The 72,089-nt window shown below is 40.9% G+C and overlaps 1 protein-coding gene across 1 annotated transcript; it reads right to left on the reverse strand.

Moving 5' to 3' along the window:
• Positions 1-11,897: 11,897 nt before the first annotated feature.
• Positions 11,898-29,045, reverse strand: LOC124613029. Its single transcript, XM_047141597.1, has 3 exons — positions 28,379-29,045; positions 15,273-15,395; positions 11,898-12,101 (listed from the first exon to the last, which is right to left on the reverse strand). The coding sequence occupies exons 1-2, from the start codon at positions 29,029-29,031 to the stop codon at positions 15,326-15,328; spliced, it is 723 nt and encodes a 240-aa protein (XP_046997553.1). The 5' UTR covers positions 29,032-29,045; the 3' UTR covers positions 11,898-12,101; positions 15,273-15,325.
• Positions 29,046-72,089: the final 43,044 nt, after the last annotated feature.

The raw sequence follows: 72,089 nt of genomic DNA on the forward strand, positions 1-72,089 counted from the left end.
GGGAGACATTTCGTCCCCCTTTTCCATCTGTGAAATTTGTCAGTAAACTTTTTGCCTTCCAACCAGCGAAACGCGGCAGAGTGCGGCCGGTAAACGATTCACGAACCATGATTTAGTGCCCTTAAGACGATTTATTTAAACATTGGCGTAGCTGAAGGAATTTAGATTCTTCTTAAATCGTCTTATGCAACAACGTTCACAGTTATCTCAAATAGGAAAAGCTATTTATCCAGGTACAAAGGTTGTAAAACAAACTTCCCACAGTTTGTGTCAGGTTGATCTTTTCGTCTGATACCACTGCGTAAGTATTTTGTCTAAGAGATATCACAAGCAGTGTTCCTGTAGCTGCAGGAATCATTGGTTGAAAACGAGTTTAACACAAATGGGTACAGTACTGCTAAATATTCAAAATGATTATCAACCTAAGTCTGCGAACATCCACAAACTGAGGCGTATTTGTCTCCTAAGTGACACGCAGGTCCCAACGCAGGCACAAACGAGAGATCCTAATTTTAATGCCAAGCAGAATCCACAGTGTTGGCTGCATGGTGGCAAGGTGGTAAAGAGCAGGACTACGGATACGAAGGTCTGATATTCGATCCCTCAACAGTTTCACGAATTTTATGTGCCATTTTACGCTCATTTCCCCGCGGGCAGTGTTTTTTGGTGTGAAAAATGCCGAGTTGCATTGCGGTCCGAAAGGCACGTTAAACTGTAGGTTCCCCTATTAACTGGCTACGTAAGTCAACTCAAAGGTCGGAGGAAAGCAACGGCATTCCACCTCCACCAAGACCGTGCCTATTAAAGTACTGTGGTGTGCAAACCACTCTTTCGACTGATGATTGCTTTACTTTACTATGGGTTCCAAAGTTAATGATCTACGGGTTATTAACTTTTTTGTGTTTTCATGCTGCAGCTTTGATACCAGTAAACGTTAAGTAACCGGCTGGGCACTGTCACCGATCGAGATGTCAAGGTGGTAGACGACGATGCTGTCGACCCCAGTTACAATCTTGGTCATGGCTTTGTTTCAGTTGAATACCTCTATGTCCCTTTCTGCGTATTTCAAGATATACTTTTAAACACTTGGTACGCATCCAAATTGATATCTGATAGAACTGAATTTAGCAACATGAATCAGATATGTTTTCCATGCAATATATCAGACAACAAGTCAGTGCAACGAGATTTCGTTGTGTGTTGCACATGGTGCAAGAAATATTTGTGTTTTGCTTGCCTTTGTGATAGGTTTCACCCCACTGAATGCGAACAAGCTCACGAATAGACTGTCAATAACTGGAATTACGCAATAATACACCTGAAAGTTGTATTTTTTCATTACGTATCCCAATGAAAATAACTGTAAACAGGTTATATGCCTACTTGCTTATTATTCGCGCTTCTCGATGCTTTCCTCAGAAAGAGAAAAAGAAAAATATAAAGACAGAGAGAGAGAGACAGAGAGAGAAAACAGAAATGCATTTCAAATATCAGCTCGGTGACGCCATGTTCGTCTCGTCATGTAAAGCAAGGACAGTTGATAGATAATATCTCGTTGTACTAGCGATATGTATGGCTACATGCTTCTTTCTTTTTCTCTCTACAAACAACCAGAACAGAATTCAGTAACAAAATGGTAAGAACATCTATGCAGTGCGTCAATTAAACACTCAGCCTTTCTTGGTTATTTTGATAATCGTCTGTAATGCACTAAACATCCTTGATTATTGATTTGTTATTACAACAGCTTTCCTATCACTCATTGCCGCCGATTCACGTAACGAATGGATCAGGATGAATGGAATGTGGGGTGTTTCGTCACGGAGATTATACACATTTATCTCGCATTCTTGTGTTCAGGGTAATATGATAATATCAATAAGAGATGACGACAACGGGACGCCGGTGATGCAGGAAATAACACCCAACTACTTCTGTTGACTTAACACCATGACGACAGACAAATTGGCGTCTCACTGTATTTTGATTATAATTCGTTAGCCTTCTTGCGACCTCGTTTTAATACCTAGTGGTAGCAGGCATAATATTCTGGTTTTTGAACACCGAACAATAACACACCAAGATAGTGGATGGAAGGATAAAAGGAACAATCAAACTCATGGGTGTGGGTGCAGTTCATCATTAGAAGACTAAACAAGAGGGAAACACTACAAAAGCAATGAATACGCTGGTTAGTATACATTATTCGTGTAGATCTGAAGATGAAAAAGCATAGATGTGCAGTGCCCACATGTGCACTTTACTTCCTGTCTTAATGGGCATTATTTTTAGTTTCTTCTCTTCTGTATTTTCAAATGAATTGATTATTACGTGGTGTAGAATAATTAGTTAACTGTGTTTCTTACAGCTTCCATTCGCACCAAAATTTTTCTACATTCTCAAGCACTTCATGATATTCTACTTGTATGATCACAAGACTGCACATAGATGCAAAGTGTTTTCGCGAAAGGTGGGCAAAGTTGATTTCAAAAGACTTTTTATTGTACTGAAATAACCTTTTGTCACAAAATAAAAAGGAAAGTGTTTTATTCGTATATATTTTTTGGGAATCTGTAATCGTGATGGAAGATTACACACCTGAATGTTTGACACAACTGGTAGGAGAAAACGCTGCATATTAACCAAACACCGCGCCTCCTCTCCGTATGCTCCTATGACACGAGCACGGGATTCTCCTCCTATAACGCTACAGAGCTGTTCTTAGCACAGCTGAGAATTGGCGACATCGTCACAAACATTTGGCAACACTGTGGCAGTGCAATCACTTCCGCGTATGGTACTGAATTGACTCGCTAAATTCACTTGATATTCCCTTTCCATTTGAATGACTCGTACTACATAATCCTCATGTTAACTAAGACACTGAGACAGAAAATTCAATTTTTTGGCTACAGAAATGCTATTCTTCACATAAGTGACAACTTTTATTATTTTTCGCGATGCGTTATGAATCTGAGCAACCAACACCATGATGAGAGTGGGGTACAGGCAGCAGTGTTTCCGTAGCCCCGCGGTACCACCCATCTCCCGTGTTGTAACGGTTCAAGAAGCCGTCAGTTTTAGCCGTCGTAGGGACCAGCGTGTGCGAGCTTCTTCTTTTGTCCTCTTTTTTATGGAGCTGCGAATTTCCAGAAAAAACTCTGTAACAAAATCAGAAGGAAACCTCCACACATCAAATCCCCTTGGCAACTCGACTCAATGAATAGTGTTAATGGTCATAGATCTCGGCTTTCTGACTGCCAAGCTGCTTCACAATACAAGCGTCTCTGAAGAAATTCGAATCGACCGTCAACGATACGAAATTCAATATTGCTCTTCACTTAAGACTCACATGCCAGGGTCATTGGTATGAAGGAAATGAACTGATAAGCAAATCGCAAGAAACTACTTTCAGCTCACAGAGCAATGGTGAGAAACTTACAATGCTGCACAACAGGTAAAACCTCTTTCCGCTGCTGGCAAGCAAATTTTGGGTTTCTAGGAACACACAACTTTATTTATGAAACGCTGCATTTGCATACCTGTTGAACATGGCACAGCATACCAAAAAACACAGACCCAATCAAAATCGAAGTGAGTAGTATTTTACAAATTCGTGCCGATAGAGGCACGCTTGTGTACACATAGTTTTACTAAAGGAGACTTTCGTCGTAAGGTTATCGTGGGTAGATTCATTTCATTCCTTACACAATTATCGTAAGGTTTCGTTTAGTGTTGTTAAAACAATACTATACATGAGAGAGAAATTAATCATCAACGATGTATGCGAATTCTCTGATGTTATCTACAACAGTCTGACTGTGCACATGCAGTTTACTGTTTACATGCACGTAGAAAACTTGTTCTGAGTTAAAGCTGTCAAACAAGGTTTGAAGAAGTATAAAATGACACTACCACACGACAGCTAATGTAGAAAATACTGTTCTGAGAAATTTGGGCACGATGCGCTCTCCCCATACATAATACAAAAGCCTCGAGATGCATCTGCTGCCTGGCCGACTATTAAACCTGAAAAGAACGAAATGTTGCTGACGTTAGCCCTTTTTCCACATGAGACTTTTTTGGGTTGAGAAGTGAAGGGAATTATGTTCAAAGTTCCACTAAATTGATAACTTCAGCAGACAGCAGAATTGCGTTTTCAAAAATGTAGCAGTGAATGTACACGAACTCACGAAATCTTATCTACAGTGCACAATGCTTACTGTTACGTCACTAGCTGCCATGTAGCTACAGCTGCTCCGTAAGTCAATTGTTCCTCCAGAACTTCCGAATTCCACAGTGCTGTGAGATAATACATAGGGCCGGATCTAGACTTCTGAGAGACAGACAGTTACAGCTTTTCTTTTGCACTGCAGGACGATTTCAACAAACAGATAGCGCAATAGAGTAGCTCAAATGCAAAGGAACACTTCCTATTTAAATTTCTGTAACCTACACTGTTGACAGTTCTGTGTAGGTGGCAGTTACGTGATTTTATTTCGGTGATTACAAAATAGAGTCGAATGTATGCACTGGATAGCCGAGGCAGCTAGTTCATGGCGATTCGGTCAACCAAGTAAATGAATATACTGATCATGCTGCAAACCACTACAGGAAGCCTGTGTGTCAGAAGTCTCATATTATGATAGGAAAATGAGTCAAAAAGAAGGGAATTTGGTGATCTGTTGTTTTGATGATAGGTTCATATTCTTATGGTCTGGGTTCGATTCCGTCTTCTGCCCATGATTTTTGATAGCGAGAGACAGATTGTGTTCTCTTCTGGCTACGCCAAATGAAGAAGGTATAGTGCCATTGTGGTCTGAAATTCACATTAAACATGATATTCCTTCTCTACCAAGTAGACGCCAGGATGAACCACAATAAAGTCAGGAGTGGCGACATGTAGAAACTCTATCACCAGTATCCCTTCTCATACTAGTTATTTATTTCCAGTGACGAAACAAACGCTATGAAGGGTCACAGGACGCTTATTCCATCCTTCATTTGAGCTTCTGTATGCCGATAAAATAGGTTCTGAACTAGGAATGCAACTCAGACCCCCCTTAACGGGGAATTTGACCCCTTCGTGACAATACGGCTCGACTGCAATTAGCTGTTTGTTCAAAACTGCAGATTCTTCAACATCTCCACATATTGCGCGTGAATGGTTTCGAATCCTGGCCCGGCACTAAGGTTTTCATTATGAATTATCAAACTTTAGCATGAGAACATCTATCTGCTGGTGGATAATAATTTTTATTTTTGAGGCATTTTCATTCGTTGTCAACAATAACGGTATCTGACGTTATTGACTCCCAGTGAGACATATAACTATTTGCGAGCTCACTGTACGTTCAAGGATGTTATTCCGAGCTGCTGGTGGAGAAAAATTCGGTAGCTGACGTCTGTTTGTGTGTAGAAACGATATGTGTGGGGTTCGATTCCCAGTCAGCACTGAACTCTTCGTCATATTATTTCTAGTTCAAACATGCTCACATGTCGCTGCTGGTGTAAAAAACCCACATTTAACGTTAGTTTTCTCTAGATTACAACAGCGATAGGTGCCGGGTGACGTCCTGGGAAGGAAAAAATTAATGTTTCGTTTCGTTATTTCAGTTAAAACATCTAGCTACTGCGGAGAAAATCAGGTATGTCACAATTGATTGTGCTTAGATAACAATCCGATTAAGTTCTGGGTTCGAATCCCTGTCCGACACAAAGCTTTACCTCACGACATTTCAAGTAAGTTACTTGTGAAGAAGCAATATTTAACATCTCCCGTAGTTTGTTAACAGGGACAATAGACGCTGGGTAGGAATTCGTGTCAGTTAAAAATGTTTACTTTATGTGGTTTAAAGTTGATATTTGCTAACTGATACTGTCTGAAGTCGAGGTATATCACCCTCTGTATGCCTAGTCAGGAATGACTGTTAGTTTTTGTTAGTCACGAAATCTTAGTCTGCATGACCTGGGTTTGAATCCATATGTAGAACGAGACGGTTCGTCGTGCCATTTGAAGTTCATACATATTCTCAACTAGCTGCTCGTGAATAACTTAAATTTTTAATATCATCTTGTGTTAAATAACTAGTACGGTATGTTTCTTTGAAGAGGAAATCATGAATACGACGAACTTACCACGTGCATTACCAATCTGACGTAATAATTAGAGTGGTAACATTTCAGGTATGTCATTAATTGCAATAAATGTGAGCTTACAAGCCTTAAGGACAGTGTTATCTGTGATAAGGTGTTCCCTTATAATTCTAATATCTTGGTATTACTTTACAACTTGAGTTATTGCGATACAGAGCAGTGTTTTCTAATAGTGACTTGTTGGAACCATTTTCAATAGTCAAACGACTGTACCAAGGAGCAATTAGAGGACCTGCTAGACAGCTGCGGTTGGCCAGTTGCATGCAAATCAGGTAAAATGCAATTCAGGTCGTTCGGTTACTTTTGAGCATGACTTTACGTCTGGATAATATCTTGACTTTTAGTTGTGGAATTTCGTAGTACTCATCTCTGTCGAATAGTAACTATGGGGAAAAAGTCAACATTTGTCTCATAATAAAAGCCAGAAGCGCGCGGATGAAAAGAAAGGGCAACTATGCTCCAACTTCGTATTAGGTGAAAAAACTATGAAAATGTAACAAAATTCGGCTGTTCCGAGCAGTTAAGACACTAAGGAGATATTAATTACCATAATATTCAAAGGCGCCCCATTTGCGTATATTGACTTCATTGGGACCGAAAATAGCTCCATTGCGACAGAGAATACTTATTTTTATTGTTGCCGTGACATGTTTGGGGGGGAGGTTGTGGGCGAGGGAACGGAATAAATACTCTAGTCTGCCACTGACAGTTTTTTCGTAATACTTACAGGTGCATCTACGATATCTCGGCATGTCATGTGTATGTGTCATGTGTATGTAGTATATGGCAGAACTATGATACAACAGAGAGTAGTGGGTGCTCAGGACTTCTAAGGCATATATCGTAACTCGTTTCACCGATCAATTTTTATTTCGAACCGACAAGAATAAACCCGTTTTAAATGCACAGATTTCTGCAACTAAATTGTCAGTCGTTGCTTGACAGAACATTACAATAATATCAAAATGTAGTTCTTTCTGAGGTTTTGAAACTACTATTTATTCAATCATAAACCAATTTTCGGCATCGCAGATGACAACTGAATGACACAACCACAGATATGATAGGGATACTGTCGATAAACACACGAATGTTACAGAGAAAAGTACTATTCCTTACATTATAAAGGAAATCGTTACGTCTGAATATGACCAAATCTGACAACTATGTAAGTGAAAATCACAGTAACAGTAGAGAAAATTATAAATTATGTTTGGTCATTTAAACTGATCTGACATTCAGTGTCATGTCCATACTGATTTTACACTAGAGTCATCTTTCAGCTTGTCTTAACAGTACATAAATCGACACGAAGGGCCGTTTTCTGTTGAAAGGTCAACATTTGTCACGTCAGAATTTATTTCTTCATATGTTAATTTATAAATTTACGTAAATGTTTGTGTTTTATAATTTTTATTCGTCAGTGATTAGTCTTTCAGTTTAGGAACATATTTTTAGCAGTTCTTAATACAATTTTCAGCGTTAACTCCAGGTTCTTCATGACCCATCCTGTACGCCTTACGCAGTTGGTCTGCTGAAGAACGAAATTCCGAAACCATTGCATAAGCCTAACTGCATATCTCTACGTGATGGGACGTACATGGAAGGCAGTTCACTTTTGTGTCACAAGAAATTTACGTTGACTGCTGACTGAGGATGCGAACAGAGGCAGTACCATGTGACATTTTTAGTTGATTATCTCTTGTGGAATGGATTATCTGCTCACAGAAAAATCCTGTCTCTCTCCTCAGAGAAGAATGCAATAGCACCAATAATGAAATCTGATCTCAAGTTTATTTATTTGTTCCAGAATAGCTTCTCAACTGACCAAATGCTCCTTTTATTTATAAGTGAAACATATGAGTTACGCTACACAAAATTCCTGCTGCACGTGTTCCGGAAGACACTTCCTGACGAAACATAGCAGATACCGCGACCGCAAGGTTTCCCTACACCGGGAGCTAACGCAATAGCTTTGACACGTGAAACATCCTCATCCAGTTGGCACCTTTATCATTTCCGGACCTCCTTTTTCAGTTGTGATGTTACAAGATGGCTAATGACCTTCTGAGAGGTGGAGGATGGCACAGGAGTGAGCATTAACGAGAGAGAGTTCTTCCAGTCTACGATACATGAAACATTCAAAATGGTTGATATACAGTGTTTTGCTTTCTATACATTACAACAGGGGCTGTTGCGTAGTGTGGGTGAAGAAGTAGCCAAATTGGGAAGCAAACTGAGGACGATTTGTCCCACTCACATTAGCATATGTTCATGTAGGACACAATTTTACATCATCTAAGTTCTTAACAAATGAGACCTTCGTAGAAACTTTCCCAGAACATTTGTGGAACATGCGTCCGTTTTAGTGGTACTAGAAAAATTACGTTTATGCCCTATGGCACATACAACTGAAAACATCAGCTACTATAAATATTTTTCCTATTGCAATTGTTTTAATATCATTGTGATAATATATAATGGTATTATAAACTTGCCGGCCGGTGTGGCTGAGCGGTTCTAGGCGCTACAGTCTGGAACCGCGCGACCGCTACGGTCGCAGGTTCGAATCCTGCCTCGGGCATGGATGTGGGTGATGTCCTTAGGTTAGTTAGGTTTAAGTAGTTCTAGGGGACTGATGACCTCAGAAGTTAAGTCCCATAGTGCTCAGAGCCATATGAACCATATTATAAACTTAAGATTTTATTAAAGAGAGTCTGGGCATTACGGGTAAAAGTAAATTCAGGTGTCACAAATACAACATACTGTGCACTATATCCTATCACCTCTCTCGGCTCTAGCTCGAAAAACAAGCGAATTTACCTAACTCAGCCCAGTAATTGAAATAATGTGATAAATCAGAACGAAAAGGAAATACATACAATATGCTGACTAAATAACCACAGAAATAATACATAGTTTCCAGTAGTCAGAAGATAAACAAAAATTTAAAATAAGGGGGAACGTTAGCGTTTTATTTCCAGGCTACGCAGACGTCATTGACACAAGTTCGGATTTGGGAGAACAGTGAAGGAATTCAGCCGTGTTCTTTTCAAATGAACCATTCCGACATTTGGTTTTAGTTATTTAGGAAAATTCACGAAACGATCGGACGGGGATCTCAACTGCCGTCCTCAGTAACGAAAGTCCAAGTTCCCACCAAACAGCTAGCTCGGTCAGTCTCAGAGTTAATACTCACTCAATGATTTGTGCAGAGAACCGTTCAAAACCTGGTAAGATACAGAAAATACTACAGGAAATAAACGAAATGAGCAACTAACGCTCCCAATGTAACATTACTGTCGTTACTTGTCACCCTGTTCAATGAAACACTCACCTATCACATTTGTTGTGCTGTTGTAAAGAGAATGCATAGCCACACCAAAATTGGCAGTGGGAATCGACAACACAGACATTAGCGACAGGTCACTGCTTTTTGCAACGACAAATGGCAGGAAGAGCTCCTGAAGACCACGCCTCCCCTCTCAGCACGCAGTGCCCTCACACCGAGGTCAATACAGCGTCAAGTTAGCATGAGTTCCACACAATTCGTGGCCTCATCTGAATGAGTCAATATCACAGCACAGGACCAACGTGATAGTCACACGTGTACGTTTTAATTTAAACATGGAACATTGTACTGAAAGAGAACAGTTTGTTTATTCGTGCATCAAGTGATGTGACCTCATAGGCCTTTCTGGCTTAATAAGTCTTAGAAGTCTCCTAGCTTTTGCTGCAGGATCCTAAATTCGACTTCATTCAGTATTTTGGCGATCCAGCAGTCTGCCATCTTCAGGAGATTTCTGCTGCTGTGTCCCGCAGTGGTGAACAATGAACATTCGGCTAATAATGCAGCATGACCGCGATAACCAATGCTTTGAGAAAGAAATACACCGACGTCACAATGCAGTAATGAGTTCAGAATAAATGGCGCCCGAGAAAGTGACCGAGGTTTACTGTAATATTTCATATTAAAATTTTAGCACGCAGCAAACCTCAAACACGTGTCGCTTAAGTACTCTTGTTGCATTATACCGATACGAAGATCCAGGATACATTACATCCAACATCTGAAGTGATGCAAAATAAGGTACGCCAACTGCCGACAGGCAGTTACCACACGTTAGATGACTAGTTGGTGCCTGTTTCCGAACCAGAATCTTTTGAAGTATTCTCTGTTGTACAATAACGCGTCTGACGACAGTGATACGTGCCTCGGGAGATGCCGGTATGTATAGCTCACATGAGATCTGTTGATTCTCTGATAAACAAAAATATAAATATGAATTTCTTTTCAAATCCGGTGCAGTTATCTGGTTTTAGGTGGGAAAGATGTACAAACATATCTTGAAAGTCAGAAGCGTTTAGCAGTCTCGAAACTCAATCTAATACACGTATGTAGTCACGTTGCGGGAACTTCAACGCAACCTGCGATATCTGAGTGGGAAACCTGTATGACGTACCATTCTGTAAGAGACTGATTGTCATCTAACAGATATAATGAACGACTATCGAACATTTCCATCTTATGTCATTCAGTATACAGTACCTTCCATTCCTATACACCCGTTCGTGTACAGATGAAACTGTAAAAATTATCATTTATCTTGAAACGCTCCCTTAGAAAAATTATACATGACTGTGCTTAAACTGACACACAATATTTTTTAGCGCAACGCAGTCTTACTTTTAATAATGCCTACAAAAGAATGGCCCTGACTAACATTAACCTATACGTCTCACAAATCACTTACCTCACAAAAATCTTCATTGCTCGAACTACTGCAATACAGCTAGCGGCAATACTGCCAGCTAAATAAAAGATTCAAACTACTGAAGGCACTAACTACTGATAGGCATACTTAGCAAATGAAAGATTTTGATAGAGGACAAACAATGTATTTACCTTAATAGTGTTCAAAAGTCATAATATATATATATATATATATATATATATATATATATATATATATATATATATATATATATATATCAATTCATGACATCCAGTCTTACAAATTTGCTGTCTCTGATGGACACACGTCCAGGTCATCCGCTCTCAAAACTCCGCCATCTCTCTCTCCACATCCACCACTGCTGGCGGCTCACCTCCAACTGTGCAACGCTACGCGCTGTTCACATCCAACTGCCCAACGCTACAATAGCAAATTCCAACAATGGAAACCAGCCACAGACTGCAAACAGCACAGCCAGTGATTTTCATACAGAGCGCTACGTGGCGTTACCAATAAAAAAGTCCTAAACAGCCTACTTACAATCTTACGTTTCACAAACTACTTGTTTGAAAACTTAAATGGATTGTTTTATTGATGCCCTATAAAAAATAAATTCCTTTGCCATCGTCACGATATTTTCTCGTCCAGAACATATGTGGCTTCGTAATATCTTCTCGTGTTAATCAATATCAGCACATAACGATCTTATTTCTCTTCATGAAATTTATTAGCTTTCTGGCAACAGTATCTTTAGAGACATAGCAACAGCACAGATTCTTCTTGAAGGGAGGTAAAAGTTCTAACAAGATGTTCAAGGAAAGAACAGGAAACTGCTGTTAAGTCGAATGGAACTTGGAACCAATTCCTCCTTAATAGTATTTGGTGCAGTGCGATGTCTGCGTCCAACTTTCAAAGTAATTTATATGAGAATTCAATTGAATACTAATAACTGATGTGTACAGAGTAAGATTGTGGTCAGGCCAAATAAAGGTATTTTTGTTTCAGTTTTGTAGTTTAAATTTTTTATTGTTACTACACAAATATAAAATTTTGGTTTTCTGTTTTGTTGGACTCTTCACATGAAGACAATAAAACGAATTGCTCTTCAGATCATAGACTCATTTCCTCTCTTTATGGACTTCAGTATGACACCAAACTGGGAAAATATCCAGACATATTGTGCGAATTGAGGATTTTCTCCGATGTTGCCTGTAAGGAAGAAAAATAAAGCTTTGAACTGTTTATAGGATTATTATGTTTATACAGAGTATCCCATTAGGAATGATCAATATTTTAGCACATAACAGGAACGATCATTCAAGCAAAAGGTCCTGTAAACATGGGTTGTATAATGCTTGTCTTTGGAGCTATGACCACTTCTCCGTCTTCGATAATGCAAAAGAAATCTCTTCTGAGGCAAGGTCTTTGCTTTTCATATCTTGGCAGAGACAGTATGGAACAAACCAGAAAAATGCCTTAAGAACTAAGAGCTCTTCCTCATATTTGCTGCTGCGAAACACATCTCGTATACTGAACAAGTGCTCATAGCTCTTAAGGTATTTATTTTAGATCCATGTTTACTAGACGTCCTTGCTCCGAGTGATTGTTCCTGTCAGGTCCCTGAATACTGACAATTCCTCATGGGACACAATAATAGTGTTACAAATATATTACGAACTGTAGCACAGTAACTACGGACAATGAGGTGTCATTCCAATGAGTGAGAGACAAGTATACAGTAGCACAGTTTTACATTTCAACAGGAATTGCATTTCCTATGGCACGATTCTCTGGTCACAGTTGGGCATCCCTCGCAGCTAAAAGAGACATGGGCGTGCCAAAATTTGTTATTCTGTTGCGGAATTGGTGCGAGAGACACGTTCACCCTAAATCGTTCCGCAGAAACATGGATAGAGAGGGACCAGAGAAGGTCCATGCTTGCTAAGGTCAACAAAGAGTTTAGGAATACGCTTTTGTGAACATATTAGAGGAGCTCTTCTCAGATCCCTGTAAAACCTCAAATCTTTCACAGACAACATACAGTGAAGCCTTGTCCAATACAGAGAGCTATTAACAAGGAAGCTAGATTGCAACCCTGTCTCAATCCGTTCTCTACTACTGACGTCCTTCCGTGTCCTTTGACTCTTACGACTGCCATCTTGTTGATGTACAAGTTGTAGATAATCTTTCGCTCCTTACGTTATATCCCTCAAAAATTCGGAGCTTTAGATTGTTCCAGTCGACACTGGCGAAATATTTTTCTAAAAGTATTACAAGAGTGAGCTTGTCCCATTTTCTCTAGCTCTGTACTGCTGATTTTAAAAAAAATAATTAAACGTTCTAGCCTACTGGCACTGCTCAGTCATCTCTGGCTCGTCGTACAATGGAACGTTGCATGCTGCATGCGGCAGTACAAGGTGTCCATGTAGATTCTGCCTCGAGAGACTGACCTCCTCTAGTGTACCACAGGAAGATGTCATGCGAGAGTTCACTACGATAAGTACCACATGCTGTACACAGTATCTGTAATTTCAAAAGTCGACAAAACGCCACGAAAGTGCACTGAGCTGCATTTTCCTATATACAGTAACATAGTCACACTAGGCTTTCCTATTGCTGTCTTGGACGCATTGTCACCGAGATAAATTAAAATTAGCTCGAATTTCCCTGAGCCCATCAAGATTTTAGGCAGAATTTCCTTGGTTGAAGTCGTGCGTGGTAGCCACGTGGTCTGGGGCGCATTGCCACGGATCGCTCGACTCCCCCTATCGGAGTTTCGAGTCCACCCTCGGGCATGGTTGTGTGTTTTGTCCTTAGCGTAAGTTAGTTTAAGTAAGATTAAGTAGTGCGTAAGTCTAGGGACCGATGACCTCAGCAGTTTGGTCCCATAGGAACTACCACCACCACTACTGCCTTGATTGAAAAACAAACGCTCAGGCTTATAGTCCTCTCCACAGATTCCACAGACGGTAACCTCCAGTCTCAGTCCCATTTCACTGGGATATGGTGTAAACAGACAGCCCTATCTTAGAACAAGTGTGCTGTGTTATGAACTTCATTCTCAAGACGGGTTTCAAGCGGCACTCCAAGCTAGTCTATCCTGTAAGACCTCATTTATCTTTTCATGAGCCCTGCAGCCTACATCCATTTGAAATTGTTTACCGTGGTCTGCTATTTTTTCACACACATACCTCCGTCCGTCACCAGATCGACATTTTTTGATGTCTCAGGATCAATACTATCAAGCAACCTCTTCTTTTAAAGTTGTGCCATAAATTTTATTTTTCTCCGATTAGTTCCCTTACCTCTGCATTACTTTTTCTACCTATCAATGTAATATCTGCTTTGATCTGTTACAGCGCATTTCTAAAGCTTCTATTCTGCTGTTCTCTGTACTGTTTATCGTTCACACTGTGTTATACTATAGAAAAGTATTTCAGGAAAAGTTTCATAATACTAAATTTATATTAGCTGATAAACTACGAGAGCGTACAGAAAATAAATGCCTCCGAATTTCTTATGTAAAACCTCTTAAAGCTTCTCTAAAATAAAACACGCATTATTAACATTCTACATGTTTATTCATCATACCTTACTCCCTTGCTCTCTTATTTCTCAACATTGACGCCTTGGGGAAGACCACATTTCTTCCAACGAGAGACGAGCTTATTGATACCGCCACTGTAGAATGTTTGACTTTGTTGACAGAGGCACCTCACCCCTGCGTGCACGGCTTCATCACTATCAAAGCGAAGTCATGGAATGTCTCTAACAGATGAAAATTGGATGGGGCCAAGTCGGGACTGTAGGCAGGTGTCTCAAGGCTTGTGTGCCGAAGAAGAGTATGCTGCGTGTGTGGACGAATTCTTCAAAATCGAAACTCGATTACGGGAGGCAGTTGCTCACGCACCGCTACGTTATACGCTAGATTTCGGACCCCTCTAGTAGTTCAAATGGCTCTGAGCAATATGTGACTTAACATCTGAGGTCATCAGTCCCCTACACTTAGAACTACTTAAACGTTACTAACCTAAGGACATCACACACATCCATGCCCGAGGCAGGATTCGAACCTGCGACCGCAGCAGCACCGCGGTTCCGGACTGAAGCGCCTAGAACCGTTCGCCCACAGCGGCCGGCTTCCCATCTAGTGGCAGAAGGCTGTAAACCGTAGACGTGAAAAATAGCGATGTAGAATGCCTGTAACAATTCTTTTATTTAAAATGCATTAAGAGCTTCCACGTAAAAATTCGGAGGTATTACTTTTCTGCACTCCCGAGTGCCTCCATTTTTCGGGACGCTGGCAAAAATAATCGCTCTATGTACGTTGTCACTAACTTTTGCAGTGCAAGAGCCTCTCGATAGAACACAGTAATTTACCTGTTGATGAGAAATCCTGGCTGGTCCCCGCGCATCTTGCGGGGCTGGTCCCACTAGCCGCGTCCGCCGTTGAGCTTCCTCCTCTGAGTCTCTGCATGAATCCTGGCTACAGCCGCCGCAGCGCTGTAAGGAGCAGGACTGCGGGTTACACTGATGCACCATCACCCTACCACTAACACATTATTCACAGAAAGGAATCAGGAAATTATTAACCGAATCAGTACTAACAGTATGTTCACTTGAAGTAGAAAACACGCTCCGGAAGAAACATATTTCTTCATTCAGTTAGTGAGGAGCCAATTTTCCGCTACCAAGCACCTTCACTAAGAAGAAAATATTCTGTAACGTAACATGTTGCGAACACAAAAGTTTATAAATAATATTCCAGTTCCATTACTGAATGTACTTTAAGTTTCGGCAGTAAAAACATTTATTTTGCCACAATGCCTTATTATCCCACGAAACAGATTAAAAAATGCATATGCCTTGTTGACCAGACAAAACGTTGCAACGTAACTTCCTGTCTACCGTATGCTTAGTATTCTCTCGTGCAATAACATTAACAATACCAAATAAAATGCCGATTAATTTTCCAGTTAAAGATGACACAGTCGTATGATTTAAGGAAATAAATTATAAAGGAATTAAATGTGTCAGACAGGGGGACTGACTATTCGCGACAGGTTATTGATCCCATAAACTAGACAGGGTGAATTTCTTGATGAATTTCCTCACGAGTCTAGAAAACACTAGACTAGTGTCTCTTCTACATCCTTCAAAAATACTCACTAGCCTACAGAAATACTCATAGCACAGATTTCACGATTCGTCAAACTGCGTGGTGTACGGGTCTCTCATCAATCTGAGGTTACGTAACTCGTCATGATGGGAAAGACATCAGCAGCCACTAGCAATTTTTTTTAATGTTATGAGACTTAACTGCTAAGTTCATCAGTCCCTAAGCTTACACACTACTTAACCTAAAGTATCCTAAGTAAACCGGCAGGACCTGTGAGGTGAGACTATGTGCAGTTGTCTCCGTAGAAGCGACAACAACGCAAGGAAAAGAGGAATAAATGGTGGTTTTTGAGAAAATGGTTAAGTTCATTGTTATTACTATTACTCTGTAGTTACGCTGTTGCTTTAGCGTTCAACAGTACTTGTATTTAATGAAATTTGTTTCTTACATAACCGATGGGTTGGACACAAGTAAACTAAGGCCACAAAGAAATTACACAGGTTCGCTAAATACTAAAGATGTGCTTGTATTTTACCGTTTTCAGCAAGTCATTACTTTCGGCAGATCCTGACAATTTTTCGTTAATGTGAAAAATGTGAAGTTGTACCGTTGTTTAGGGTTCACATTAACTGTAGGTACTCTTGTAACTGACTCGGTAAGTTAGTTCAAAGACTGTAAGAAGGCAACGGATGCCACCTTCAGTACGACCGTGAATAGTACAGCTGAGTGCTGTTCAAACCAGTCTTTGCGTTGATGGTAATTGCTTTCCCTTTTTTTGTAAGAAAACAATATCGACATCTATGAACAGACGTTTACCGCAATAAAAGTACATTTCATCGCCAACATTGGGCAACTGATATCTATCGATGCCAGTGGCTTAGTGAATTCGTTAATTGAACATTCTCGGAATAATTAACAATTCGCACGAAAAAAATACTTCCAGTGGACAGTAAGCCACTCATTACGAATACATTCCAGTTTGAAAGATCCTCGCTGTTCCATCCACATAAAGCTGACTTAAGTCAGAAAATGAGTCCAAGCTTCCGAAATAGCCTGCCGACCATTTTCTTCCGCAGTGAAGTCAGTGCTGGTGCGGTAATGATTACGAATGCATGTTGTCATTGATTCTGAAATATCAAGTGGGCAACAGAATCAGTTTTACATTCCTGACGTGGTCAGTCTGGGGCGACCGGCACTGTGCGATAATTGAAGAAAACTTCACAAATACAGCAAATTATTGGATGACAGCTGTCTACAGAGTTACGCAGTCATAGATCCGATGACGACAATATAGCTCTGTCGAAACAGGTCATTCAGTAAAATGATTTTCAGCGATCTGGGATTACGAAGTTTTCTTCAGTTATTGCCATCATTTTTATCATGGCGTAGGAGCGATTTGAATGAAGAAATGCTGGATCAATCTTAATAACTGTCACCTACAAATAAGATGGAAGCTATGGCCGAAATATGTATTGAGAATCAAACACATGTTAGTAAAATATCAAAAATCTATTACAAAACATGAATCAACAGTTCTATGCAGATATAAGCAGCAGGAGAAAAGGGTAACATTCAATACGTAAAGGAAACAAGAGAGAACAATTAAAATGAAATACCAAGGGAGAGGTTCTCGATTTAAAGAGGTGTTTGACACAGATGACGTCTTTCTCGTCTACTCTGTATCCTAGACTTGGTAGAAGCGGTGAGCAAATCAAAGACAAAAAAAAAAAAATTCAGAACTTGGCTTAAAATCCAGTGTGGAAAGATATCAGTATTGAAATTCAGGTTGGTATTAGTATCCTTGGTGACAGTAAGGCGACAAGAAGGTGAGGCGATAAGAACACATATTTCAGGAAATTACACTCCTGGAAATTGAAATAAGAACACCGTGAATTCATTGTCCCAGGAAGGGGAAACTTTATTGACACATTCCTGGGGTCAGATACATCACATGATCACACTGACAGACCCACAGGCACATAGACACAGGCAACAGAGCATGCACAATGTCGGCACTAGTACAGTGTATATCCACCTTTCGCAGCGATGCAGGCTGCTATTCTCCCATGGAGACGATCGTAGAGATGCTGGATGTAGTCCTGTGGAACGGCTTGCCATGCCATTTCCACCTGGCGCCTCAGTTGGACCAGCGTTCGTGCTGGACGTGCAGACCGCGTGAGACGACGCTTCATCCAGTCCCAAACATGCTCAATGGGGGACAGATCCGGAGATCTTGCTGGCCAGGGTAGTTGACTTACACCTTCTAGAGCACGTTGGGTGGCACGGGATACATGCGGACGTGCATTGTCCTGTTGGAACAGCAAGTTCCCTTGCCGGTCTAGGAATGGTAGAACGATGGGTTCGATGACGGTTTGGATGTACCGTGCACTATTCAGTGTCCCCTCGACGATCACCAGTGGTGTACGGCCAGTGTAGGAGATCGCTCCCCACACCATGATGCCGGGTGTTGGCCCTGTGTGCCTCGGTCGTATGCAGTCCTGATTGTGGCGCTCACCTGCACGGCGCCAAACACGCATACGACCATCATTGGCACCAAGGCAGAAGCGACTCTCATCGCTGAAGACGACACGTCTCCATTCGTCCCTCCACTCACGCCTGTCGCGACACCACTGGAGGCGGGCAGCACGATGTTGGGGCGTGAGCGGAAGACGGCCTAACGGTGTGCGGGACCGAAGCCCAGCTTCATGGAGACGGTTGCGAATGGTCCTCGCCGATACCCCAGGAGCAACAGTGTCCCTAATTTGCTGGGAAGTGGCGGTGCGGTCCCCTACGGCACTGTGTAGGATCCTACGGTCTTGGCGTGCATCCGTGCGTCGCTGCGGTCCGGTCCCAGGTCGACGGGCACGTGCACCTTCCGCCGACCACTGGCGACAACATCGATGTACTGTGGAGACCTCACGCCCCACGTGTTGAGCAATTCGGCGGTACGTCCACCCGGCCTCCCGCATGCCCACTATACGCCCTCGCTCAAAGTCCGTCAACTGCACATACGGTTCACGTCCACGCTGTCGCGGCATGCTACCAGTGTTAAAGACTGCGATGGAGCTCCGTATGCCAAGGCAAACTGGCTGACACTGACGGCGGCGGTGCACAAATGCTGCGCAGCTAGCGCCATTCGACGGCCAACACCGCGGTCCCTGGTGTGTCCGCTGTGCCGTGCGTGTGATCATTGCTTGTACAGCCCTCTCGCAGTGTTCGGAGCAAGTATGGTGGGTCTGACACACCGGTGTCAATGTGTTCTTTTTTCCATTTCCAGGAGTGTATATTGATAACCCTATGTGTGTCGCATGTGTAAATTATCAGAAGATTACACTGTGTCTGTTTTTGTTAGGGATCGTGAAATTTCAGTTCGACGGCGATATGACTTTCTTTTAATAGCATTTTAGTATAGTACATCGAGAACATATAGAAGTAAGAGTTACAAATTTAATAAATAAAAACTCACTGATTCTGTCAGTAACCGACAAGCGATTTCTACTTTTCTTTTTTAGCGCTCTTGTCCGCACTTCAGTTGGAGCCTGTTGACCTTGGCCAATAAATCAATATCGCACTAGATCCGCGCCGTACAGGCAAACTCTTCGACATCCAATAGATTCCGTCTACCCGCAAATGGGGGCTAGAGCAGCAGCGGAGTGGCAATCAGCTGAACAGGTGTCGAATTCTTTCTACAGGTACATTTCTTAAGTAGAGCACTTGCCCGCGAAAGGCTCGGCACACAAAAATGGTTCACATGGCTCTGCGCACTATGGGCTTAACTAAAAAAAATGGTTAAAATGGCTCTGAGCACTATGGGACTTAACTTCTGAGGTCATGAGTCCTCTAGAACTTAGAACTACTTAAACCTAACTAACCTAAGGACATCACACACATCCATGCCCGAGGCAGGATTCGAACCTGCGACTGTAGCAGTCGCGCGGCTCCGGACTGAGCGCCTAGAACCGCTAGACCACCGCGGCCGGCGTCCGGCACACATTTTTAATCTCCTGGGAAGTTTCTTATCAGCGCACACTACGCAGCAGAGTGAAAATTTCATTCTTGAAACCTTTCTTAACTGTCTAACAGTGGTGTGTGAGTGGCCCCAAGGTTGTTGCTGAACTCGGAGGAGGGGAGGGGGTTCTTAGAGGAGCTCTTTCCAGTATTATTTACGCATTCTTCAGTGCTGCAACCTAACCCCCCCCCCCCCCCCTCCCATGATCATATCACAGGGTAAAGCAGAAATTGATGACTGAAAAAGCAGATACACTCATTGCTGCTTAAGATCACACTCAAATTTTGTCGAATAGTTTTTTATGGTCCGTAGTGGCTGCACCGCGTATATCAGAGCAGGAACTGAGTACGTGCTACACTCCAAAGGGGTCAGATCGCTTTCAAGCGTTTGCAGCCCCACGATGTCCTTAGCGGAAGGATGAATCGTCCGAGGGCTATCAGCAGTGTCGAACGTCGTCAAGAACATCATCATGTTGCTCATCACACAACGAACTGCCGTTTTATACCACGGAATGTGTGTGAATGAACGCCCCAAGAGAAGGGATGGTTTCATGACCGCCCTTTGCGCCACCTCCTGACGTCTTTCAAGTCGGGTTTGTGTGGAGGAGTGTCTGATGAGTTTTTCTCTGTCACCCATAAGAATACCGTGCGATTTAGATGCTGGGTGTGGTACCAGTACTGTTTACCCTTCACTACGAAATAAAATGCCAATTAATTTTCCAGTTAAAGATGACACATGATTTCCGCGATTTCCCTAAACTGCTTTAGTCAATTCTCGGTCTGGTTCCTTTCAAAGGGCACGGCCGACTTCCTTCCCTAATCCGATGGGACCGATAACCTCGCCGTTTGGTCCCCTCCTCAGATCAACCAACCAACCAAACTTTCACTACTTGTTCGTGATATGAACGACGTTCATAGGTCCTGTTTACACAAAAACAAGTAATCTAACGACCTTTCAGATCAGACTTTAAAAGTGAATGGCAATGACAGAGAGAGGGATGAGAATTCTTAGTACCTATTATGAAATTGCATAATCGACAGGTAGCGCAAATTTTCTATGGAGCGACATTACAATATCATGTAGAAAAAGTTTTCAGGTTTAGTCGACAGTGAAAGAGGAAAAATTACAACAATCAACAGTCGGGATTCATTGCTCTGTATATGAAGAAGCACTTTGCGATAAATTTACAGTCTTTGAGTACGTGAAGAAATAGTCACTACGAATGGGAAAATTTTTGAAGTCGCATGCATGATTTCACAGTTTTAGATGGAAGTGAAGGAAGGTATGGACGCTCTATATATAACTGTATGTACGTTTGTTAAGTCAAGGAGAGTAATTGGAATGATTTTTCGATTAAGAATTTATGAAGAACAAAGGAATGGAAAAATACAACGTCCAGAATGGGCTGCAGACCTCTCGTTGTATGTGGACTTGACTGCACACTGTCAACAATAAGACACTGCAAGGTGAAAAACAACTTATTTCGGATTTGATGAGGATACAAGGAACAAATTCTGACTAATTCATACCACTTCCATAAGGTCACTGGTGTTAAAGAAAACGTGAGATTAGAAGAATTAACTGTGGCCTTGAAAGAATTACATGGACACTTTTCCGAACATTTTGAAGACAACGGCAATCTTACATCTGTTTGGGATCTGCGTTTGAGACTGTTTGCCTTTTCAGCTGAAAGCGCTGCTGTGCATGTGCTGAGGTAATTGATTGATCTGTAATATAATTTTCGTTTTAAAGGCAAGTCCTTTTATGTTAAAACGGTGCAGGACGTTTACGTCGTATTCCTCAGGTAGAGTTTCGACGTCTCCATAATGAGGTTTCAAAGGTACTATTATATTTCGACCAACATATGAGTGTGAAAAACCTTTTTTCGGTTACGAAACTAAATAAGTCACTATTACATGGAAGTTGAGTGCGAAAACTGTGTAATTTTCAGCGCCTGTCCACATGCTGACGGTCCGTAACAGATAAAAATTATATTACGTATTCATTGCGCCAAAATTAATGAAATACGGTTGATAGTTTGTTTTGTTTGTGGCACATGTTGTTGAGGAATGTGAAAATTGTAAGTAGGCTGTTTAGGTTTTTATGTTGGTAGCGCCACGTAACGCTCTCTATGAAAATCACTGACTGTGTTGTGTGCAGTCTGTGGCTGGTTGGCATTTTTGGAATATTTGTTATTGTAGTGTTGGGCAGTTAGATGTGAACAGGGCGTAGCGTTGCGCCGTTGGAGGTGAGCCGCCAGCAGTGGAGAATGTGTAGAGAGAGATGCCAGAGTTTTGAGAGGTTGCTATAAGCCGACGACATGGACGTGTGTCCGCCAGAAAAAGGAAATTTTATAAAAAAAGAGAAAAATATTGTGTGTCAGTTTTGTGATGATCAGAATAAGTAAAGAGAGAAATGTCTGAGTACGTTCAGTTTTACTCAGCTGTGTTTGTATCAAATAACATAGAAGTTTACCAGCACAGTAAATCATAATTTTTCTAATGGGACGTTTCAATATAAAACCAAGCCCGTGAGCAGTGCGACTGCACTGCCATTTAAATGTGGTGCATTCGCAGGTTCCTCCTCCACCCCCTTCTCACCGACAAATGGTTCAAATGGCTCTGAGCACTATGCGACTTAACTTCTGAGGTCATGAGTCCTCTAGAACTTAGAACTAATTAAACCTAACTAACCTAAAGACATCACACACATCCATGCCCGAGGCAGGATTCGAACCTGAGACCGTAGCGGTCGCTCGGTTCCAGACTGTAGCGCCTAGAACCGCACGGCCACTCCGGCCGGCGCTCACCCACAGACACGTTGCTGTGGCGGTGAGAGAAATGGGTAGCGAGGTTGAGCGCCACGGCACTCGTGTTCGGGCATGCCTAACGGTCCGAATTCTTGTCCACCTCTGTTCTAATGTTTTCAACACTTGCAAAATATTTATCGGGCAGCGTCAGCGGCGATGTGGTCCTGTACAGGAAAACATCCGCATTGGACCATTGTAAACAGATGCAGAAAGATATGTACATAATTTCCACCTAAGATAATGAATGGTAGGTCTTCTTAAATGTGGATAAATGTAAGATAATGCCCAAATTGAGGAGGTACCGTATACCAGTGCCCCACTACAAGATTAGTGGGTGACGTCTCGAGTATAAAAATTTGGAGGCCATTCTAATCAGCGATACGGAATGAGACCGTCACATAAAACTATTACTCACGAAGATTAATACAGGACTTTTGGATGGTTCTGGGAAAATAAAATGCATCTGTGAGGTCAATCACATACAAGACAGCAGAGTTTTGTTGCAGTGTTGGGAGATGTGATCAAGTTGCCATAACAGCAGATAATGATTTCAGAGATTCCATGCTGGGATCGCAATTGGTCTGTATAGAACAAGTGACAGTGTAACGGAAATGCTTGGGGAACTTAAATCAGAATACGTAGTAGGAATACGAAGTAGATCTAGCAAAATCCTATTGCGTAAATTTGGCTAAAGCGAGTCCGAAGAATGTTGTGCACCAGTTACTGCGTCAACATCATACATCACGCGCTGTGTTTGTGTGAATTAGGTAAAAGAGATTAGTGTACATGCGGAAACATGTGGAGAGACATTTTAGACTCGCTGAGTACGCTAATGAAATTGAAAAGAAAATGGATATTAGTGATACTTATACCCTCCGCTGTACAGCGGAAACTGGCCTATGGAGTATCTGTACAGATGTATAAATACTAAACCATGTGTACTATTTATTAAATGATCCTCGCATAGAGATTAAAATATATACGAAGTGGTTGTGTGTAAGTGGTAGCCAGAACTGAAGAGAGTGGCTCCTGAAAGAAATTCGTTGTGTGTCAAATAAAATAATGGGAAGTTTTTCCAGTACATCTACATCTGCATACATATTGCGCAAGCCACCGTACGGTGCATGGTAGAGGGTACAGTGTACCACTACAAGTCTTTTGCTTTCCTGCTCCATTTGCAAATAGAGCTATGGGGAAACGACTGCCTATATGCCTAACTTCTTTTATGTTATCTTCGTGGTCCTTACGCGACGGCAGTACAATCGTTCTGAAGTCAATTTCAAATGCCAGTCCTCTAAATTAACTCAGTAGTGTTCCTCGTAAAGAACATCGCCTTCCCTCAAGGAAGTTCCCGAAGCATCTCCGTAGCTTTTCCATGTTTATTCAGACCTACCGGTAACAGACATGGCAGCCCGCCTCTAAATGACTTGAATTTCTTCCTTTAATCTGACCCGGTGGGGAACCCAATCAACGGAGCGGTACTCAAGAATAGGTCGCACATGCGTTCTCTTTTACAGATGAACCACACTTTTCCAAAATTCTCCCAATAAACCGAAGACCATTCGCCTTCACCACCACAATCCTGACACGCCTGTGCATTTCTTATCGCTTTGCAACGTTACGCCTAGATTTTTAATCGACGTGACTGTGTAAAGCGACACACTACTAATACCGTATCAGTGTATTACGAGTTTGGTTTTCCTACTTATCTGCACTGACGCACACGTTTCCACATTTAGAACGAGCTGCTATTCATCACACCAACCAGTAATTTCCCCTTAGTCATCTTGCATCTTCCACAATCACTGAACGGTCGGCACCTTGCTGTACAGCACAGCATCATCAACAAACAGCCGTACAGTGCTGCTCACCCTGTCCGCCAGACCATTTATGTGTGTATAAAATAAATGCCATCCTGTCACACTTCCCTGGGGCACTCCTGACGATAGCCTTGTCTCCGATGAACACTCACCATCGAGGACAACGTGCTGGGTTCTGTCACTCAAGAAATCTGCAAACCACTCACATATCTCGAAAACTATTTCGTGCCGGCCGGAGTGGCCGAGCGGTTAAAGGCGCTACAGTCTGGAAACGCACGACCGCTGCGGTCGCAGGTTCGCATCCTGCCTCGGGCATGGATGTGTGTGATCTCCTTAGGTTAGTTAGGTTTAAGTAGTTCTAAGTTCTAGGGGACTTATTACCACAGCAGTTGAGTCCCTTAGTGCTCAGAGCCATTTGAACTATTTCGTATTCTCGTACCTTCGTTAACAGTCTGCAGTGTGCAAATGCTTTTTGGAAATCTGGGAATATGAATTTGGCTATTGCCCTTCATCCGTAGTTCGCAGGAAATCAAATTAGAAAAGAGCTAGCTGAGTTTCGCACTAGATGCTTTCTACAGCCATGCTGATTCGTAGACTCATATTTTCCCGTCTCAACAAAGTTTATTATATTCGAAGTGAGAAAAGTGTTGAAATCTATGTTAATGTTCTTGGTCTGTAATTTTTCGGGTCCATTAGTTTACCCTTGAAATGAAGAAGATAGATATAGATGATGGATACATTAATTAATAAAGACATTGTACAGAGGACACAATTGTAGAACTAGAACACCAACGGGGAACTCTGAATACTTCGAAATAAGACAAGGACTTAAGCTAGGAAGTATTCTATTTGCTGCATTTTTTAATGTTTTGATGAAGTGAATGAATAGGGCGGTTAAAGATATAGTAAAAGAAAAAGACAAAAAGATCATTTTTGCAGATGATATGGTAATATGGGGTGATAAAGAGGTAAAGAGGTAGATGTACAGTACAACTTGATGCGTGGAGGGAAATAAAGAAAAGGCGTGGATTAAAAATAAACGAAGATAAGAGTGAAGGAATGGTATTTGGAAAAGAGCAAGGGATCAACGGAAATAGTACCTGGAATGGAGACCCCCCTCAAAGTGGTAGAAAGATTCATTTATTTAGGGAGTGAAATATCTAGGGATGGAAGAATAACTAACGAAATTGATGGGAGGTTACAGAAGGGAGGCAATTTCTACCAAACAATAAAACACCTGATTTGGAATAAGGGAGTTTCAGAAAGAGCAAAACTCCTGATGTATAAGAATTATTGCTTCCCTATTGTGACCTACGGTGGAGAAACACGGACAATGACAGAAAGGGACTGGAGCAGACTGCAAGCAGGGGAAATGAAATTTATCAGAGCAGTTAAGGGAAAAACAAGAATGGACAGAGTAAGGAATGTAAAGATTAGAAAGGACCTTAAACAAGAAAGTATGAGAGAAGAAATTGAAAAAAAAGAGATTAAGATGGTATGTGCATGTTAAGAGGATGCATGGGCCGAGACTCCCCACAATTATGGAAGAACTAAAGATGGATGGGAAAAGACCTAGAGGGCGCCCAAGAACACGGTGGAAAATGGGAGTGAGAATATCTGTGGAAAGGAGAGGAGTGACCTGGCAGCAAGTGGAGGATGAAAAGTGATGGGAAGACAGAGCCACATGGAGAGGACTCGTCAGGACCCAGACCCGGCAGTAGTTGGACCGGGATCCGGATATAGAGAGATAGTTTACCCTTCTTACATACAGGTGTCACCTGCACTTTTTCCAGTCTCTTAGGAATATGCGCTGGGCAAGAGATCGCAGTAAATGCAGGCTAAGTAGGAGGGCAATGCCGCAGAGTGCTTCTCATTCATCAAGGAAGGCGGTCCGCTCGAGTAATGACCCGTTTTAGACACAGTGACGTTTCAGCACGCTGACAATGGAGCAGAGCTAGTTCCAACTGGGAATACTTGACATCAGGATAGGGACTTCCCTTTACAGAATTTGCCTTAAAACCTAGATAAACCACCTGAAAACGTCGGTATCAATTGGTTAGTGGGAGCGATTTTTATTTTTAATGTAATTCTGGGACAGTAAATCTTAACCTAATTGTTTAAAAGCCTAGTCTGTATAAGACAGTACTTTTTTAGGTGTCTAAAGAGGGAAATCGATGACTTTATTGAGGTGTACAGTGTTCCTATGGGTCTGCCTTCCACACTATCAGCCGAGAGATTTCTGTATTCGCATTTCGGCTCCATGCCGTAAATTCCTCTCGAAATCCGTGGGATAAAATAATAGAAAGTGTTTCGTATGAATATGTAACTTAAGTATCAATATTATGAAAAGGAAAGTTGCTACTCACCATATAGCGGAGATGCTGAGTCGGAGATAGGCACAACAAAGATTGTCATAAATAAAGTTTTCGGCCAGTAAGGCCTACACACACACACACACACACACACACACACACACTCGCAAACGCAACTCGCACACAAGACTGCAGTCTCAGGCAACTGGTGCCACACCAGCGTTTTGAAGTTGCTTTCAAGATACCTCTTCCGCCAGTTAAGTCGTTCCAGAGGATTCCTCTGCCCCCTAACTACCGTTGGTTTCTTCGCAGTTAGCGATAGGAAATGAAAATGAAAGATACCGTCGGGCTTCGATATCTAATAACGTTGGGGTAGGAGAAAAAAGAGAGTTGTCAAGGGAGGCAGATAGAAAACAGAGATCTGACACAAGTAAGTGGAAGAAATGTCAGAATGATCTTTGTGGTTACCACCCACATGCTCACAAGAAGGAAGTCCCCTAGGGGGACTCAACTTTGTCTGGAATCTCAACAAGCTACAAACCGAATATATCCATAAATAAAACTAAAACCACAGCGCTTTCAGATATTCACCCGGTACGAACAAAACTAGTTCAAAGATGTCCAAATGTGTGTGAAATCTTATGGGACTTAACTGCTAAGGTCATCAGTCCCTAAGCTTACACACTACTTAACCTAAATTATCCTAAGGACAAACACACACACCCATGCCCGAGGGAGGACTCGAACCTCCGCCGGGAGCAGCCGCACAGTCGATGACTGCAGCGCCCGAGACCGCTCGGCTAATCCCGCGCGGCAACAAAACTAGTCCTCGATAATAAACCGATAGGGGAGGTAAAACATCTCGAGTGTTTAGGATGCATCATATCATACGAAAAAGATACGAATGTACAGAAAATCAATTAATACTAACCAGCGTATGTGTGGCAGAACAACAAGAACACCAAAGGGTAAATCAAGGAAAGAGACAAAACTGAAATTTTATGAAGTCATGGTAGTTTCTACTTTATTATATGGGGCGGAAAGTAGGACTCTGAGAACGAAAGATTTAAGGTAACCAGATGCATCAGGAATGAGATTTCTAAACTCTGTGAAAAACTACGCTAGTGTTGACAGAAATAGAAACGAAATAGTTAGGGAAGAGTCACGGAACTAACCAATAGCCCAGAAGGGAATCCAATACAAATAAAAATGGAAAAACCCCGTAGTTCGTGTATAGCCGCAAAGACTCCTAAACCGGAAATACACCAGAAGCCATCGGGAAAGAGAAATGTGGGAGAACTAAGGATGAGATGGTGGGACCGGAAAAGACTCTAGGCCTACTGGAGTAGCAGTATGAGAAGAAATTTCGACCGACTGACGGACTGACGTTCTCACGTCAAAAGAAAATCAGTCTGACCTGTCTTGCCTTCTGGCCGCCTCCTGAGCCCTGGACAGCTGTGGGGACCTGCCGTAGCGGCTGCGGCTGCGGCCGAGCCCGCGGCTCCTGGACAGCGGCGGCAGGTCGTACCAGGCGCGCAGCAGCAGCGCGCCGCCCGGCAGGCGCTTGTAGCCCTCGAGCAGCTGCAGCTTGCCGGCGTCTGCGCGCGAGTCGGCTTCGGCCACCATGCGGCACCTCCTCCTCACGCCGTCGCGCAGGATCACGAACTCGGCACCCTGCGGCTCCTCCAGGTCGCCGGAGCTGGCGTCGCACTGCAGCTTGCGGTTCGGCCTCACGATCTCCGGGTACATGGACACCAGCCGGCGGAAGCGGTACGCGTCCGTGGTGCCGCGGTAGTCGCGCATGTTGTACGTGATGAACTTGCACGTGTAGTCGAGGCCCAGCAGCCTGTCCAGCTGGAAGAAGACGCCTCTGCTTCCGGAGGGCGGTTGTTCGCCTTCGAAGCAGCCGATCTCCGTCGTCTTGGGGAAGTAGATCAGGAGCTGCGGCTGCGGCTGTGGTTGCATTTCGGACTCGAGACCTCGGACGTCGTGGTCGGAGGGCACGTAGGCCGCCGCCGGGACGGCTACGGCGGCACCGACAGCGAGCAGGAGGTACGACACGGCGGACATCTCGGGAAGTGAGCGAGCGCGCCGCAGCCGCGATCTCCTTTATTGAGTCAGAGCAGGAGGAAGTGCGTCGCTGCGCCGCCGACCGGTCGCGGTGATTACTCACTGACCAGCAGTGGTTGGTCCTATTTGCTACTACTCACGTCTGGGGTTCCCCTCAAAACTGCGGTACACACACGGCTTCCAGGTGGTTTGTAACGAGTAATCACATTTTCACTGGCCGAGCGAAGATTTTCGCTGCAAAGCGAAGTGCTTCGTGCCATGTCAGAATAATTAAGGGTTTGATATACAGAAGAGTGAAAGTTACTAGACACAAGATTATTTTTAAAAAAATGAGAACATTTTACAGTTTAGAAGCATTTATTTGCCAAATTAAAATACATTAGTACTTCATCAGGTTACGCTACATTCAGATGCTGCTGCACGCAGCGACCGTTACTTTGATTTGTAAATAACACATTTCAGCTATCAGTCATCCTTTGGCATTTTTATTGGCAGATCTAGATTTCAGCTAGCAACTAGCCATCCTTAATGCTAAGAATACAACAGGTACATAGTTAGACGATGTCATACAAAAGTTGCAATTAATGGCTTAACTCATATGGTTTCTGCCGGCCGTGCGGTTCTAGGCACTTCAGTCCGGAACAACGTGACTGCTACGGTCGCAGGTTCGAATCCTGCCTCGGGAATGGATGTGTGTGATGTCCTTAGGTTAGTTAGGTTTAAGTAGTTCTAAGTTCTAGGGGACTGATGACCTCAGATGTTGAGTCCCATAGTGCCCAGAGCCATTTGAACCATTTGAACCATATGGTTTCTATATTACATATCACTATCCTTTTTTGGTCAATGCATGTAACGCCTGTTCGTCTGGCTTTGTACACAGTTCATGGAATACTAATTTTTGCGGGAGGCGGGCCGTGTGGAGAACACATCGGTTGGTTATATGGCGCCATCTATGTGAACTACATATACACCACTTCAAATCTAATTACGTGAAATGGAATATAAGTAAAATTCTTAAATCGTCCGACGTATTCTATCTTTATCGTCAAGTAATAAAATTTCGATGTTCATTCCTTGTGAGTCCGTTATTATTATTAAAACATTTAATTTACATCATGTGGGTAAAACTTTTTAATTTTTTTAAAAAACATTTTTTAAATTTATAAAAACACTGGAGGACACGTGCTGCATACATCTATTGGTTGATATGGCTTAGATACATTTATTTTTTATTATATCTCCCTTTATTAAAACACAATAAGTATATTGTTCGTCATATAGTTCATAGATGGCGCCAAACATCAGTCAGATGCATATATCTATAGCAGTATAGCCAAATTGCAATAACCATGCATCTGACTCATGTTTAGCGCCATCTATGAAATATTTAGTGCCCGCATCTCGTGGTCGTACGGTAGCGTTCTCGCTTCCCACACCCGGGTTCCCGGGTTCGATTCCCGGCGGGGTCAGGGATTTTCTCTGCCTCGTGATGGCTGGGTGTTGTGTGCTGTCCTTAGGTTAGTTAGGTTTAAGTAGTTCTAAGTTCTAGGGGACTTATGACCACAGCAGTTGAGTCCCATAGTGCTCAGAGCCATTTGAACCATTTGAATTATTTAGTAAATATGACGAACAATATACTTATTATGTTTTAATAAACGGAGATACAATATAAAAATAAATATATCTTAGCCATATCAACCAATAGATTCATACAGCACGTGTCCTCCAGAGGTTTTATAAATTTAAAAAATCTTTTTTAAAAAAATTTAAAATGTTTTGCCCATCTGATGTAATTTAGATATTTTAATAATGATAATAACGGATTCACAAGCAGTGAACATGGAAATTTTATTACTTGACGATAAAGATGGAATACGTCGGACGACAATGTAAGAATTTTACTTACGTTCCATTTCATGTAATTAGATTTGAAGTGGTTTACTTCCATTGAGGTTTATATGTAGTTCACATAGATGGCGCCATATAACCAACCGATGTGTTCTTCACACAGCCCGCCTTCCGCAAAAATTAGTATTCCATGAACCGTGTACAAAGCCAGACCAACAGGCACTACATGCATTGACCATGAAAGGATAGTAGTATGTATTATACAAACCATATGAGTTAAGCCATTAATTGCAACTTTTTTATGACGTCATCTAACTATGTACCTGTTGTATTTTTAGCATTGAAAATGGCTAGTTGCTTGCTGAAATCTAGATCTGCCAATAAAACTTCCAATGAACGACTGATGGCTGAAATCTATTATTTACACATTAGTATTTCGTGTGCATGCTTTTGTTCTTATTGAGCAATTCAACACGACTTGTCATTGTTTCTATGAGTCTTGAGTATAAATCTTCTTGATCTTCATCATGGTGCCATATTTGTATGCGTTTCATCATGTAACTTCAATGTAATGTTGATCATCCTCAACTTCAGCTTAACAGTTGTCCACAGATTCCCTGTAGGGTTCATGTCTGGACTATTTCCAGGCTACGCCAACGTTTCTACAATGTTTTCAGGTTAGAACTGCGAAATTGATTTAGCTTTCTGACTCGATGCACTATCGTGCATGAACACAGTCACGGTCAGGAAACCATTCCTTCACCTGAGGTAAAAGCCTCTTTTCCGAAACTTTCATATACTGATTCTGATTCATAGTGCCTTCCAAAACTTAAAGTCGGCCAGTACCCTTTGCTGACATGACACACCACGCCATAACAGATGTGGGATGTTTGACAGTTCGCGCTGTACAAAGCTCAGGAAACTCTTCGTCAACCGTTCTTCGGACACACTGGCTACTTTCTTAAGATATGGAGAATATTGACTCGTCAGAAAAGCAAACCTGAAAGGAATAAAACTGTTTAATCATAGAAAGTCTATTATTTCAGATATTATATGTTCATATGAACCGTACTGTACATAAGAAAATTTCTCCATGTCTTTGTGGAATATTTTGGTGAAAACAATTATTCATTTTTGAAAAGACATTTTCGCATGAAGATTCTCAACTAATTTAAATAAACTTTATTTACCTTGCTCCGGTCCTCCCCAAACTTACCTCTAACTTCATTAGCCCATTTAAGCCTCTTTTCACTCATTGCAGGGGTAAATTTTGCTTTTTTGCGTGGACGAAGAGCTGGAGCCCTTGCACCAATAAGCTTTCTGCGGACAGTGGAAGTACAAACATCGACTCCATAGTTCTCCAAAGCCCTCTTCGAATCTTGACATGTAGCTCTTCTGTTGTCTTTCGCCATCTGGACAAGTTTGCGTTGAGTTCTAGGGGAAAGTTTGCTCTTGCGTCCACACTTTCCCAGACGGGCTGGTCTGAAATTAACACCATCTTTCTCTGCCTGGCTAATGCGGCTTATAGATTTTTGTGAAATCTGTAACCTATTTGCTATTTCTCGCCGTGAATACCATATCTCTCCGAGTAACAGCTGTACAGTCGTAACCTTTATTGGTGAAATATCGCATTTTCGACCCATAACCAACAAATATCAGACAAACAAAAGAATTATCAACACAATAAAAATATTTATATTTTATGGCTAACAGTGAAATAGAAATACTCATTAGTTATACTTTAAGTATAGATTATACAAAAACCCAACCGCAAGAACGTCCCAGCTGAACTGCACTGTCTGCAAAACAGTTGCAATCATGCAATCTTTGCCACGACAATACCAATTGACTGCTTCGGGAGTACTGGCAACATTTTTAATAACATAGTACTTCCAATAGCAAATGTAAATGTTGGCATACGGATGTAAGCGAGTGAAAATGCAAATGTCACATGGCTGAATAATTGTGAGAGAAATTAGGAAACATCGTTACATCCGTTTTGAGTCTAATAACTTTCACATCTCTAAGTCTGCAGGCTTTCGTGGCCGTTGACGCTGAAATTAAAATCTTCTTGGTTATTAGGCCGCGTCGTATTTCTGCTGTACAGTCGACGTTTGGATTGAAGTGTACTCTGGTGTTACATGTATGTAACCACATTGTAAACATTTCTTTGCAGGTTTAAAGTTGAAATGAAACTAGATTCGGAGGGTGGAGGATTCTGTTTGTGGACAACTTTTCAGCAAGAAAAAGGCGTCGGTGTGAAGAGTTGTCGCACGTGTAGCACTACTTAATTATTTTAACTACTAAGGGAGAAGTTGAATAATTATAATATTTCTACGATTGTTGTACTACAACTGGTAACTGTTTAAATGACATCATGATCCCAAGTGACCGGTTCAGTAAGAGCTTTGGATTTAGCTCTAGTTTTAATCACAGAGGTCATGATTAGCTCCAAAAAATCGAGGCGGTCTGTAGAGATCTCGTATGATATCAACAGTTATATTTCGTGAACTTCTTAAAGTTTTAGCAAGGTGCCTGCTTTTATTAGTCCCAACATTTCACATTTGTGATCGACGTTTTTTGCGTATAGTCATATGTTTCTCTATTAGATTACACTAGAAGGAGTGCTGGGAAATAATCCTTCCGAAATTTTCATGTGAAAACTCGTCAAGCTTTCCAGATAAAACACATTTATTACAAGGACTTTTACGACACACTCCTTTTTTGTCGGTAATGTGTTCCGTATCCTTCGCCTAATTAGCTGAGTGGTATCGTGTCTGTATACTGTACAGTGAGCCCGGATTCCAGTCCTGGTAAGGCTGGAGATTTTTCTCCGCTCGTGGACTGGGTGTTGTGTTGCTATTATCATCATTTTGTAACGGTACCACCGACCGCTTTAAACGATAATCGATGCTAATGTTATACTTCTGCAAGGAATTTTTGGAAGTTATGACAGTGAGATAACCTAATGGAAACAGAACAGTCAAACTTGGATTCGTTTCCGAAACACTCCAGCAGAGAATAACTAAAAGCAAACAGGTGGGTCAGGAACAGACGTTCTCCCAGCACAAAAGCAATCGTAACATTACATATTAAAAACGGTTCTCTTGTATCAAGCAAAATGATAAACTAGAAGGCAGTGCTAAGGCTAACCTAGCCTTCCTTGACACACACACTGAACTCTTTCCTTATATCTGTTCACACAAGAGCACAGTAACCTAACCTTGCAGATAAATGTGCTACTAACTAGAAAGTCAGATAAACAAATGGCCGATGAGATAATAAACAGCAACATATGCATCTCAACAACACGTACCTTAAATGAAATAGGTGCAACAGTTTATAAAACCAGTTAACGACACATGAAACTAGTAGTAATACTGAACAGGGAAAAGCTTGAAATGATTCAGAATTTAAATCAGGGGGTGTGTTAATGATCATACTCTCTTACTTCATTGCTTGGTACAGGGTCTCTATGCCTGTGCATTAACCAGCTTGCATTAAAACAGATAACAAGTAAATAGTTCTTTTTTAAATTCCGTTTGAAACAACTAAACAGAATGAAAATCTAATTACACTGGCTCTAAAGGAGCCTTTGCATTGCTTCCTCAACTAACTAGCCTAGTACATGAGGGCCCTTAAATTTTCATAGTTAGAAGAACCATGCTCATTAACTAAACTACACCAGTATTATGAGAAATGGTAAGTATTCTTATAATTAATTATAGATTAAGTAAAGCACGACAAACTATAACTCTTTAAATAACAACTGAGCTTTCATAAACAGTCTCTTGATCTAATCAAAACTATAACTGGCTGTTCAACTGACAACAAAACATTAAATTCAAGTTCAACCACTTTCTTATAATAAATTAAGAGACTTGGAATTAATTTCACTAGGATAATATTCCTAGGTTTGTGATTTGGGATAATCACGGGCGTAAGAAAGAGTTTTTAGTAACACCACGATTATTATCAAAATCAACCAAATTTCACAAATACCTGGTCCATTTACAGAGTGCCAAATATAAACAGTTTAGTGGAAGATTGGTGGTACTGGTAGCGTGATTTACAGTGGCTATTAACCTGGCGGCGATACAGTTATAGCAGTACTGTTGCTCTCGCCCTGTTACATGTCTTCTTTGCGTCGGAATTATATTTATAGTGCCAAAAACCATGCCATGATAATGCTATCACCAAATGCAGCATCCGAGACCCATAAATACTGCCCTTCAGCTCTTCTGGCCTTAAAAGACGAGGAATATGAGTCACAATGATCCGCTACTGCTAGCGGGGTATTAAGCACAGCACCGTGGAGCCCAGACTCCTTACTTGTTAGAAAGGACGAGTTGCCACTTGCGCGCCAACCACACCTTTTCCACTCCGCAAGGCTACTTCCGTAGGTGTGGGGCTCCCCGACTTCATTTACATTCGACCCCATGTTCCCTAACTATGGACCAAATCATATACAGTACATTACATAACAATCATTTCAGTAGTCATCTAAATTCACAAGCATAATTTAAACAACATTGTTCAAACATTCACATAACTGAATGGTTCAAATGGCTCTGAGTACCACGGGACTTAACTTCTGAGGTCATGAGTCCCCTAGAACTTAGAACTACTTAAACTTAACTAACCTAAGGACATCACACACATCCATGCCTAAGGCAGGATTCGAACCCGCAACCGTAGCGGTCGCGCGGTTCCAGACTGTAGCGCCTAGAACCGCTCGGCCAGTCCGGCCGACTCACATAACTGAATCAAGTATATATAGTCAAAGCATTTTCATGACAGGTAAAACATTACACATAAGCAATACTGCAAAATGAGACAGAAATATCGATCTATATACAAAATAGGTCACAAATAGGTTTTACAATTTCATCATCACCGACGCCCAAGTCGCCCAGTGTGGCGTTGCCTGCAATAATTTAAAACCCCATGGCCGAACTTTCCCGTATGGGGCCTCTCAGCCGTCAATAACAGGCGATCATTTCATTTCTTTTATTGCGTGGGACTGACTATGAACGCTGCGTCTTCCCTTACTATGTTATGTATATCATGACTTCGATTCCAGGCAGTACATTTTTCTTTGCGGTTTCATCTTAGGATTATTGATGTTTCTAAATGATTCTTTTTTTCCACTTATGTACCGATCTGCACCTGAAAATCAGCTGTCAGTGGGCCGCAAAGCCGGTAGTGCTTAAGAACGAAAGGATTTTACATTCCTGGAAATGGAAAAAAGAACACATTGACACCGGTGTGTCAGACCCACCATACTTGCTCCGGACACTGCGAGAGGGCTGTACAAGCAATGATCACACGCACGGCACAGCGGACACACCAGGAACCGCGGTGTTGGCCGTCGAATGGCGCTAGCTGCGCAGCATTTGTGCACCGCCGCCGTCAGTGTCAGCCAGTTTGCCGTGGCATACGGAGCTCCATCGCAGTCTTTAACACTGGTAGCATGCCGCGACAGCGTGGACGTGATCCGTATGTGCAGTTGACGGACTTTGAGCGAGGGCGTATAGTGGGCATGCGGGAGGCCGGGTGGACGTACCGCCGAATTGCTCAACACGTGGGACGTGAGGTCTCCACAGTACATCGATGTTGTCGCCAGTGGTCGGCGGAAGGTGCACGTGCCCGTCGACCTGGGACCGGACCGCAGCGACGCACGGATGCACGCCAAGACCGTAGGATCCTACGCAGTGCCGTAGGGGACCGCACCGCCACTTCCCAGCAAATTAGGGACACTGTTGCTCCTGGGGTATCGGCGAGGACCATTCGCAACCGTCTCCATGAAGCTGGGCTACGGTCCCGCACACCGTTAGGCCGTCTTCCGCTCACGCCCCAACATCGTGCAGCCCGCCTCCAGTGGTGTCGCGACAGGCGTGAATGGAGGGACGAATGGAGACGTGTAGTCTTCAGCGATGAGAGTCGCTTCTGCCTTGGTGCCAATGATGGTCGTATGCGTGTTTGGCGCCGTGCAGGTGAGCGCCACAATCAGGACTGCATACGACCGAGGCACACAGGGCCAACACCCGGCATCATGGTGTGGGGAGCGATCTCCTACACTGGCCGTACACCACTGGTGATCGTCGAGGGGACACTGAATAGTGCACGGTACATCCAAACCGTCATCGAACCCATCGTTCTACCATTCCTAGACCGGCAAGGGAACTTGCTGTTCCAACAGGACAATGCACGTCCGCATATATCCCGTGCCACCCAACGTGCTCTAGAAGGTGTAAGTCAACTACCCTGGCCAGCAAGATCTCCGGATCTGTCCCCCATTGAGCATGTTTGGGACTGGATGAAGCGTCGTCTCACGCGGTCTGCACGTCCAGCACGAACGCTGGTCCAACTGAGGCGCCAGGTGGAAATGGCATGGCAAGCCGTTCCACAGGACTACATCCAGCATCTCTACGATCGTCTCCATGGGAGAATAGCAGCCTGCATTGCTGCGAAAGGTGGATATACACTGTACTAGTGCCGACATTGTGCATGCTCTGTTGCCTGTGTCTATGTGCCTGTGGTTCTGTCAGTGTGATCATGTGATGTATCTGACCCCAGGAATGTGTCAATAAAGTTTCCCCTTCCTGGGACAATGAATTCACGGTGTTCTTATTTCAATTTCCAGGAGTGTACATTGAAGCAGTTATTTCTCAACGTTTCTTTATAGAAAAAGCTTTAAGAATTGTCGCACAAAAAATTCGAAGACATTACTTTTCAGCACGTCCTTGTACTACTGATGTCTATGTATGGTAAGTACAGTGACTTCATTTGTCGTGGTCTTCACGGCATAATAATCGAAGACTGGTGGTAGCAGGTATACCAATATGTGTACTAATAATACTGAATGTTTAGGACTAGAAGAAGGAAACACGTTAGCAAGCATGCGAGCGTTATCGCTTGACAGTCTTTCAAGAAAACGAATGTTTACTTCTTGGCTGCTCTCTATTTAATTATTTTCCTGTACACAACGTGTTCACTAGAGATGATGAGAGATGAAAGTGGCATGAACGAGCAAAGCTTTTACTCATTTAGCCTTCTGCTAGGGTAGAATGCAGTGGTGGGGTAGTCATCGTTATTGGCATCTATAGCTGCAGTTTACTAAATATTTTTAAACGTTGCTACACAACAACGCTGCCGCTCGAGTGACAACTCGAGAAGATTTTATCTGTGAAATTCGCCGAGGAACCTGTCACTCTCATACAGGTTACAAGTTTTGCAACATTTTAAACAATCAGTGCATAAATAGGCCACTTACGTTTTCCACAAAAATTGCATTTCATACTCTCTTTAACGTAATGAGATCACATGCAATGTAAAAGCAAGAGCAAAATTTTCACTTCGGAGACACATACTAGTATCAGTTTTAATACGAATCTTAATACAACTGCCGCTAGCTATGAACTACAAGACACTGCGAATTAGTTATAGCTTGTAAAAACCAGCCGAGAATTGAAAATGCATTTGAGATTTTATTGTTACCTTACATAGCTTAACACAATTCCACACGAAATTGTGAAAGTGTGTCTAGTATCTGCAGGGAAAGAGTGACGGACATTTTCTAGCCTCATACAGTAAAGAGAAATTTTATTAATTTTGTTACAAAATTTGTAATGAAAGAAGGGTAGCTGCTGGTTTAGTTTACGCCTCAGGCGTTGCTGATAGCTGAGTCCTGCTGTACTCTGTACCACAGTCCACGCTTTGCGGCTTTCAGGAGATACCGTTGTGAGCGCATTATAGAACTGTAGTTTGGTAGCCACAGCGACCAGTGGCTCCGTGTTAAGCTTGACCGTAGTTTTAGACTTGTGAACAGAGGTAACTGCTGCCTTAGTAAAGATTCCTCAGCAAAGGTCATTCTGGAGTCACCTCGTTTAACAGCTCTTCAGCATACCGAGAGAAACCAAAATTAATGTTAGAATGCCATAAATATTATGTAACACGTATGCAACGCAGGCATAGAGCTACGCATTACAGTTTTCCCAGTTGTAATCTGTCTGGATCTTATACGCGCTGCCTGATAGTACTGAATAGAAACAGATTGTCTACTGGTGTATGTCCGCTGACATATGGACCGTACATATATGTATCCTGAAGTGTAATATAAGGTTCATAAGACTTTACCATGTATCTGTTCTGGTTGTGTATTATAATACTGCACGTAGGAATAATACCTATTGTCTTATTGACGTAGTGTGTTCTGCCACATGGCTGGCAGAGACAGGTATTTAAACAACGTATTTCTAGACCGTAATACATCTCGTACACCGTTCCGTTCATGAACCGAAATGTGGTAGTTGCCATAAACTGCTATCCATTTAATTACTGGGTGTCAGGTTGTTTATATGAACTTATTGCACTGGTAATGCAACTTGATAAAACGAGCTTGAATCCCATACCGTAAGGATCTGTACATATAATGTATTTTAAGTGTTATAACATATTATTGAGCGTCAGGTTGTTCATATAAATTTTTTACATTGGTACTCCTCTGTTCGATCGCCTTGGCATATAACATTTTCTGATAAGCGAGTTTGAATCTTTGTACCTTAAATATGCGTGTAAGTGATGCATTTAAACGACTGTAACTAGTTCAATAATGTTATATTACACACTCATATGTTAGGCAAATAGTCTGATGGCTGCAAATAGATTTTAATTAACTCGTGTATTTTATTTAAATTATAATGGATTATGAAGTGATGTGACTTCCCATGTTAGTTGTGTAACACCTCCGTTTACTATCCCGACCTGATCTGATCGAATAGCAGCCCAATATTTATTATTAACATGACCGTGAACCTAATGGGGCTGGTAATCGGAATTGACTGCTACGGAAGTTGTTCCTTTCCAGTTTGTCCTGTTCAATACGATAATACTGAACGTCTGGTAATAAGGAACACCAACACAGTTTACTAATTATGAACTTATATTCTTCTCAAAACAACAAAAAGGAGATAGCCACTGCCTTCGTCATACATATCTAATTACGGCTAATCTCAGCACAGGCTTTCTTCGTTTTCCATTATCGTCACACGTCAATCCATCAGTGCATCCAACACTGCAATCCAAGGTTTGGCCGGCGCGGTAGACGCGAAACCAAATATCGGCATTAGTAACGTCACTGATCACTTTCATAATGACACTTCTTCACTTTCCCGGTATTAATCTATTACTTAGGGGTCTAACCACAGCGATGGTGACACCCTTCTCGGTTAAAGACACTGTATTTCAACAATGGCCTTCACACACACACCATTCCCGCGAACACTCTGGCGCAACTCAACACTCGATCTCACAACACGTCACAATCGATTGTTCGCCCTATCGACCTGTGTCGAGTGCAAAGTTATAGCAAGGGCCTACGGACCCCTTATAGTTGCCACCTATGGACAATAGCTACGACTTAAGGTCTAAATGATATGCGGCAGATAGTTTGCCTGTTTCTTAATGACTACTTAGGATCAGTTCCGTAAATTATTATTTTTTATGTGTTATACACAAACATGCGATTAGTTACTGAACATCATTCATATTACCGTAATGGTTACATCCTCTACGTAATTGTATCACAACAGTTGCGGTTTGGGTAAGATTTGGTGACCTGTGTTTCGTCGTGAACCTTTGCAGACGTAAAGATAGCCATTGAACAGACTGAAACTGGTTACCTATATAACAAAGTTAGCGATTTAGGCTATAACGTGTTCTAAAAGGATACAAGGCTCCCTTTAGACGCTTACATGAACAGTATGTTGCACGCTATAGGAATATCTGTTTGGGAAACCATGTACGGCACATGGTAGCGGGTACTTTCTACATTTATATATATTCCGCTCCCTGTTCTATTCCCAAAAGGAGCAAGAATAAGATGCTTGTTTGTACACCTCTGTACGAGCCCTAACTTCCGGTTTATGACATTACAGTCCTTAGTGAGGTAATATTTGGAGACAGCAAACTAGTTCTGCAGTCAGTCCAAAATTATGGTTCTCTGATCCTTTTCGACAGTGTTTCCGGTAAGATCGTCTTCTTGCCTCCAAGCAATCCCATCTTAGTTCAAGGAGAGTGTCCGTAACACTCTCCTAATCATAGAAGCGACCTTTAACAATTCTAGGAGAAGCTTGTGAATAGCTTCGATGTCTTTGTTTAATATGTCGTGTCTGAGAACCAAAATGCGCTAGCAGTACTCAAGAATAGGACGCAGAAGCGTCCTGTAAGCTGTGTCGTTTACAGGTGGTCTACACTTACACGGAATCCACTCATTAAACTATAGTCGACCGTTCCCCATCCCTACCACTGACCTCATGTGCTCAGTCAGGTTCATAACGAACGTAAACGTTAACCTACATATTTTACCAACGTATCAGACTCCAGAAGGATACCACTCCACGAATATTTGACTTACATATTTCCAAATTTATAACAAGATGGCAGTAATTTCTTCACAGTGCCTCAAGAATAGGAAGCAAATAATATTTTTCATGGTAATCTATTCATCTCTTGGAGAATAAATCTCTCGGTTCAGTTGCTACTCTTCGAGAGAAGCAAACTACTTGATGGCATACACACAGGCACCGATTTTGTGCTACCACACAGAAATCGCTTGCTTTTCAAATTTGTAAACGTTATCGTAAATAAATAGCTCCGAAAAGTACACAAATCATTTATCTGTTACCTTACATTTACTGCTTAATGTGACTCTCAAAAACAGGATTGAAATTAAAAAGGGATGCATATTTAAAAAGATAATCGTCTCAGTGCTATAATTGACCGTATATCTCAGGAAAATTACGATCGGACAGTTACAACTAAGGAAGCATAAGACACCTACGCAGTAAGACAAAACACCACTCTATGTTGGGTCTATGTGGGGTGATCCAGTCAACTTACCAGCCTATCGCTAAATATGCCAATCCCTGTCTGCACATGTGTATGAGCCGTCTGTATGCGATAAGTACTTAGCCCGCCTGTACCAAAGAGCATATAGCAACAATAAAGTCTGAAATCGAATCAGATTAGTAGGGCAGAAGCTAGTCTAATGGCTCAGTAGTGTAATGTACGACATGTTGGGTTACTATGGCAGTTTAGGTTTCAAACACAATAGCAAATGTTAGCATTAGGGCTATGTAGGTCTATGACTTTCAGATTTATCATATGTGGCGTGAATTATAACCAGTTTATAAGATTGCTGACTTCACTGTTATGAATTAGGTAAAATAATATTTGAAACCCAGATATGTGGGAAACAAATCATTTCTTTAGAGATTTTTACGTTTAAAAATCCACTCGAATAATCTGCGCACGAGCCGGCCGTTGTGACCGAGTGGTTCTAGGCGTTTCAGTCTGGAATTGCGCTGCTGCTACGGTTGCAGGTTCGAATCCTGCCTCTGGCATTGATGTGTGTGATGTCCTTAGGTTAGTTACGTTTAAGTAATTCTAAGTTTAGGGGACTGATGACCTCAGACATTAAGTCCCAATGTGCTCAGAGCCATTTGAACCATTTGAACCAATCTGCGCACGCTTATAACGACACCAGCGTTCTTGTGCCCGACCTTTGATGCCGGAATATGAAACCAATCATGTCTTTGTTGTTGTTGTTGTGGTCTTCAGTCCTGAAACTGGTTTGATGTAGCTCTCCATGCTACTCTACCCTGTGCAAGCTGCTTCATCTCCCAGTAACTACTACAACCTACATCCTTCTGAATCTGCTTAGTGTATTCATCTCTTGGTCTCCATCTACGATTTTCACCCTCCACGCTGCCCTCCAATACCAAATTGGTGATCCCTTGATGCCTCAGAATATGTCCTACCAACCGATCCCTTCTACTAGTCAAATTGTGCCATAAATTTCTCTTCTCCCCAATCCTATTCAGTACCTCCTCATTAGTTATGTGATCTACCCATCTAATCTTCAGCATTCTTCTGTAGCATCACATTTCAAAAGCTTCTATTCTAATCTGGTCCAAACTATTTATCGTCCATGTTTCACTTCCATACATGGCTACACTCCATACAAATACATTCAGTAACGACTTCCTGACATTTAAATCTGTACTTGATGTTAACAAATTTCTCTTCTTCAGAAACGCTTTCCTTCCCACTGCCAGTCTACATTTTATATCCTCTCTACTTCCACCATCATCAGTTATTTCGCTTCCCAAGTAGCAAAACTCCTTTACTATTTAAAGTGTCTCATTTCCTAATCTAATTCCCTCAGCATCACCCGACTTAATTCGACTACATTCCATTATCCTTGTTTTGCTTTTGTTGATGTTCATCTTATATCCTCCTTTCAAGACACTATCCATTCCGTTCAACTGCTCTTCCAAGTCCTTTGCTGTCTCTGACAGAATTACAATGTCATCGGCAAACCACAAAGTTTTTATTTCTTCTCCAGGGATTTCAATACCTACTCCGAATTTTTCTTTTGTTTCCTTCACTGCTTGATCAATATACAGATTGAATAACATTAGGGAGAGGCTACAACCCTGTCTCACTCCCTTCCCAATCACTGCTTCCCTTTCATGTCCCTCGACTCTTATAAATGCCATCTGGTTTCTGTACAAGTTGTAAATAACCTTTCGCTCCATGTATTTTACCCCTGCCACCTTCATAATTTGAAAGAGAGTATTCCAGTTAACATTGTCAAAAGTTTTCTCTAACTCTACAAATGCTAGAAACGTAGGTTTGCCTTTCCTTAATCTAGCTTCTAAGATAAGTCGTAGGGTCAATATTGGCTCACGTGTGCCTGTATTTCTAGGGAATCCAAACTGATCTTCCCCGAGATCGGCTTCTACTAGTTTTTCCATTCGTCTGTAAAGAATTCGTGTTAGTATTTTGCAGCCGTGACTTATTAAACTGATAGTTCGGTAATTTTCACATCTGTCAACACCTGCTTTCTTTGGGATTGGAATTATTATATTCTTCTTGAAGTCTGAGGGTATTTCGCCTGTCTCATATATCTTGCTCACCAGATGGTAGAGTTTTGTCAGGACTGGCTCTCCCGAGGCTGTCAGTAGTTCTAATGAAATGTTGTCTACTCCCGGAGCCTTGTTTCGACTCAGGTCTCTCAGTGCTCTGTCAAACTCTTCACGCAGTATCGTATCTCCCATTTCATCTTCATCTACATCCTCTTCCATTTCCATAATATTGTCCTCAAGTACATCGCCCTTGTATAGACCCTTTATATATTCCTTCCACCTCTCTGCTTTCCCTTCTTGGCTTAGAACTGGGTTTCCATCTGAGCTCTTGATATTTATACTAGTGGTTCTCTTTTCTCCAAAGGTCTCTTTAATTTTCCTGTAGGCAGTATCTATCTTACCCCTGGTGAGACAAGCCTCTACATCCTTACATTTGTCCTCTAGCCATCCCTGCTTAGCCATTTTGCACTTCCTGTCGATCTCATTTTTGAGACGTTTGTATTCCTTTTTGCCTGTGCATTTACTGCATTTTTATATTTTCTCCTTTGATCAATTAAATCAATATTTCTTCTGTTACCCAAGGATTTCTACTAGCCTTCGTCTTTTTACCTACTTTATCCTCTGCTGCCTTCACTACTTCATCCCTCAAAGCTACCCATTCTTCTTCTACTGTATTTCTTTCCCCCATTCCTGCCGATTGTTCCCTTATGCTCTGCTTGAAACTCTGTACAACCTCTGGTTCTTTCAGTTTATCCAGGTCCAATCTCCTTAAATTCCCACCTTTTTGCAGTTTCTTCAGTTTTAATCTACAGTTCATAACCAATAGATTGTGGTCAGAGTCCACATCTGCCCCTGAAATGTCTTACAATTTAAAACCTGGTTCCTAAATCTCTGTCTTACCATTATATAATCTATCTGAAACCTGTCAGTGTCTCCAGGCTTCTTCCATGTATACAGCCTTCTTTTATGATTCTTGAACGAAGTGTTAGCTATCATTAAGTTGTGCTCTGTGCAAAATTTTATCAGACGGCTTCCTCTTTCATTTCTTCCCCCCAATCCATAATCACCTACTACGTTTCCTTCTCTTCCTTTTCCTACTACAGAATTCCAGTCACCCATGACTATTAAATTTTCGTCTCCCTACATGTCTTTATGATTGTAAATTCTGAGAATCCAATCTGTGTACCCTAGCCGACAAATCAGTCCCCAAGTTACTATTACAAAGAAGTTATCTAACCAACAACTTAACTAACACAGGTTGGTAATAAGGAGGAGATACTGGCATGACATAATATCTGTTAGATTCGTAGCAACAGTAGGAATGACTTACTCTCATCTACAGGGTGACAATTATTGAACTATATCAGAAGGAAACGTAAATTAGTTACAAACTACGGCATGCACACACTTTATTCAACTTGTAAACGCCACTACACATATTCGGATTTAGGTTATGATATGTTGGATATGCTTGCCATCATTGGCAAAGATGTGGCCCAGGCGAATAGCGAAATTCTGCATAACCTGCTGAAGTGTCGGAACATCGATGTTGTTGATGACCTCCTGAATGGCTGTTTTCAGCTCAGCACTGGTTTTGCGGTTATTGTTGAACACCTTGTCTTTAACACAGCCCCACAAAAAAGGAGTCGCATTTGTTCAGATCCGGAGAATACGGCGGCCAATCAAGGCCCATGCCAGTGACCTCTTGGTGCGCCAGAGCCAGAATGCAGTTCTCAGTGTGCTCCTCCAGGGCATAATTCTCCTACTTCGATAGGTTGGGGTTCTGCCTTGCATGAAACGCTTCTTGTCGAAATCAGGGTCACGTTGGCTAATGGGAATGAAATCATCTTCCAAAACCTTCACGTGCCATTCGATAGTCACCGTGCGATCAAAGAACATCATACCGATTATTCCGTGACTGGACACTACACAGCACACCGTCACCCGTTGAGGGTGAAAAGACTTCTCGATTACGAAGTGAAGATTCTCAATCACCCAAATGCACCAATTTTGCTTACCAACCCTTCCAAATGAAAGTGGACTCCGTCGCTAAACCAAACCATGCATATGCGTACTAATTCCCATCATGCCTCGCAGCCAACCGTGCAGATGGAACGGGCTGATGCAAACAGTTCAGAAGCTATGACGATTTTATTTAATATAAATCAGTTCAAATGGTTCAAATGGCTCTGAGCACTACGGGACTTAACATCTGATTTCATCACTGCCCTAGAACTTAGAACTACATTAACCTAACTAATCTAAGGACATTACACACATCCATGCCCGAGGCAGGATTCGAACCTGCGACAGTAGCGGTCGTGCGGTTCCACACTGAAGCGCCTAGAACCGCTCGGCCACACCGGCCGGCAATATAGTTCAGTAATTGTACCCGATATATGGTAGTTGACTTTGCGGATGATCATAAAATTTTTGTTCGTCAGGTAGTCCGATATCACAGGAGTGAGGAGAGGCTGGCTGGACGGAAACGTAACCAGTTGCGGCATGTTACACCGGCAGCGATTCGCGGAACTGCGACGCGGCAGATACCAGCACCGGGAAGCTGGCGCAACAGCGGCAGCCCACAGTGAGCGGCCGTTGGAAGATCTTCAACGCGAACGACACGTCCAGGAATTCTTTTTGCTCCCGTATTCTGACTAGGTACACGTATCTGTGCTTTCCGTGACGTCTTACAGTCCCACAGAGAAAGGACGCCGTGGAGGAGACAGGAAAATTCAAGGTGAATGGTTCTCCGCGCGATGTGTAAACAAGAGTGTGGCGTGGAAATAATGCAAGGCTTTTTAAACCCATCCTTAACTTCTGATTGTTACGTAGACAATATACGGCAACCTTTTTCCGTAGAACAACAAACAGAAACAATGTATGTTAATGTAAGAGCAGACGCTGCCATTAACATTAAGACGGGTATATATAGGGTGCTCTAAAATCCCCCTCATAGAGAGCAAGGACTTGTAGAAGGGACTTATTAGATAATATTTTGAACCGGAATACACGTTCGCCGGCCGTGGTGGCCAAGCGGTTAAAGGCGCTACAGGCTGGAACCGCGCTGCCGCTACGGTAGCAGGTTCGAATCCTGCCTCAGGCATGGATATGTGTGATGTCTTTAGGTTAGTTAGGTTTAAGTAGTTCCAAGTTCTAGGGGACTGATGACCTTAGAAGTTAAGTCCCATAGTGCCCAGAGCCATTTGAACCATTTGAACCAATCCATGTTCGGAAATGTACCTTTTCCGTGCTACAGCCGCTTCAAAACATATTCGCTATTTGAGTATGCAAGAGGGTAGTCATCTACATCTACATCTACATCCATACTCCGCAAGCCACCTGACGGTGTGTGGCGGAGGGTACTTTGAGTACCTCTATCAGTTCTCCCTTCTATTCCAGTCTCGTATTGTTCGTGGAAAGAAAGATTGTCGGTATGGCTCTGGATGGGCTCTAATCTCTCTGATTTTATCCTCATGGTCTCTTCACGAGATATACGTAGTAGGGAGCAATATGCTGCTTGAATCCTAGGTGAAGGTATGTTCACGAAACTTCAACAAAAGCCCGTACCGAGCTACTGAGCGTCACTCCTGCAGAGTCTTCCACTGGAGTTTATCTATCATCCCCGTAACGCTTTCTGCGATTACTAAATGATCCTGTAACGAAGCACGCTGCTCTCCGTTGGATCTTCTCTATCTCTTCTATCAACCCTACCTGGTACGGATCCCACACTGGTGAGCAATATTCAAGCAGTGAGGAGCCATGGTTGGGAGAACTCACGTCGGATCGGCTGATGTCATTTGACGTCCGTCCTACCACTACAGTGTCGTTCGAGCCACAATCACGTGTCTGTGTGCGGCAGAGGAACATCAGTTGTTTACACGTTTGCAGAATACCCCGACATGATCCTTCTGCATGGCGGAACTCACTGTAAAGGAAGTTCTGTTCGTCGTCTTTAAGAAGATCATTATCAACATCGTCCAATTCAATCATATACCATTTTCGCCACAATCACGCAACGGCTTTGAAAAAGGAGTACCTTCATCGTCAGCGGGCTTGACTGATGTGTTCCAGGCGACGCTGCTCGCCTTAATTGGAAGTTAAAACTTATTAAATTTTCTTTTTGTTTCTTTGGTTATTAATGAGTGAAACTGTAAAACAAGTGATGTACAGGGTCACTTGTAAAAGCGATCGCGTTACAAACTTCTTTTCAAGTAGTTGTAGCACGGAAAAGGTACGTTTCCAGACCTGGATTCCTATTCAAAATATTATCTACTCAGTCCCCTCCAAAAGTCCAAGAAGTTTGTAAGGAGAATTTTAGAGTATGTCGTATCGTGAATATAACGGTCTATATCGCTTAATAAATTTCTTTATTTAATTCGACTACTGGTATCATCAGGTACCTGCAGCTAAGATAAAAGGAACTTAAGAAGCGACAGTGACACCGAATCTTGGTTCGAAAGTTCTAGGATTTTTGATAAGAGGAATTTTCTTAAGAAAAATTAACTTTCAAACTTCTTTCATTTGTATTTTGATAATGCTTAACGAACGGCAGTAGCTCTTTATGTTCCTTTAATCTTAGTTGCAGATGTCCAACGATGGCAGTGAACCTGTTCCTAAAGACTCACTCTACAGTTACGCCACCATTAATTACGAACGTCAACAACATCCAAAAAACTGAAACACAAGTGTTTGCACCCAGCGTTCAAGGTGATATCCGGATACTCCAACTCTCAGAAGAATTGTATTCGCTGACTAAGGTGTTCATCTGTCTTGCGCAGAAAAGACGTATAAAATACTACGGCCATGTAGCACAAATGGAGGGCTCTGACTTGACCAAGAAGATATTTCACATCACCAACGATCGAAAATAATCTATAAGGAATACGTACTGGCAGAAAATCAGTACACATGACTTCATTCCCAAGAACATAGCAGAATGGTATTTGAAACTTAAAACCGCATCGAAGTAAGAAAGAAGACAGGCCATAAGTGAAAGGATGATAAGGTTTTGGAAACATAATAAGAATAAGGAAGCTGGTGCTAAGTGCCACTTAGAGGATGAAATACGAGTAAACAAGGTGTAATTTATAGGAGTGCAGATATTTCTATTGGTGCCTTAGAGTGGTGTACTGAACAACATTACATCAGTTTTTACTTAATTTTCAGACATAATTTTAGGTATTACATGTCGTATTTTTGTAGGTTGGTTAGTACCTGCAAATACATGTGGCAAGATGAAGCTGTTAACGATTACTCTCCCCTGGTCAGCATGCCAGGTGTTGACATGCGAACACACAGACGCGAAGTGTTTAGTCTGTACTGACAGGCGTCGTTCACTTTGCGGCCCAGGTACATCCATGCAGGAAACATCAGGTCATTAAGTTGGCGACATGTTTGTGGGAAGACTGTACGACACAGAGAAAAACAACCTACACGCTGATGTGTGTGCATATTAAAGTACCATTTTCGAACATTTTACATGTCACTCTTTGTCTGCCCCACCCTTAAGAGTAGAAGCGCTGTCGGTTCCCGTAGTATTTTTATACGAGTAATGAGTCATATATATGCCATATTTGGCTGAAACTGCGCCAGACGATCCTGACTTGCGCTTTTATATCACTTCGTTTCGTCTCAACCCACAACCATACGCATGCCAAGGGTGTCTTACTGTTGTAGATTTTTTTTCAGTTATATGTGTACCAAGTATGGTACAAATTACTTCAGTCGTTACTTTGATATGTTGATATGTCACTACCATTGTACCTCTCATCCCACAAATGCCCTCCAACAGGCGCTAATTTATCAGAAGTGTCAAATAAGCTTGGCGACCCCGAATATATGAGCAGGTATAGTTTGTAACAAAGCAACATTACGTGGTTTCCAAAATGACCGAGGCTTACGGTACCATCATAAGTTTACCTAAAGTAGCGCTCACATCTACTTCTTTGACAATGTTTATTCTGACTACGGTCGCTCAGTATGTCATTCATGGTCTTTATATAAGTACAGTATGCTCTGAAATATTTACCAAATTATAATCTTTTACAATTTTTTATAATATTATTATATATGTTTGCGAACTATTATGTGAATAAATTACAGTACAAAAATTCCACTTTACAAAGGAATTTTGTAACCATGAAAAATGTAATTTATTTGGTTTTATATCGTTCACAATTAATGTCACAAGGGCTTGATTACTTTCCAAATTTAATTTACGTAATGATAAACATGACCTTGTTATCTATCAAATTATGAAACATTACGTTTCAGAAATACATTCAATATATTTAACAACAAATATTACAATATAAAATATGGACGTAAACAAACATTTTCACGTGACATGTATTGACGTTTTACATTTCTATTTTGTGACTATGTGCAGTAATTGATATTACTACTGCTACCCTCAGATTTTTGTACGTCTAAGAGGGATAAATGTTTACTTAGATTCCTACTGTTCCTAAAACTGAAACAATTTTAACATATATTATAACTTCTAGATCATTCTGGAAAAACATGACTTCTTATACACAACTGCATGCACGCCAAAACAGTTAGTTTGTGATCAGGCTGCGTTCAGTCGTCACTCAGGTTGTGAAGTGTACTGCACCTATAGATTTTTTTTTTCGATAAGTGTAGCACAAATGTCTCCCTTCACTGTAAAATTGTAGGAAGTGGTCCTGTGAATAAAACTGTTTGGAAATAAACGTACGATGAGAAATCGTCCAAACAAACACGTTAAACTCGTGTTTTTAAGTTCCCTGTCGGTATCTGAAAAATACATTGAACTTATTTTCACATCATAATATCTAAATCTGAGTGTAAGGCAACAGAGCTGTATTAAATTATTGACATAATACGTGAAGCTCACGCTACACGATGCGAAATTCAGACTAGCCAGTACATCAAGCAATTCACCTACCAGAAAGAAATCCGTTTCCTAAGAATTTTAAATTGGGTGTTTGACTGCGAAACAGATGACTTAGATTAAAACGTTAGCCATGACTTCAGCTAATCTTTATCTGTAAGACATTTACAGTCTAAAATCTGGTACCGAACTCTCTTTTTTAGAATTATGTAAATCTGGAACCTTGCAGTGTCTCCAGATCTGTTCCATATAGGCAACCCTCTTTAATTCTTTTCAAGCCAAGTGTTAGAGACGATTAAATTATGCTTTCTGAACATTTTGCCAGAGGACTTTCTCTTTCATTTCTCCCAGTCCATATTCTCTTGCTATTTTTCCGTGTCTTTCTTTTACCGCCGTCGAATTCCACACCACCATCAGAATTCTTAGTTCCTCGTTCTTAAAAACCTGAATAATTTATTTTATATCGCTATACATTCTTCCAAACTATTCGTCATCTGCAGTGCTAGTTGATATATATACTTTTACTACAGTAGTGGGTATTGGCTTCGTGTGGCTACGATAATGCGTTCACTGTGCTGTTCATAGTAGCTTTCCCGCACTCCTATTTTCTTATTCGTTATTACATCTAGTCCTGCAATACTCCTATTGCATTTTGCATTTATATCTGCCCCTGTAAAACATTTACAGGGGCACATGTGGACTATGATCACTATTTATTAATTACGATCTGTAGATTAAAACTGAACAAACTGCAGAAAGTTACGGTGAAGGGAGCTAAATAAGCTGAAAAAACCAGAGTTGTTGAGCGTGTCAGAGGGACCATTAGGCAACGACTGACTGAAACAGTGGAAAGGAACACATTAGAAGACCAATGGGTATCTTTGAGAGATGAAATAGTGAAGACAATAGAGGATCAAATAAGTAAAAATATAAGGCATAGTAGAGCTCCTTGGATATCACAGGAGACATTGAATGTAACTGATGAAAGTAGAAAACATAAAAATACAGCAAATGAAGTAGGCAAAAGTGAATACAAACGTATAAAAAAGGTGACTTGCAGAAAGTGCAAAATGACTAAGCAGGAATAGTTAGAGGACAAATGCAAGACTGTAGAAGCATGTATAACTAGCAGAAAGATAGATATTGCTTATAGGATAATTAAAAAGTCCTTTGGAGAAAAGAGAACAAGATACATGATTGTCAAGAGCTCAGGTGCAAAACCAGTAATATGCATAGATGGAAGAGATGAAAGAGGAAAGGAGTATATATGGGATCTGTATAATAAAAGTCAACTTGTAGTTAGTGTCAACAAAAAGAGAAGCATAAGTAGGTGATAAGAAAGACAGAGCTGACACTGCGAGAAGAATTTGACAGATCATTCATGGAGCCTGGAGTAAGCGTCATTCACTCAACATTACTGGTATTCTTGGAAGAGGCGGCCATGAAAAACTTTTCACCTGGTGTGCATGAAATGTTGCCCAGGCGAAACGTCCTCAGACGTAAAGACGAATGTGATAATAATAATTCCGAAGAAAGTAAGGGCTGGCAGGTGCGAGTATTACTGAATTATTAATTAGTAACTTCTAGTTGCAAAATACTAACATGAATATTTACAAAAGTTGGAAAAACTGGTATAAACCGACCTACGAAAATATCAGTTAAGGTTCCAGAGAATTGTGGAAACACTGAAGCAATAACCACCCCACGCCTTCACTTGGATGATAGGTTAACGAGAGGTAGACACACTTTTGTAGCAGTTGTAAACATGGAGAGAGCTTACTACGATAATGACGGGAATACACTCATTGAAACTCAGAAATTAGGAGGAGAAAAATACAGGCAGCAGAATGTTATTCACGACTTGTACAGAAACCAGACGGCAGTTATGAAAGTCGGAAGCCGTAAAAGGGAAGTGATGCTTCAGAAGGTAGTGAGACAGGATTATAGCATATCCCGGATGTTATTTAATCTCTACTATGAGCAAGCAGCAAGAAAACCAAGGAAAAATTGGGAGGAGGAATTAAAGATCAAGGAGAAGAGAGAAAGACCTTGATGTTTGCTGATTCCACTGTAATTCTGTCAGAGACAGCAAAGGAGTCGGAAGAGCAGTTGAACAGCATGGATAATGTCTTGAAATAAGGATATAAGATAAACATCAAGAAAAGCAAAACAAAGTAACGGAATGTTGTGGAAATAAACCAGATGATGCTCAGCGAATTAGTTTAGAAAATGAGTCACTAAAAGTATTTGATGAGTTTTTCTATTTCCTCAGCAAAATATTATTGATAGCCGAAATAAAGAGGATATAAAATGTAGACGTAATGCCAAGAAAAGAGTTTCTGAAGAAGAGAAGTTTGTTGACATCGAATACAAATTTCAGTGCTAGAAAGTCTTCCAAATATATTTGCCTGGAGTGTAGCCTTGGATGGAAGTGAAATTTGGACTATAAAAAATTCAGAAAAGAAGAAAAGAATGGAAGCTTTTGAGATGTGCTGCAAAAGAATACTGAAGTGTAGATGGATAGGGCCCATAATTATTGATGGGGTACAGGATAGAATTGGTGGGAAGAAAATCTTTTGTCAGAACTCGAATAAAGGAGGAATCGGTTGGTAAGACACATTCTGAAAATTGACGAAATCATCAATTTAGTATTGGACGGGGGTACGCAAGATCATGAGGCGAATGCAATAAACAGGTTCAAATGGATGTAGGTTGCTGTAGTTATTCGGAGATGAAGAGGCTTGCATAGGTTAGTGCTGCGTGGAAAGCTTCATCAAACCAATCTTCGGACTGAGGACCACAAAAACAACAGCAACTATAAATATCCATGTTCCTGGTGAATTTTCTTTACAGCGTCTTATAATGTCTCTTAATATGTTTTCCCAGTGCGGTTGAAACTATGTTTAATGTGCAATTTCATTTAGTGTGCATCGAACTAACACTGCTTTTCCCAATTTTGCATGCCGTATAGTGAATTATACAAGATCATTAAGGTGTTTCTTTTACACAAGCCAGTAATTTTCTGCGTCGTTCCTCTCATCGCACACCAACCTTATACACGTTTGTGGCAGCTGGTGCTACGCACGCCGCGAGCGGAGATAAAAATGTGTTCCTTGTCAGCATACTTGGCTCAGTTCGTTGCACTGTGGGTCTACGTGACGCATAACACCCACAGATTGTCCATTGCGCATAATCTCTGATCCACCAAGAAAAGGTTTTCAGCTTGAGGGCATGATTGTGTCAGCGAATTCACATTAACGTTAAAATGAACTTCTTTTTTAGTGAGAAATCTGCTGAGTTCCTTTAGACGACGTTTAATTTATGTCAGATTAGAGTTATTCTGTTTCACAACAGGACACCAAGAACTCTCTTTCAGTATTGAGTCTAATCTTTATATGATATAAATTAGTAAAATTAGTAAAGAGAAAAACAAATAACAGAATAAACGTAGAACAATCAAGTGCTGTTTTTAACGTTTGGTGGTGAATCGTTAAGTATTTGTTATGTCTAGAACTATGGATATCTAATTAAAAGACCTGTTTTGATGTCACTATCGGTTGTTCCAATTCGTGCGAAACTTCCTCAATGATCCTACACATTGATACCATTTATGTATATTAAGTCCTAATTTATTACCGTCTCTTAAGTACTGACTGCCAATTTTAAAACAGGACAGACAGGAATTGTAGTAGAACACTTGGGTTACGTTCATCGTAATCATTACCGCAGATTCGCACTCTGCTTCTTAATATTCGTCAAAGAAGCGAGAAATGACATCACTATATATTTATGAGTAAGTCAGAGTAATCTGTACACACACACACACACACTCGCGGGTGCGCTCTCTCGGATACTGAATGTTCTCTTGCTCGTCGTTTCATTAATGCATGTATTCTGAACATAACTAACCCTATGCACTACGTCTTCAGAGATCGCTAACGACAGTGCATTCCATGTTTTAATGGAACAGGGAGTTTCGTGCAATCTAGCTGATCAGTTTACAGCAGGAAGAACGGTTAGCTTTATTTGTGACGGAGTTTGGAACGCTTTTTATCGTGACGACTGTCAGAGGCATTTCTGTCAGATGTCAATAACACTGGCGTTCGGTGTTTCCACAATCCCTCTTTTGAGATTCATCTCATGTTCACATTTCTCAAACGTTTTCAGCTCTCGAAAAGTTATGACATTAATCAATCAGCATTGGTTCGTTCAGCTACCATGCTTTCTTAGTCGTGTAGCCCGTACATGGAGTAATTCTGCCGAAAGTAAATACCTACTTCGTTTACATTATAATTTCACAAATAAAGTCAGTTTTTTGAAGTCTTAAATTTGCAAATGGCAACATCTGTGAGTTTTGTTCATTAAATAATGTGTAGAAAAGTGCACCCTTTTAACTTCCGATATCAGATATTCAATGTCTTCTTTAGTATTTCCTAATAAACGAGACTGGTGGTGGATTGAATTGTCTGTTTGCATGCCAGTTCCAGATTTATTGATTATGGGGGTGGCTGGCAGCTGAATTAACCCTTGGTCAGAATTATGGTGGGAAGTGCAAATCAACTTTAAAAAAAGGTAAACTCTTAAGGGGGACCATAGCGCCATGAAGCGCCGGGAATCGCTAAAGACATCGAGGCCTTTGTGCTCCAAGACCGCCATAACACAACAGAGCCGATACTGGGGAAAGTGAGTATTTTTTGGATCTGGGTTGGTGGCGTGCTAACAGACCACATATGCTCATAAATCTTAACGCGTCACAGGAGCGTATTACTGAAATGTCTTGACGGAGTTACAGGAAGCTGTGAAGACCACGCTCTGGGAAAACTGTCCAAGGAGGTGTTTTTGCCCCACCACAAGGTCTCGATATGTTGTGTCTAGACAAGACAGCCTAGACACAATGAGAGGAAGCCGAAAGGCACGCGCTAAGTTAAAGCAGGATGGCGTGAGGTCTGAAACAGGATACGTAATGAATGCTATAAAAAAAAGTACGTAGCTTCTGGAATACTTAACTTTAATCCATCCTTTTGGTACATCTGGAGAGTGTGGCGATACAAGTGAGACTCTTTAGATACACGCAATGTTGCTAATGGCGCCTTGCTAGGTCGTAGCCATTGACTTAGCTGAAGGCTATTCTAACTATAGGCTCGGCTAATGAGCAATGCTTCGTCCATGTAGTCGCTAGCAAAATCGTCCGCACAACTGGGGCGAGTGCTAGCCCGTATCTCGAGACCTGCCTTGTGGTGGCGCTCGGTCTGCGATCCCTGACAGTGGGGACACGCGGGTCCGACATGTACTAATGGACAACGGCCGATTTAAAACTACCACCTAGCAAGTGTGGTGTCTGGCGGTGACACCACACGACACATATTTCACGTTTCGACGATTTTAGCGAACGGGATGGCAGAATCCACGGACGACCAGAGCAGCATGAGCTAGACAGGATTTTCGCCATATCTGACGTCATAAGCAATAACAGCCATAATGGATTACCATGACAGGCGCTTACGTCGTCAGAGTAGCATGGTATTACCAGTATCATCCTTCTTCCCTATGAGGGGAGGGTCTCCTAAAAGGGATATCGGTGTCTGTATAGTGACGTTCTAAAATCGTGTTGAATGCGATTCTGCCTGTGTTTACATTTCATCGCATGTGTTAAGTCTTGAAACGGGGTTCATCATTGTGGCACCAAAGAAGTTGTTGAACAATAACAGAACAGGACCCCATTGGTTTGGTTTTCGGATTTTTTGAAATTTGAGAGAGAGATGGGTGTCACACTAACCTTTGTCAAACTTACGATAGCAAGAACGATGCATACGTTTGAATTAAACTTCAGATGTCACATTAAGTACGAGTATAAACACAGAAGTGGATGACTGAAACTCATGAAATCCCCAATTACTGCAGACGGAGCTGCAAATATTGTGGCGCGGAATGGAAAGAGTCTATACATACACTCCTGGAAATGGAAAAAAGAACACATTGACACCGGTGTGTCAGACCCACCATACTTGCTCCGGACACTGCGAGAGGGCTGTACAAGCAATGATCACACGCACGGCACAGCGGACACACCAGGAACCGCGGTGTTGGCCGTCGAATGGCGCTAGCTGCGCAGCATTTGTGCACCGCCGCCGTCAGTGTCAGCCAGTTTGCCGTGGCATACGGAGCTCCATCGCAGTCTTTAACACTGGTAGCATGCCGCGACAGCGTGGACGTGATCCGTATGTGCAGTTGACGGACTTTGAGCGAGGGCGTATAGTGGGCATGCGGGAGGCCGGGTGGACGTACCGCCGAATTGCTCAACACGTGGGACGTGAGGTCTCCACAGTACATCGATGTTGTCGCCAGTGGTCGGCGGAAGGTGCACGTGCCCGTCGACCTGGGACCGGACCGCAGCGACGCACGGATGCACGCCAAGACCGTAGGATCCTACGCAGTGCCGTAGGGGACCGCACCGCCACTTCCCAGCAAATTAGGGACACTGTTGCTCCTGGGGTATCGGCGAGGACCATTCGCAACCGTCTCCATGAAGCTGGGCTACGGTCCCGCACACCGTTAGGCCGTCTTCCGCTCATGCCCCAACATCGTGCAGCCCGCCTCCAGTGGTGTCGCGACAGGCGTGAATGGAGGGACGAATGGAGACGTGTCGTCTTCAGCGATGAGAGTCGCTTCTGCCTTGGTGGCAATGATGGTCGTATGCGTGTTTGGCGCCGTGCAGGTGAGCGCCACAATCAGGACTGCATACGACCGAGGCACACACGGCCAACACCCGGCATCATGGTGTGGGGAGCAATCTCCCACACTGGCCGTACACCACTGGTGATCGTCGAGGGGACACTGAATAGTGCACGGTACATCCAAACCGTCATCGAACCCATCGTTCTACCATTCCTAGACCGGCAAGGGAACTTGCTGTTCCAACAGGACAATGCACGTCCGCATGTATCCCGTGCCACCCAACGTGCTCTAGAAGGTGTAAGTCAACTACCCTGGCCAGCAAGATCTCCGGATCTGTCCCCCATTGAGCATGTTTGGGACTGGATGAAGCGTCGTCTCACGCGGTCTGCACGTCCAGCACGAACGCTGGTCCAACTGAGGCGCCAGGTGGAAATGGCATGGCAAGCCGTTCCACAGGACTACATCCAGCATCTCTACGGTCGTTTCCATGGGAGAATAGCATCCTGCATTGCTGCGAAAGGTGGATATACACTGTACTAGTGCCGACATTGTGCATGCTCTGTTGCCTGTGTCTATGTGCCTGTGGTTCTGTCAGTGTGATCATGTGATGTATCTGACCCCAGGAATGTGTCAATAAAGTTTCCCCTTCCTGGGACAATGAATTCACGGTGTTCTTATTTCAATTTCCAGGAGTGTATTTCTGAGTAACCTTCCTCAGTGTAGTTTCTATGCGAATCCCCAATTTAGACTAACGTGGAGACGAATAACTGCGCATCTCTCTCCATAGTGGACTACATATTGTCCTGTTCTTCAAAACCTACAACCTCCAAAGAACAGGAAAGAATGATTATGGACAAAATCTCATCGAAGTCGATGTCACACTAGACAGAGAACAAACTCTGATATCAACTCCACAACGATATTCAAGGATTGTGGTAGTCACACTGTCACTTGACCATTATTGCCCTTCAATATTTTCTGTGATAATGGTAGTGGGAATAGGAGAGTAGAAAAAATAATTGAGTTCTGTAATTAATTTCAGTTAGTAATAGTGAATTACTGCTCAAAAATTACAGCAGGAGTAGATATACTGGGAAAGGACCGGAAGATACGCGAAGTTTTCAGTTAAATTACATCATGGTCACGCAGAGTTTAAGAAATCAGATTCCGGGCTGTAACGCGTACACAGGAGAAGATACAGATTAAGATCAAAATTCAGTATTCATGAAGAGTAGGCTTAAGGGGGGCCTGAACGTGAAAAGACTCAAATTTTCGAAAGCATTTTTTGTCAGCATCTGAAAGGCTATTTTATCCCGTTTCAAAAAATTTATTTTTTGTCTACTTTTCAGTTGTGAATTTGGTCTTTAACTCTCTTTGAACAAACGTCTCAAACCAGCCAAGCTCATGCGACAGGCAAGGAATATCACCATAAACATTTCTTGCCTGCCACAGTCATGGAAAAAATAAAGCCAATATGCAGGCACCTTGCTGATACAAAATTACTTAGCAAATGTCTACATGGCCGTGCACAAAACCCTTATGAGAGTATCAACAGCAGCGTGTGGCAAAGAGTACCGAAAACAGTGTTTGTTGGATGGACAGTACTCAAAATGGGTGTGATGGATGCTGTCATGTGTTTCAATGATGGTGTAATCAGCAGGACAAAAGTAATGGACAAATTAGGCATACAGCCAGAAAATAGTATGATAGCTGCTCTGACGGCCATGGATCCTCAACGCCTAGTTGAAGCTGAAAGGGCTGTGGAAGCCACCACTAAAGAGTCCATAGTAAGGAAAAGGCTCTTGAAGAAGTCAAGAGAGGATGAAGGAGCAGCTAGCCAGCAAGATTATGCTGCTGGAATGTTCTGAAAGAGGCATACGGCGAGTCAAAAACACTGTGAACATTCTTTTCTTATTTCCTCGATACTACATTTTCAGAACATTAGGGACATATAACTTCAAATGGTATTATCCATGTTCACCAAATATCTCTTAAGTGAAGAATGGGATAGTATCTTTGTATTATGCCTAATACATCGCAGAAATTATCTATCGTTGTCATTCTGTATATAATTGTAGCAGTGTTTTTTAGAAAAAAATAGTAATGTGGTTTAATAAGAGTTTTTCTATTTACTCACATATACTCCAAGCTACAAAACGAGAGACATGATCTGTCCCTATCAATGTTGACAGCAGCCTGCCACAGTTAGACTGATGATGGACCAGAATATGGTATCAGAATGGGAACGTGTATTATAAAAACATCTATTAGCAAAATACTGTAATTCGTAAACTGTAACAGACATTTCAATAAATTTCCCTTTACAGCTTCAGTTCATGTCATTTAGTGTTGGTAAACAACCACAACTTACTCCGCGTTGTACTCCTGTAATGTACACTGAGAGCGAGGTATAAAAGTGCGGCCCATTCACGTCCATGTCCTCTTAAGAGACTAGTCATCAAGAATCGACGTTCAAAGAAATGGGATACTGAAATACTATGGGATGAAGGGAAACGCTTGAAGTTCTCTGAGGCACTAGATACTGCGATAATGAATAAATTAGTAGGCACTTCAATTGAAGAGGAATGAACATCTCTAAAAAGGGCAGTCACAGAAGCTAGAAAAACATGGCTACAAGGAAGGTAGATGATAAGAAACCGTGGGTAACAACAAAAAATCTTCAGTTGTTCGACAAAAGGAGAAAGTAAACATATGTTCACGAAAATTTAGGATACAGAAAAACAAGTAACTTAGGAATGAAATAAATAGGGTGAGCAGGAATGCAAAAGCGGAATGACTGCATGAAAAGTGTGAAGATTCTCAAGAAGGAATTGTTGTTGGAAGGACTGATTCACCATACAGAAAAGTCAAAAGCAAGGACGGCAACGTTATTGTTAAATGCAGAGTAGAGAGCGGATAGATGGAAAGATTACATTGAAGACCTCTATGAGGAGGAGGACTTGGTGACGTCACAGAAGACGAAACTGAAGTCGATATAGAAGCGACATGAGATCCAGTATTAGAATCAGAATCAAAAGAAAGTTGCAACATTTAAGATCAAATAGGGCAGAAAGGATTGTTAACAATCCATCGGAATTTCTGAACTCATTGGGGAAGTGGCAACAAAACGACTATTCCGGTTAGTGTGGAGACCGTATGAAACTGACGACATACCATCAAACTTTCGGAAAACATCATCTACACAATTCCAATGATTGCTACGACAGATTAGTGGAAGAATTATTGCACAATCATCTTAACAGCTCATGCATCCAAGTTGCTAACAAGAATAATATACAGAAGAATGGAAAAGAAATTTGAGGATATATTAGTTGTCGATCCGTTTGGATTTAGGAAACGCTGTGTAAATATTTCTTTTACCGGTCTGTACACAACGAAAAGGGCCTTGGAAAGCCGGTCCTCTCGTTGTAACCTTTCTTCGCCTTCCTATTTGGTGTAGTCTTGTGCTCTTGCGTATAAGCCTTGTGGTGCTCCTCTTGTCATGAGACAATTCAGACTCTTGGTTACTTAAGTGAAGCAGTTATTCTTGAAGCCCTACCTGTTTTCTACTTGGTAATTTTATTTAACTGAAGCTGTTATCATTGAAGGCCTGCATGTTTTACTTAGCCGAAGCTGTGGTTAAAGAAAGCCTGCCTGTTTTACACATGGTAATTTTGCTTAACTGAAGCTGTTGTCATTGCTGGCCAGCCTGTTTTTTATTCAGTATTTAGTTTGTTTACTTAACTGAAGTTGTTACTAGAGGAGGTCCGCCTATTTTCTATCTGGTGATTTCATTTAACTGAAGCTGGTATTAAAGAAGTCCTGCCGGTTTTCTATTAGGTAGTTTCACTTAAATGAAGCAGTCATTATGGAGGCTAGCTTGTTTTCTATTTGTTGATTTCATTCAACTGAAGCTAATATTAAAGAAAGCCTGCCTGCTTTCTACTTGGAAATTTCACCCAACTGAAACTGTTATCATAGGAGACTAGCCTTCTGAACCTTACAAAAAACAATCAGCATTCTTCTGTTATCATTTTCTACATTTCTCCCCGCGATCCTACGACGTCATCATTTAATCCTTTTCCAATTAGCCCATTTAAGTCCCCCATTATTGACAATTCACGTCCATATAGAAATGCGTCAACCACTTCTTGTTAGCCTTCATCATTGAAAAAGTCCCACTTCTTCTCTTCATATGCAGCTTCTTTAGGGCCATACACCCCAATTAATTAGAATTTTATTCCATGAATGTTTATTGTTTCACTGATTATCCTTTCATTCACTTCTTTCGAATTAATTATTCGTTGTTTCCATTTTCTTTTATGAGTACTGCTGATCCAAATCACAATATATTTTTCAATTACTTGCTGTCAAGATCCTTTCTTTTTCGTTTCTGATATCACCAGGAGATCCATTTTCAGAACATCCATTTCCTTAAATATGTTCTCAGCTTTTCCTGCTAACCCCGGTACATTCCACGTTCCACAAATCAGAATTCTTGTTCTTAACCAGAGTCGATGCTTTTTGATGCGTCTGGCTTTTTTTCATTTTGTATGGAAAACATAACAAAAACTATTTTACCAGGGTGAGGTGCCAACCCCTTCACTGAATCCCCAACCTGGAGTAATGGAATTTATCCTCAGGTTTTAGCTTGCCTTCACTGTAGGTAAGAGTCCCCACTACTCCGTGTTACCACTTTAAGAAAGGAAACCTCAAGATTGGGTAAAGGAAGACATGGGATGCTGTGGGATACTGTTTGTCTGGGTCATCTCCTGTTCAGCAAAGACCCTGCCAGTAGCTATGCTGCCACTGGTATAGCACTCTACTTCATTGAAACGCGGAAACCCTCTCTTCCACACAGAAATCGCAGCATTAAGGCAGTATATCCTCAACGAGGCACCGAAGAGGTAATGACGGAAATAAAAGAAAGGTTCAAGAGAGGAATTAAAATTCAAGGGGAAAGGATATCAATGATAAGATTCGCTGATGACGTTGTCATCCGCAGTGAAGATGAAGAAGACTTACAGTATCTGTTAAATGGAATGAACAGTTTAATGACTACAGAATACGAAATGAGAGTAAATCGAAAAAAGAGGAAAGTATTGAGAAGTATAAGAAATGGGAACAACGATAAACTCAACATCAGAATGAGTGATCATGAAGTATATGAAGTAACTAACTCACGACGGATGGAGAAAGAAGGGCATAAAAAGCCCACTGGCCCTGGTAAAACGTACATTCCTGACTAAGAGAAGTCTGCCGGTATCAAACGCAAGCCTTGATTCGAGGAAGAAATTTCTGAGAATATACATTTGGAGCACAGCATTGTATGATAGTGAGACTATGTTGTGGGAAAAAGGGAACAGAAGAGAATCGAAGCATTTGAGATGTGTTGCTATAGAAGAACGTTGAAAATTAGATGGACTGATAACATAAAGGATAAGGAGGTTATCCACAGAATCGCTGAGGAAAGAAACATATCGAAAACAGTGATATGAAGAAGAGACCAGATGATAGGACATGGGTTAAGCCTTCAGGGAACAACGTCTATGGTACTAGAGGCAGTTGTAGAGGATACAAACATTAGAGAAAACAGAAATTTGAATACGCCCAACAAATAATTGAGGGTGTAGGTTGCAATTGCTACTCTGACAAGTGAAGGTTGCCACAGAAGAGGAGTTCGTGGTGGGCCACATCAAACCAGTCAGAAGAATATTGACTAAAAAAAAAAAAAAAAAAAAAAAAAAGGAAAAATGGTAGTCACCTTATCAACTGGACATCATTACTCCGTAATAGTATCCAGGATAATGGTAGGTACCACATTTTACGCGACCATCATTGCCCTATAATAACGTACGATGTGATGGTATTCACCATATGGCAAATGATGACCATTATCCCACAAAGTATCTAGGAGTAGCGGTTATCACTGTTATCTGTTAATGGTGACACTTATTACCCCAACAGTATCCATCATGTGTTTCCAATGTATGGTAACAACCTGTTACGATTTCCTGTCACAGTGATGATGTATGGCGTATTTTGTTACTACTCTGCTGTAACATGGTGATGTGTGAAGCAATATTTTCTTTAACATGGCGCAATTTTTTACGTTTTTGCTATATCATGGTAACTGAATAGGGAGTGGGGGGGGGGGGGGGAGGTCGAAGTATCATGTAGTCTCCACTGTGCAGTAGCATATTTAACATTAGCTGCAGAAGATGGCAAACATTTTGTATTGCAGGAGAAAGTGTAGAGTACCTAAATTGTTTGGGTGACTTTCAAAAGTATTTGATAGATTAGCAACCGTCATTTCTTACACATACCAATGCGTATTACTACTATCCAGTAAGAAATTTCTTCTAAATGTTCTACAGTCTATACTGTGTACCAGCATGTTTACTTTTGTAGAACGATCAGATTATTCTCACCGAAAAGTGTACTTTAAGCTGTAAGTTGGGTCTACAGTTGTAGTCATGTTTGTTTGTCAATGTTATAGAAAAAAGTTTACATATTTTGGTAACTAATACGCTCAAGTTTTGATTTCTTTTTGTTTCCTACAAATATCGAAGTAAGCCTATCACCAACTGCAGTTCAACTTGTGAATTTTAGCAGTAGTCTTGTTATGCAAGTCATAGCAGTGCCGTACGTGTTTTCTAATCACAAATGAGATAAATAATTTTATTTTAATACGAAATACAAACTTCATTCACAATCAGTCATTTGTAATGATTACAGAAACTCGCATATTAGTGCAAGCAATCGATGTGTATGCCGATAAATAACATAATACTGGTGCAAAGGTCGTATTTTCAAGACATTAAACTTTCATCTCTGCGTAGAAGATTCTTCCTTTATTGTCTCTGACCACGTTGTGTTGTGTGTAAACATTTCTTATTTTCTGCTTTACAAAGCTGTTGTTGCTTATTTCGTAACAGTTATGTTACCTGCTGGAATGCATTAAACATCTTGTCAGTATACATAATTTTTGTATGGTCTGTTTTGCTAAAGTGTCGGGAAATGTGACGCTGGTGTAGAGAACACCTGTGAGACATAATTGCAGGTATACTCCGGATAAAAACAAATTTAAAAAAGTTATTTTAATCAGGCAATAAGATCAGTTATATTGTTTTAGCACAAAACGTGTTCCATTATCTTTCTCCCTCCTGAAATGGTGCTTGGACAGATGAAGCATTACTGAGATACTTTGAATAATATCAAGTAACGAAATTTTGAGACGCTGTAATAACACTGTAAAACTTCACATTTCCAGTTGCTGAAAGTTACAGAACGTAGTTCAAACCAACTATTTGGTTGCTACATCTGTATCTCCTTGGCCGTTTGGCATAGTATCTTAGCCAACATGTGTTATGAACAGTTGTTGACAAATTCGGACGTGGAGTTAACATTGTGTCAATTAACTTGAGAGTTCACAGTTATGTTTTAGGGGTCGGGTATACGTTACCACGTTAATCCCACTCGTCCAATAGCTGGCAGGTATAGAGCACTAACAGAGACTGGCTATGTTTCCCTGTTGGCAATCACTGCATTTGAACTTAGCATAGTGTTTAAACCAATCTGTGTTTTGTACAGTTACAGACTTGGGATGCTTCGCTTTTGGGAATAGTCTCAGTTAGGCCTAATTTGGAATCTCAGTTATCTGCTAATCACTTTCTATTTGCCCCTTTCTTTTGCTGATATATTACAGTTTTTGACGCGGAATTAGTATCGTTGCGTTTTATTTCAGAGTCGCCATTCATGTTTTAGGCAATTTTGACAGACCTCTTAGATGTGTAAAAACATGGTGACACTTGACATAACCATTGTGTGTGTGTGTGTGTGTGTGTGTGTGTGTGTGTGTGTGTGTGTGCACATGTACATGTATTGGAGCTTATTTGTTTTTGATTTGGAAATACTGCTTGTTAGAGCCTTTATGAAATTTTTTGATAAATGCTTTTGCACATGGCTCAAAATACCCAGATGATTCGGATACTTTCGAAAACGTCGCCATTTAGGATTGTAATATCAATGGGCTTCCAAAGCATCACTCAGCTAGTTCCACCATTTTGGATTTCTTAAAAATGTTTTAAAAAATTGTTCCAAGTTTCTTCACTTTGATGGGTGTTGAAATATTAACCACTTGTCTTTATTGGTATCCAACTAAATCTCTTCAGTCTGATATTTTCTGTTCCAGGTTTTTAATTTTTCAGTTTCGACCCAAAATTATTGAAAAAAGACTCAAAGCAATTTTTGTGAATATTTTCTGCTTTGTTTCCTATCTGGATGAGTGTCCTTCACTTTATCATATAGGGACGTATTTTTGGATCATTAACTTAGAAACATATCAACAATAGTATTTAAATATGAAACATATACTTTGCGTATGCTAATAAAATATGCTTACATTTTAGTTATGAAACGACAATGACTTCTGCCAGATCCAATGAACATTATGTTTCGTGTGGAACATCCAGTTCTTAGGGAATGAGACGTTTACAGGCCCACAGTATCAGTAAATTAAAAAACGATAATTTTTATGATCTTGCTCCGTCTTGGATAGATTTATGCAGATTCCCATGGTTGAGTTGTAAGGTAAACGTGAATAAAAGCTATGAAGGCCGATCGTTGTATTAACTACTTTCTACATCCGACAGGAGTCCACGGGCTTCACAGCGTTTGCAGAGTACGGGTACAGTTGTAGATACAGAACTAAATTTATCAAAACCACGTGGACCTGATGATTTTTTGTTCTTTTTTGAGATCATATTCCTTGACTTAGTGAGAGACATAGTGAGAGGATAATTTATGTCAGATTGGAAACTAAACCATGAGACACAGTCATAATCCAAGTAAACATGCCAACTACGGGGCACGAGGATAATGAAATCGACATGATGTATGACCACCTTTGAAGAAATAATTGGCAGAATTAAAGGAGCTGAAAACTTTGTCATCATGGGGGATATGAATGCCGTTGTTGGGGAAGGTAAAGAAGAGGGTGTGGCAGGGAATTTTGGTTTAGGATTAAGAAATGAAAGAGGGGATGAACTTGTAGAATTCTGCCAAAGAAATAAACTTTGTATTACAAATACCTTCTTTAATCATCATCCAAGAAGAAGATATACTTGGAAAATGCCTGGTGAAATTAATAGATATCAAATTGACTTCATATTAGTGAAGCAAAGATTTAAAAACCAAATTAAGGACAGCAGATCATATCCAGGCTGCGATGTGAAAAGTGACCACATACTCGTTATGATGACCAAAATTCAAGAACATTAAAAAAAAGAGGTACATGTAAATGGGACTCGTCATACCTGAAAAATGAAAATGCACTGAAGCACTATCAACTAGAAACTGACTAGAAAACAAATACAGAGGGCTACAATGACATCCAAAGCAGCTGGGAAAAAATAAAAACTGGTACCTTAGAAGCAGCAGAAGAAGTAATAGGAATAGAAAGGACAGAGAAAAGGGAGGAATGGATCACTAATGACCTACTAAATATGATGGAACAAAGAAGGAAATTAAAAAATTCTGTGAAGAGGGAAGACCAAGAGAAATACTAAAGTCTGAATAACAGAATCAACAGAGAGGCAAAACGAGCAAGGGAAAAATACCTTGATGATCTCTGTATTTCAGTTGAGGACAACATGAGAAAGGGAAAGATTGAGAAGGCCTATAAATGTGTGAGACATTTCTTTGGAGACAGAAGAAACAAGTGTAGGGCTGTGATGGATGAAAATGGCAATATGTTGGATGACGATGATGAAGTTGCAAGAAGATGAAAACAATATATAGGAAAACTTTACAGCGGACCAGAACTGTCTGAAAATACCATGGAAGAAGAAGCAGAAGTAGATGCAACCAACATAGGTGAACCTATATTAAAGGATTTGAACTAGCTCTCAAAAAATTGAAAAACAACAAATCGTGTGGTATAGACAATATCCTAGCTGGACCTCTGAAATCTGGAGGAGCAAAACTGAATCAGGAGTTGTATAACCTTGTTTTCAACAAGTACGTGCAGCGAAAATTCCTACAGACTTTGAGAAAAAAAATTATGACCCTCATTCCAAAGAAGGCAAATGTTACAAGATGTGAAACTTATAGGACGCTCAGCCTAGTTACTCACGCCTCTAAAATAGTAACCTTAATTATCCTAAAACGCATAGAACAAAAAGTCGAACTACACTCTCCGAAGTCCAGTTTGGATTCCGGAAAGATAGAAGAACCAGAGAAGCAATATGTGCTCTAAAACTGATAATAGAGAAATGACTAGATAAGAACCTGACAACATACATAGCTTTCTTAGATGTAGAGAAAGCCTTTGATAATGTTAAATGGTATAAGATGTTTGAGGTACTCAAAAAAAGTAGGAATAGTGTGACCTCCCCACAAAAATTTACAAGACAATATTACATAGAAATGGAGCCAAGAAGCAATATCGTCCCCACAGAAATATTTAAATAAAATATATAATAATAAATGGGACCCAAGAATAACCTCCCTGCAATGAAATGTAATGACAATAAAAATGAGAACCGCAATCTGACTCAAAGTATAAGCTGTCACGAAAATGATGAAAAACAATTCAGTGCTAATGAAACTTCAGTGACAATGAAAATTCAATTAAACCGAAATATCGGTCTTTGGCCCTGTGCAAAAATCAGAATTAAATTCTTACCTCATTGTAACTGCTAGTCAAATTTCTGCTCTTATTCTTGCGCACGGCTTGGAGGAACTGCATTGCAAATAATAATATTCCTTTTTTTTTTGTAATTTAACTGAAACTTTTCTTTAAGGGAAGTGGAACGAAATCGTTAGTTCAATTAAATAAATTTTTTTTGTAAAATTGCTTTTGAAATCAAAATTATTATTGGGGCACTTGTTGGAAATTAATTACAATAAGTAGACTTTACATTATCTGATGATTACCTTAATTAACAATATACCTCATTCAGCATCTTGACCAGTATTGCCGACAGACTACATCACACAACCGGACTGGGCTGCTACTACTGACAGAGTGCAGTGGCCTACTGCAACTCGCGTGCTGCTCTGCATAACGACAACTAGCGAACTGCTCGCAACACTCGCGCGGTCAAGCGCAGACTAACCATGATAATAGGCTCTCTGGTAAAAGATTTTAACGTGCCTCACCATCGCTGCTACGTTACATACGTGTTTCATAACCCTCCACTGGGGGGGCAAAAATTTGGCAGCGATGGTGAGTCATTTGGACTTGCCATCGCAAGAAATTTTTACAATTTACAGAATATTCAAATTTAGTACATAAATTAAATGTGGTGCACACGCACCGAGTACAAAATATATCAGACAAAGACAGGATGTGAGTACAAAACATAGTAGTAAATCAGAAAAATGTATATAAAAATTATTTGACAGATAACAAAGTGCACAGGCACTGAAAAAATTCTTAACAAATGACATAAGTGCATACGCACTGAAGTATTGAACATACAAAATGAGTGCAAATAGTAGCAAATCAGAAAACTGTATATAAAAATTATTTGACAGATAACAAAGTGCACAGGCACTGAAAAAATTCTTAACAAATGACATAAGTGCATACGCACTGAAGTATTGAATATACAGAATGAGTACAAATCATATTGAAAAATGAGAAAAGTGCACAGGCACTGAAGTTCAGTAGAAAACATATTAACACCTAACATAAGTGCACATGCACTGTAGTTCAGAACATATCATTAAAATAAAATTGTATATACAATATAAAAGACAAGAGTGCACATATACTGTACTTCAGAACAAATCGAAAAAATGTCTTTAGCATTTTCACAACAAATAAACATAATGGCAAAAAATCATATCGACAAGTGACACAAATGTACTCGCACTGGAGTTCAGTGAATCGAAAAAAATGTATAGCCATGAACATAAATGACGTTAGCAAAAAAATGATTTTCACTATGTGACAAGAATTAGGATAGGAAAGGGAAGGATTGCATCATGGTTGTAGCACTTTAGATTGCACACAGCTGTTCTGAAAGTCCATATCCTTCCACAGAAGTACAACACCAAGTGACACAATTTGAAGTTCTTTTCCCATCAGAATTTATCAGTGTAGTCAAGACACTGAACTGTCGTAGTAATGTTCCATGTTTTCATTTTGGCAGTACATTAGGTACACCAAACAGTGGGACCATAATAACGTCTTCATTGCTCACGGTGGTGGACAGCATGTCGTGTCAACACCACGCTCTTACAGGACACACCAACGTAGAATTAGTGCAAAACCAAATATAGTGCTTCATGATCACTAGGATAAACAGGACAAATGGTCATTGCAGTAATTCAGGGTAGTTAGCTCATGAGGTGAAGGACATTAAGTCACATAATATTGACAATTACAGTCTTCATTAGTAGTTTGCGGCATTCATAGCCCAGTTATTGAACATTTCTGTACCAAGTATGTAGTATTACAGAAAAATGTTCATTAATTGTTTTACATAGAATCAGTAGCCTTCATTTCCTAGTTACAAAGCATTATTAAATAATCGCATTCTTTTCCAGTTACAAAGTATAGCATAGTTAATTAATCATTTGTCATTCCAATATAGTATTAATCACTAGCCTTCTCCTAATTACAAAGCATTAGTAAACAATCGCATTCTTTTCCAGTTACAAAGCGTAATTAATCATTTGTCATATGAATATAGTAAGAATTATTAGCCTTCTCCTAATTACAAAGCATTATGAAACAATCACATTCTTTCCCAATTATAAAGCATAGCATAATTAATTAATCATTTGTCATTCCAATAGTAATAATCATTAGCTTTTTCCTAATTACAAAGCATTATTAAACACTCACATTCTTTTCCAGTTACAAAGTATGGCATAGTTAATTAATTATTTGTCATTCCAATATAGTATTAATCATTAGCCTTCTCCTAATTACAAAGCATTATTAAACAATCACATTCTTTTCCAGTTACAAAGTATAGCATAGTTAATTAATCATTTGTCATTTCAATATAGTAAGAATCATTAGCTTTTTCCTAATTACAAAGCATTATGAAACAATCACATTCTTTTCCAGTTACAATGTATAGCATAGTTAATTAATTATGTGTCATTCCAATCTAGTAAGAATCATTAGCCTTCTCCTAATTACAAAGCATTATTAAACAGTCGCATTCTTTTCCAGTTACAAAGCATAATTGAGAATCATTAGCCTTCTCCTAATTACAAAGCATTATGAAACAATCATATTCTTTTCCAGTTACAAAGCATAATTAAGAATAGCATAATTAATTGATCATTCCAATACAGTAAGAATCATTAGCCTTCTCCTAATTACAAAGCATTATTAAACAATCACATTCTTTCCCAATTATAAAGCATAGCATAATTAATTAATCATTTGTCATTCCAATAGTAATAATCATTAGCTTTTTCCTAATTACAAAGCATTATTAAACAATCACATTCATTTCCAATTATAAAGCATAGTTAATCATTCGTCATTTCAATATAGTAAGAATCATATTCTTTTCCAGTTACAAAGTATCAACATTGAAAACAAGAGCTAATTAATGGCATAATTAATAACATAATTCATTGAGTGACATTAATTATTGGCACTCAGTGGCCATCAAGTATCGAATAGTATAAAACATTGTTCCTCATTCAGTATTATTCAGATCATTAAGAAGTCATTATTAAAAATCAGTTAATTACAGTCATAGCATTAATAATCATGGGCATTATAAGTAGTCTCATTACAATAAACAGTGGCAGTTATTAGCCAGTTACAAAGCATTATTTTATATATATATATATATATATATATATATATATATATATATATATATATATATATATATATATATATATATTTTGTATCATTAAGAAGTCATTACTGAAGTGACATACTATTCAGAGCTAATCAGTATTATTCAGAATTATCATAAACTAGTGACATTATGTGGGACTGGTAATACCTCTTTTAGCAATGCATTGCGTTGGGATCGACAATCAATTGCTGAGGCATAACACTACTTGCCTTTGACCTATTGCTGCAAATGAGGATAGTTAACGTCATTCGTCATGAGTCAGCTGTAGCAAGTGCAACAAGGCAATATATGTGATCACATTCATAAATGATAAACACAAATGGGTAAAAAATAAAAATGCAAGTACTAGAACAGGTATAATAAGTAACAGGTTTAGTAAGTATCATGAAAAGCTTCTCTTGAAAAAAATACAAAATGGATTATTGACCTGAAAGAAGAAACGCACACTATGCTGAAAAGTAGTCAACTACGAATTAACAAGTAGTGAAATGTGTATAAAAATGTGTTCCATAGCTGTCCTTTCCAAAACTTTCCGTCATCCTACTATGCAATATAACACCTGCTGTCAAAACAAACTGCAACAAATACTTAAATACACTCCTGGAAATGGAAAAAAGAACACATTGACACCGGTGTGTCAGACCCACCATACTTGCTCCGGACACTGCGAGAGGGCTGTACAAGCAATGATCACACGCACGGCACAGCGGACACACCAGGAACCGCGGTGTTGGCCGTCGAATGGCGCTAGCTGCGCAGCATTTGTGCACCGCCGCCGTCAGTGTCAGCCAGTTTGCCGTGGCATACGGAGCTCCATCGCAGTCTTTAACACTGGTAGCATGCCGCGACAGCGTGGACGTGAACCGTATGTGCAGTTGACGG

This window comes from Schistocerca americana, chromosome 4, assembly GCF_021461395.2.
Source record: "Schistocerca americana isolate TAMUIC-IGC-003095 chromosome 4, iqSchAmer2.1, whole genome shotgun sequence".
NCBI lineage: Eukaryota > Metazoa > Arthropoda > Insecta > Orthoptera > Acrididae > Schistocerca > Schistocerca americana.

Excerpts from the sequence above, each read along its gene's own strand:
- LOC124613029 (XM_047141597.1), bottom strand. The coding sequence starts at position 29,031 with ATGTCCGCCGTGTCGTACCTCCTGCTCGCTGTCGGTGCCGCCGTAGCC. Across the intron at positions 15,396-28,378 it reads GCGGCCAGAAGGCAAGACAG|CGCTGCGGCGGCTGTAGCCA; the intron begins GTCAGACTGATT and ends TGCTCCTTACAG.